The sequence below is a fragment of the Mus caroli genome, unplaced genomic scaffold (genome assembly GCF_978045245.1).
Source record: "Mus caroli unplaced genomic scaffold, Mus_caroli_1 scaffold_16, whole genome shotgun sequence".
NCBI lineage: Eukaryota > Metazoa > Chordata > Mammalia > Rodentia > Muridae > Mus > Mus caroli.
In genome coordinates, this window is record NW_028227271.1 from 2,290,746 (window position 1) to 2,360,259 (window position 69,514).

The 69,514-nt window shown below is 48.3% G+C and overlaps 4 protein-coding genes across 7 annotated transcripts in view; all 4 read left to right on the plus strand.

Moving 5' to 3' along the window:
* Positions 1-905: 905 nt before the first annotated feature.
* Positions 906-6,376, plus strand: Krt1 (keratin 1). Its single transcript, XM_085831341.1, has 9 exons — positions 906-1,520; positions 2,468-2,682; positions 3,177-3,237; positions 3,615-3,710; positions 3,884-4,048; positions 4,156-4,281; positions 4,735-4,955; positions 5,375-5,409; positions 5,548-6,376. The coding sequence occupies exons 1-9, from the start codon at positions 906-908 to the stop codon at positions 5,955-5,957; spliced, it is 1,944 nt and encodes a 647-aa protein (XP_085687467.1). The 3' UTR covers positions 5,958-6,376.
* Positions 6,377-34,217: 27,841 nt separating this feature from the next.
* Positions 34,218-41,003, plus strand: Krt2 (keratin 2). 3 transcript variants are annotated; one of them, XM_021184273.1, is made up of 11 exons: positions 34,218-34,476; positions 34,564-34,865; positions 35,795-36,009; positions 36,287-36,347; positions 37,125-37,220; positions 37,631-37,795; positions 38,098-38,223; positions 38,831-39,051; positions 40,304-40,338; positions 40,426-40,737; positions 40,843-41,003. In XM_021184273.1, the coding sequence occupies exons 1-11, from the start codon at positions 34,218-34,220 to the stop codon at positions 41,001-41,003; spliced, it is 1,953 nt and encodes a 650-aa protein (XP_021039932.1). The 3 variants fall into 3 exon arrangements, with proteins under 3 accessions (XP_021039932.1, XP_021039931.1, XP_085688058.1); XM_021184272.2 differs by having other exon boundaries at positions 34,218-34,865; positions 40,426-40,659; positions 40,699-41,003; XM_085831932.1 differs by having other exon boundaries at positions 34,218-34,865; positions 40,426-41,003.
* Positions 41,004-48,255: 7,252 nt separating this feature from the next.
* Positions 48,256-56,816, plus strand: LOC110311043 (keratin, type II cytoskeletal 73). The gene is made up of 9 exons (XM_021184277.2): positions 48,256-48,699; positions 49,625-49,839; positions 50,690-50,750; positions 51,235-51,330; positions 51,713-51,877; positions 54,156-54,281; positions 54,626-54,846; positions 55,780-55,814; positions 56,560-56,816. The coding sequence occupies exons 1-9, from the start codon at positions 48,256-48,258 to the stop codon at positions 56,814-56,816; spliced, it is 1,620 nt and encodes a 539-aa protein (XP_021039936.1).
* A 7,200-nt stretch (positions 56,817-64,016) lies between these two features.
* The window catches only part of LOC110311080 (keratin, type II cytoskeletal 72), a 9,400-nt gene continuing 3,902 nt past the window's right edge, over positions 64,017-69,514 (plus strand). For both annotated transcript variants that reach the window (XM_021184319.3, XM_021184320.1), the window contains exons 1-5: positions 64,017-64,469; positions 65,451-65,665; positions 68,305-68,365; positions 68,740-68,835; positions 69,338-69,502. In XM_021184319.3, the coding sequence (XP_021039978.1) occupies positions 64,017-64,469; positions 65,451-65,665; positions 68,305-68,365; positions 68,740-68,835; positions 69,338-69,502 (990 nt within the window). The remainder of the gene's footprint in view (positions 64,470-65,450; positions 65,666-68,304; positions 68,366-68,739; positions 68,836-69,337; positions 69,503-69,514) is intronic.

A 69,514-nucleotide genomic window follows, 5' to 3' on the forward strand; every position in this document is an offset into this window, starting at 1 on the left:
TCTCTTCTATGGTCCAGTGTGAGGTGAGGTTTGAACCTGTCATGCCTCAACTACCCCACTCCGCTTTGCCACAGGTGCCAGTGCCAACGTACCCCACCAGTCCATGTACTTTTTATAATGGCATTTGCAAGCTACCTATTTTCAAAGGCTAGCCTCTTATGCCTGCTGTTCCTCATTTGAAGAGGAACAAGCAGGAAGCCCAGGAAAGCACACACCATTCCCTTGGTCCTTCTAGCTCACCCACCCCTTCATCCTGCTTAGTGACAGCTGCCCCTTCTTTAATCGATCAGCGAGGTGCATTTGAAAACTTATTCTAGAAAACATTGGATTTTTTCCTTTGCTCTGTGTCAGGAGATGTGATTTGGTGAGCCCTGGGGTTTGAAGGGACAAGTCTCAGAAATTGATGAGAGCTCCTTTAGGGATTCAAGCTCGACCGAGCACACCTGTTACTCAAGGAGCCGACAATGACCTAGTGAGTGTGTGGGCATGTGAGCCCATGAGCTGGGGATTACAGCTCGACAGTGCTGGGGGTTACGAAATCCTATCAAGAGTCACCAAGAAGCCAATGTGGGGGTCCTACTTTCTCAAAGTCACAGACACTCTGAAGAGAGATCCTGTCTGATAGAGAAAGTGATTACCACACGAGCCATTCTTGTCTGCACAGCAATTCTGAGAGCCCATCCTGGGAGCTAGGTGTGTAGTGTTTATCGTATTGTTGAGGCTCGTAAAAATCTTGTATGGCTGCAGGCGAGCCAAACCCTTTGCAGGCTTTGCATCTCCGGCTGACTCTGGGGACCAAGCCCAATTTCTTCTCAGTATATAAGGGCATGGCACTGGGCTCAAGGCAGAGGAGTTCTCAGCTCCTTCCATCTCTTGTCTTTGCTCTCACCTCTCTCTAAGCCATCATGAGTCTACAGTGTAGCTCCAGGTCCCTGTGCCGCAGTGGCGGTGGCGGCAGGAACTTCAGCTCAGGCTCTGCCGGCCTAGTCAGCTTCCAGCGCAGATCCACCAGCAGCTCTATGCGCCGCAGCGGTGGAGGTGGTGGTGGGAGATTTTCAGGAGGAGGCTTCTGTGGGAGTTCTGGTAGTGGCTTTGGAAGTAAGAGTCTTATGAATCTTGGAGGTGGTAGGAGCATCTCCAAGAGTGTGGCTGGAGGTGGTGGCAGCTTCTGTGGTGGCTTTGGGGGTGGCAGCTATGGCGGTGGTGGCTTTGGGGGTGGCAGCTTCGGCGGTGGTGGCCTTGGGGGTGGCAGCTTCGGCGGTGGTGGCTTTGGAGGGAGTGGTTTTGGCGGAGGTCTTGGTGGTGGTGGTGGCTTTGGTAGTGGAGGTGGTTTTGGTGGTGGTAGATTTGGTAGTATGGGGCCTGTCTGTCCCCCTGGTGGCATCCAGGAAGTGACCATCAACCAGAGCCTTCTGCAACCCCTCAATGTCGAGGTCGACCCTCAGATTCAAAAAGTGAAGTCTCAGGAGAGAGAGCAGATCAAGACACTCAATAACAAATTTGCCTCCTTCATCGACAAGGTGAGTTCACCTGCTCAGAGTGAAGAGGGTTATCTGCTCCTAGGCTGTGAGAATGAGCAGAGGAAGGGGCGGGGCTTAGCCTTATGTGTCTGCATTTGATGACTAAAGGACATGTTGTGGAATGGGACATATGCTAAAAGTCTTCTCAGGAGTGATACTGATGAGTGTGCTCTTTTCTGGACAAAGGGAGCCTGATGATGAGTGTGGCTGACATCCCACTGCATTATCGCTGAGCTCTTGAACTGAATCGGGCTCACATCTGTTGAATGAAGATTATAGAAATGGGGCTACTGGAATTTTCTAGGGTGCAAAATAAGAAACTCACAAGGGTTTCAATGGTCACAAAGAGGTGTAACTCAGGATGTCCTGTGAGGGAGCAGGAAGCAGGGGAGTAGGTCAGCACCAAGCATCCTCTGCTCTCAGAGAGATGGCTGTCCTCTGGTAATTTCCCACAAGTATTGGATCAGAAGGAGATTTTTAAAAATACGCACATTCCATGGTTCAGTTCCAGAAAACCATGAGCGACTTTTGGCTTTTCTGTTAATTTAAAAATAATGTCAATATAAAATTAGCCACATTAAATTCCAAACCCAATTTGGTATTTTCCCGACAATGAACTGCATATCTATCCCTGTGATGTAAATGTCTATCTACCTAAGAACAATTGGAAGGCAAACTTGTGCAGCATCGCGAATCTACTTCAAAGCATCATGTCAATACTTGTATGTGTCTGGTGCTACTGGTGTTAGAGAGTTACTTCGTTCCAGGGCTTTTCTTTATTAAGCATGTTGGATTGATACGGATTCCACCTTGATCAGCTTCTCCCTACATCTCTTGCTGTCAAATGGGAATTGAAGTTCTTTTTATTATAAAGTACTGTACTAGTCTCGCTCAGCGGCCTTTAGACCCCATTCCTGCACTTGAGGTAACAGGTCTTCTGTTCCTAGGTGCGCTTCCTAGAGCAACAGAACCAGGTGCTACAAACCAAATGGGAGCTGCTGCAGCAGGTAGACACCACAACCCGGACCCAAAACTTAGATCCTTTTTTTGAGAACTATATCAGCATCCTCAGAAGGAAGGTGGACTCGCTGAAGAGTGACCAGTCACGGATGGATTCTGAGCTGAAGAACATGCAAGACCTGGTGGAAGAGTACAGGACCAAGTAAGAAAGCCTAGTCCAGCATGTTTATTGAACTAAATGGTTTCTGGAAACTAATATGCTAAGGATATGACTTATCATGTAGCAATGGCTTTCCCTCAGTGAGGGGCAAATCAATTGGGCATTAAAAAATAACCAAACAAGCCGGGCGTGGTGGCGCACGCCTTTAATCCCAGCACTCGGGAGGCAGAGGCAGGCGGATTTCTGAGTTCGAGGCCAGCCTGGTCTCCAGAGTGAGTTCCAGGACAGCTAGAGCTACACAGAGAAACCCAGTCTCGAACCCCCCCAAAAAAACCCAAAAAAACCCCAAAAAACCAAACAAACCTTCTTCATCTCCTCAGAACATAGTCGTAGTTGAATGGTTTTAGTGAGCAGAAGTAAGGGGTGTCCACGATGATCCTGCTTGTAGAGGGAGGCAGGGGGATCCTTTACTCCAGAATGCTGAGTTTCGGGCCTCAGTCTGCTTTAATCGCCCAATCACCTACACTTCCCTGCAGGTACGAGGATGAAATCAACAAGAGGACCAACGCAGAGAATGAGTTCGTGACCATCAAGAAGGTGAGCAAGCCCTGTGGGGTGGAGTTCATCTATGAAATAATAAATAAAGGTCATAGCAGAAGGAAGCCATGTTGTGGAGAACCAGGTAGCAAGCCTGCTGGGCATCTGGGGTAGGTTGTTTTCTTTTATTTCCGTGGACCTATGCTCGTCCCAGTACTTGGCTGCTCCACGCATCCTAAAGCAAGAAGGGAGGCAAGTTCTCAGCAAGTCAGGCTAGCTCTTCGGGGTATATGAAGAGGGAACAAGAACTGTGGTGTAACTGGGCAGAAGAGGAGTAGGTCCCCAACTCCATTTCCACTTGGAAAAACCCTTCATAGCTAGAGAGAGGAGGCCCGTCCTCAAAAAACCACGTCTTTATGATGCCTTTGTTCCTCAAGGATGTGGATTCAGCTTACATGAACAAAGTTGAGCTTCAGGCCAAGGCGGATGCCCTCCAGCAAGACATTGACTTCTTCTCCGCACTCTACCAAATGGTAAACTCTTGAATTTCAAGCAAGGCTACCTACCTCGAGTCCTGACCCCACTGCTTTGCAGAGTGGAAACCTTCCTTCCAACCTCCAGCCCCCAGCCCCCCATTCCCCCAAGCGCCCAAAGTTGTTGTTGTTTTAACTCTGTAAGAGTTACTGAACTATCTCGCATCCTGCAGGAAATGTCTCAGATGCAAACTCAAATCAGCGAAACCAATGTTGTCCTGTCCATGGACAACAACCGCAATTTGGATCTGGATGACATCATCTCAGAAGTCAAGGCCCAGTATGATAGCATTTGCCAGAGGAGCAAGGCTGAAGCCGAGACCTTTTACCAGAGCAAGGTAGAACACCTGCACGCTTAGCTGTTTCCTGTGCTTGCTGGTGTGTTTGTGTGCTAGAGCACCCTGGTTTCTATCCACGTCTAACCGAAACAACATGTCACCTTTAGTACGAAGAGCTGCAGGTCACTGCTGGCAAACATGGAGACACTGTGAGAAATACCAAGATGGAGATTTCTGAGCTGAATCGAATGATCCAGAGACTTCGATCTGAAATTGATGGTTGCAAGAAACAGGTACCCTCAGATACAAAGTATGGGGTGACCCTGGGGCCTTAGGGGGGACGTAATCCTTACCAAGGCTGAACTACCTTCTCCATTCCCTTTGGGGACTATGGCAGCTTCCAGAATTCAGCTCTCATGAGAGATACTTGTAAGGGAAATTTGAGAAGATGACATAGTAAAGATGGAGGTCATAGTGAACTCCTAGCCCATTACCTTAGGAGCTGAGGGATGAGGAGAGGTAGTCAGAAATTTTGAAGTTGAACTTCAGGTTAGGCCCAGGAGAAGGAACTAAAACCTTTCAAGTCCTTTAAGGAAGTCATGATGGTAGCTAAGGTGACTGGAGGCCCAGGGATTCTGTGCTTTAGTGTACTGGTCCACTGAGGTAGCAAGGCTAACAGAATGGAAAGATCGGGTGGCTTGAGGGTCTGTGTGCCCTTGTAATGCGCTGTATTCTTTGTCTCTCAGATCTCCCAAATACAGCAGAACATCAATGATGCTGAGCAGCGTGGTGAGAAAGCACTCAAAGATGCCCAGAACAAGCTGAATGAGATAGAGGATGCCATGTCGCAATGCAAGGAGGATCTTGCCAGATTGCTGCGTGACTTCCAGGAGCTGATGAACACCAAGCTGGCCCTGGACATGGAGATTGCCACATACAAGAAACTTCTGGAAGGAGAGGAGATCAGGTGAGGAAGGTGTCCTGGCAGCCTGGTCACTTCTTAGGGATTCCTTGCTGACTGTCATTTGTCTTGCTTTGGGAAGATCACCACAACATGGGGTGGAAGTGAGGCTTCAAGTTCACAAGTCCTAATTTCTTCCCTTTTCTTTCATCTTCTCCTGTTATTTTTTCTGTTCTGTCCTCCCCATTGCTCTTCATATGAAACGGAGCAATTTATTGAGGGTGGCCTGGATCTCTTGACAGAACCTAATAGCTGAGCCACATAGCTCTAAGAGCCTTGTCTAATTTAGGGAGATCTCTCCCTGCTTGGACTCAGGCTGGAGAAAACCAACTTGGGTGGGCTGGGGAGAAGTCTGGGTTATACCCCTTAAGAAGGGGGGCGCTGCGAGGGTGCAGGTACTGAGGGGTTTGTTTCCCCCCACCCAGGATGTCTGGAGAGTGCACCCCCAACGTGAGCGTGTGTAAGTACAAGAGGATTTCTCAGGGTGCTTGGCTGGGTGGGGGACGAGCGAGCGCAGTGGGATGGGGTCTAATGGAGGCTGGCTGGGTTGGGGACGAGCGAGCACAGTGGGATGGAGTCTAACGGAGGCTCTCTGCAGCGGTGAGCACCAGCCACACGAGCATGAGCGGAAGCAGTAGCCGAGGAGGCGGCGGCAGCGGCGGCGGCAGATACGGAGGCGGCGGCAGCTACGGCGGCGGCTCTGGAGGCGGCAGCTACGGCGGCAGTTCTGGAGGCGGCAGCTACGGCGGCAGTTCTGGAGGCAGAGGCAGTGGTGGCAGCTACGGCGGCGGCTCAGGAGGCGGCAGCCACGGAAGTGGCTCCGGGGGCGGCAGCAGTGGAGGCCACAGAGGTGGCTCTGGAGGGGGCGGTGGCAGCTCCGGAGGCAGCTATGGTGGCTCCTCTGGCGGAGGCCGGGGAGGATCCAGCTCCGGTGGCGGTGGAGTTAAGTCCTCTGGCAGTTCTACCGTGAAGTTTGTTTCCACCAGTTACTCCCTAGGGACCAAATAAAGAGGTGGCCACCACCCCATTAGCTCTGCCTTTCCATCAAGGCCAAACATGGCTGGCAAGACCAAGATCAATCCCACCAGCCTTGTTAGAGAAAAGAGCTATGGTTAATTGCACAGATTAGGCTTATTTTCCCTGCGCTTTCTTTTCTGCTCCGCTTGCAAAGAAGTTTTCATATTAGTAGCAGTCTGAGTCCCATGGTAACAATCCCACTTTATGTTCTGCTGAACTGCCATCAGTTCATCACCAACATGACATTTCAAAGAGGACTTCAGATCTAGGGCTTCCTTGCCTGGCATGCCCAGAGCACTGGGTTGCCCCTTAGCATCCCGTATCCTGCAGCACGCTGAGCTGCTTTGGTTTTGTACATAAGGTGTTTGCGAGTTTGTCTTTTATGGAGCGCTCTGAACGACCCCAACCCCCTAAACCCTGTTTCTTTGTTTTGCTGCAATAAACTGCATTAGAAACTCTCAATCTGTTTCTGCCCGTTTGTGTACGATGGCATGGAGGGTGAGTGGGCGGCTTGTGTGACTGACAGCCTACACAAACAAAAGGCTTGTGTGTGTGGGGGTGGGGTGGGGTGGGGTGGGTGGTGGGTGGTGGTGGTGGTGGTCAGGATCCAGGATCTTGAGTGTGAAGGGGGACAGATCAGGCCACTTTAACAAGGGTGGAACCCCAGAGCACAAGCTCTCTCACAAGTGGTCCTACTGGAGGGCTCTATTTGTTAGCATTATGTCTAAGCTCCGCCCCATAGTTACCTGGCAACAGCGGAGTTTGTCTGACTCACTACAAAAGGGTCTGCTTGCCCCCTCCTCTCTTTCTTACTCTTGCTCTTGCCTTCCTACTCCTGCTCTGTGCCCTCACCCCTTCCCCCCTCTCTCCCCATCCCTTTCCTCCCTCTCTCTCCACGTACTCATGGCAGGTCTCTCTCCTTTCTCCCTCCTCCTCCTCCTCCTCCTCCTCCTCCTCCTCCCCCTCTTTTCCCTCCCCTCCCTCCCTCTCTGTCTCTCTGTCTCTCTCTCTGCCTCTACTACCCTCTTTAACTCCCCTCCCCGTGCCCTGAATAAACTCTATTCTGTACTATCCGGTTGTGTGGCTGGTTCCTCAGGGGGAAGGGATGCCTCAGCATGGGCCCGCAGAGGCACCCCCTTCCTCCACATCTCATCTCACATCCACCTTCATCACTATTTGCGTGAGAAGGCTTTCTTAGAAGGAGCATGTTGGGAAGGTATTCCGCATTGAGAAGGTAGGAAAGCAGTTCCTGGAAAAGACATTACTCACGTGGAACAACCAGCGGCGAAGGGTCGGCAGGGACAGCAGCCAAAATGCAAGCATTGGCCTGAGGAGGGGTGATAAGAGTCAGACAGGCAATGTTCTCTCTTCCCCACCCCCTCAGACCACCAGCCAAGGCTTTGCCTAATCTAAGATGTGATATTCTAGGTACACAAACCAAACTTGTGAAGTAGCCAGGGCATGACAGAGCGACTAGGAGCATGGACATCTGAACTCAGAGGTGCTCGGGCTGGAGTCTTAACTAGTTAGGGGGAAAATGCACAAGACACAGATTTCAGTTTCGGTAGCTCTGCCTTGGGGGATATGAAATTACCTCTTCCTCATGGGGATCTTCATGAGGACTGAGTAAGTGGATGAACTATAGCTCAGCTATAGCAAACACCCACTAAGTACCCTTTGATGATGATGGTGGTGGTGGTGGTGGTAGTGATGATGGTGATGATGGTCGTGGTGGTGATGTGCCAGCCATTGTTAACATTGCTTGCTGAACTTTGGGCAGCCCAGTAAATTCTTGTTTAAAAGAATCAACAAATTACCACCTTCCTGATGGTTCCAAAAACCATGAAAAAGTCAGCTCTCTAAGGACCATTTTCTTAGCTTCTAATTAGAAAGCGTCTTCCTATCTATCTCTAGGGTCAGGCGGGGCTGAGGAATAAGGAGGGCTCAGATGGGCAGGGGTAATGTGTAAACAGCACCAGGGGATATACCCTGTTTCCTGTGTAGTTGGTTCTTCTGTAGGATCAGTTCTTCCAGATTTCCTGTGTCCTATGGAGCACCTGGCACCTTGACTGCTCTGTGGCTTAGCCACCAGGCACAGGCTTGCTTTCCCTGCAGGTTTGCCCCTCGACTGTTCCCTTACACTGGTAAACCTGTCTAGATTGGCACTTGACAACCCTGAGAAGTTAATCCTTTTTGTTAAACACGTAGCAACTGGCCCCTGCCCTGAGACAAATTCCTTATGCTCTCAAACAAAACTGGCTAGCTCAACCCGCTCCTTGTTGATTTATTGGTGCGGGCCAGCCCTCATCTTGCGGTGTACCTCAGGATGTTTCAACCACCTCTTTATACATGCCTTCTTAAGAAACGCTGCAGACTGGCCACCCTGGCACAGAGTGTTCCTTTCTTTGGAATTCTGATATATTCCCCCAACTTGGCATGACTTGGACACCCCCTTTTGCAAATTTTCATGCTGTGAGTTTTGAGGTCACTCAAGCTGTGTGTTCAGCTGGAAGAAATATCTTTGTCAGATGTGTTTCTGCCTGGACTGATAATGTGAGTTTAGAAAGTGTTCTGAAGCAATGTGAAGAATAAGGACCCTATTGACATCGCCTGTGTCTAATCCACTCAGGTGAAGAAGGGTAACTCATGCTTAGGGTGTGGAGATCCGTGAATGCTTTTTGGGTATCCTGCATCTCAGTCAACTCTTAGGTAAAATGGATAAGAGAGTATTTGCTCTAGACACCAAGAGAATAAAACGTAACTGTGGCTGTTAGATAGAAATGGTTAGTGATATTAAAAGGGAACTTGGTGTCCTGTTTTATAAAAAGATAATGGAGAGAAGGAGTATGATTGATGGAGGTGCAGTCATGTGTGGGGGAAGGGGGTTCCTCTGCGGGCCCATGATGAGGCATCCCTTATCACTGAGGGACCAGTCACATGACAGTATAGTATAGAATAGAGTTTATTCAGGGCATGGGGAGGGGAGTTGAGAGGGTAGTAGGGACAGAGAAAGGAAAGAGAGAGAGGGAGAGAGAAGAAGAAGAAGAAGAAGAAGAAGAAGAAGAAGAAGAAGAAGAAGAAGAAGAAGAAGAAGAAGAAGAAGCACAAGAAGAGGAAGAGGAAGAGGAAGAGGAAAAGAAGAAGAAGAAGAAGAAGCACAAGAAGAGGAAGAGGAAGAGGAAGAGGAAAAGAAGAAGAAGAAGAAGAAGAGGAAGAGGAAGAGGAAGAAGAAGAAGAAGAAAAGAGAAGAGAGGAGAGGATAAGTATAGGGTCCAGGTCATGAGCACATGGAGGAGGTGGGGCAAAAGGACAGAGAGGAAGCAAGAAGTCAAGAGAGCAAGAGAGAGAGAGAGGAGGGGCAAACAGCCTCCTTTATAGTGAGTCAAATACACCTGGCTGCTGCCAGGTTAACTGTGGGGTGAAACCTAGACAAAAAGCTAACACTGGGCAGCTGGATTAGTAAGGAGGGCTTTCTACACACACACACACACACACACACACACACACACACACACACACACACACACACACACACAGAGTTTGGAAGACATTAATTTGGATGTCCAGCATCCACATAAAAGGCAGGGGCAGCAACAAGGCTCTGTAACACCAGCACTGGGGGTGGGGTGGGGCAGGGGTATGGAGAAAGGAGGGGACTCGCTGGCCGGTCACCTTGCCAAACCGATGAGCTCTAGATTCAGTGAGAGACTCTGTTTCAAAACATAAGGTGGAATATGACTGAAGACAGCGTTGAGCTCTGGCTTCCGTAAGTACGCATACACACACGCATCTGCACACACACACACACATGCATATACACACGTACCAACACGAACTCATTCATATGCACAAGACATACAGTCTGAGCAGGGGAATGGGACAGAAGTAGAAGGCAGCAGTTTCTCGGGGCCCGGGGCAGCACTGCAGAGCGATGGATCCATTTCACCAGTGTGGACCAAGTTGAACCTGCTCCTGACAACTGATTTGTGTGATTACACATATAAGGAGTGGGTGCTGCTGGGCTTGTGTTAGCTTGTGAAGTATCCTATATTTTCACTGTCTGAACTACCAGATCAACTCTATCTTGTTATCAATACCTAAATTCGTCACGAAAGGTACCTTGGTGCTTGTGGATTTAGAATAATGGAGGTTGAGTGGCTTTGAGGGGATGGTATACTGGCTACATAAAAAGAGCTGACCTCTGTGGGATGATGGCTATAACACCACTTTTCAAGGACACCACATGTTCCTGCACTTTAGCTTGCATGCTCTAGATTCTGTTTTAGGGTTACGTTGTAGCATGGTGGTGGAGTGTGTGTGTGTGTGTGTGTTCATGTGGTATGTGTGTGTATGTGTGTGTTCATGGGTGTGTGTGTGTGTGTGTGTTCATGGGTGTGTGTGTGTATGTGTGTGTTCATGGGTGTGTGTGTGTATGTGTGTGTTCATGGGTGTGTGTGTATGTGGTGTATATGTGTGTGTATGTGGTATATATATGTGTGTGTTCATGTGATATGAATATATGTGGTGTTTATGTATGTGTTCATGTGATATGTGTGTGGTGTGTGTATGTGTGTGTTCATGTGATATGTGTGTGTGTGGTATGTTTCTGTATGTGTATGTTCATGTGGTATGTGTGTGTATGTGTGTGCATGTGTTCATGTGGGGAGATGTAGAGGCCAGAAGTGGACATTGGTGACTCCCTTGATCAATTACTCTCTACTTTAGTTTTTGAGACAGGCTTTCTTACTGAGACTGAAGCTCATTGCTTTGGCTGGACTGTCTGGCCAATGAACTCCAGGGATCTGTTTGTCTCTGTTCCCCCCAGTGCTGAGGTCACAGGCATGCACTGCTGTGCCTGGCCTTTAGGTGCATACTGGAGACCCAAAGGGAAGTCTGTATGCACCGAGATCTCATCTCCCCAGCCCCCAGGTTACATGATTTTTATCGTATTTCAGTGTGCTTTCTATTTGAAATTTGTGCCTGGATTCAAGACCGCTCAAATAAAGTTTTCCCGTACAAATAGTATAATTCAGAGGGCAAACCAAGCACTGGGGACTCTCCTGGATGAAACATGATTTTTGCTTCCAGAAATATCAGAAACGTGGTTGGTAGGGAGTATAAAAACATATCAGTACCATTCCCATGACCCAAGCAATGATGGAAACACACAGGGCACAGAAAATGGTGTAGAGATATAAGTGTGATTAAAGGCGATGTTTGGCAGGGGTTTAAGGGGCACATGTGAGTTTTTGGAAAAGAGAAGACTATTCAAAGCAGAGCTCTGGGAACAGAGAATAATCTGTGCAAAGGGAAGGAAGAATAAAATTACTTAAAGCATAAACTCAGTGTCAATTGAACTTGAAGAGATTCCTACCCAATGAAAATGGACTGTGTGGCAGCCCCAGCTCGGAGTGTAGATGTGGGCTGTGCGGGCAGCCGAATGAGCTCGTACTTTGTCTGTGTAGGCTTCCTAAGGAACTTTGACTGTCAATGTACCCAGTTCTCAGATGGAGTTTGGGGCTTATTACAGGGGATACTGGGCCAGTGGAAGAGAGGGGATTACATTGCTGCCACCAGAACAGGAAATGGAGTGGGTAACAGCCTCGTGCCTGAGTTCCCCCAAAACATGGATCTGCCTGAGGGAGGCCTGTTTGTGGATAGAATCAGTTGTCATATGTGAGGAGGAGCCATCAGAAGAATAGGAGAGTAATGTGGTCAGATCGGGGTTTTAGAAGGATCACCAAAGGCAGAATTTTTCATAGGCTGCGTCATAAGAGACATTTCTGTTTTTGTGGCATAAATGGTGTTAGTTCTGAGCACTGGGAGACACTCCCGGGAATTTAAAGATTGCTAAGCTCTGTGCAAGCCTGTCTGTCCTGCAGTTGGTTTTTGAGTACTGGTTAGGCCTGGGCACAAATACAAACAGACACTGTCCTTGGCACCCAGGGAGCTCACTCTGGTGGGCACAAGCTTCAGGTGTCACACTGTGACACTTTCTCTGGGAGGGAGAGATTGGAGCACTATACCTAAAATTCTTTGCTCACAAGGATGTTGGGAAGATGATTTCAAAGCCCACCATGTCCCGTGGTGTGTACCCTCTGTAAGCAGAGCCTCACCTGCCAGTCTCAGGAATGAGTGAGTCAGGGCAGAACATGTCTCATCCGATCTGTACTTTTGTAGCTTTACGACCTCTCACTTGTGAAGCTGCAACACAAGATAGGCTTTTCCTATATTCCCTATTTCATGGAAAACTCAAAGAAGACCTTAAAACCCGTGTTAGCCACATGGGTCTGTTTACTTTGTGAAAACTCACCAAGCACACTGGAATTTCACGATTTGTATGTTTTGAGTAAGAGAAGATTACTGAAGTTTATTTTAAATTGACAATTAAAGGAGAGGAACCAAATGGCACAAGAATCATTGACTTGCATCTGAATTTAATTCGAGCATCAAGAGAGGTGTGCAGTAGGACTGTCTAGTGGCCTGTGGACCACCCATTTCCTCTTAAAAAAAAAAAGAAAATGATCACTTAGGGAGGACTGGACAGGCCCTTCCTGGAGAGAGAGAATTGCAAGAACAGAGACAGAAAGTTCATAGGGAAGACAGTAAGTTCAAGTCCTTAAAGATGACAAAGCCACCCAAAACGAGGCTATACATTTCATAGACAATAAGCCATCAGATCTTAGGAGGTGGGTAGAAGCCCAGATGTAGGCAGGGCAGGGTGAGAGGGTGAGACCCAGAGAGCTGAGGAAGCTGGCTTCTGTGTACACGACCTGGGTCACACCAGCCGGTACAGGCAGAAGCTGGGGAGGTGAGGTAAGAGACAGGTTGGTCAGCAGCTACTTCTGCTCTGGCTCTCTTCCTACCAGGGTTATGGATGTAAACTTGAGTCACCCATGTTGGGAAGACAGAGTGAATTCTCAGATGACTTAGAGCGAAGGGGTAATTTGGGGGGAGGGGGCACAGAGAACTTCCAAAGGAGACACTTGTTTGAGCAGGTTCCTTCGAGAATGTTAGAGTAAGGATTCTTGAAGGGCTATCCAGTAAAAATCTGGAGGTCTCCAGCGAGACTCCAACATGTCATCTCCTGGTGGCCTGATGCAGATGTAATACTTTCTGTTTATCTAAGTAGTCACAGCTAGAAGGAGGGGACTCTGTGAATACAGTCCTGTGGTATTCTCCTTCTCCCTGTCCCTGGCAGCCACTGTCCTGAGTGTCTTCAATATCCTTCCAAATGTATTTCTGTACATCGATAGAGAGGGCATGCAGCCGGTGGCTCTCCTTTCTCAGGCTTTCTACAGCTCTGGACATCTCTCTCAAGCCTACTTGATTGTCTCCATCTCACTGGGATTTGAGGGCTTGCCACACAGCTAATAAGTGTTTTGGAACCTGGCTGTGGCTTTTGCCCATAGGCAATAAAAGCACAGAGTGGTTTTGCATTTTGTGTGAACTTTCACTGTATCTGTAGACATCTCCTTCCTCAGCCTAGACCCAAGTGTCTCCCACAGCATCATGTTTCTGGAAAGACAGAATCCCTTCCTTAGTCTGTTGACTGAAGAAGCCACAGGGATATCTCTGGGCCATTCTTTATCCCTTGAAGGGTCACTCTGTTCTAGCTCTTGACCAGTTCCTCTGTCTGGAGTCTTCCCACCCTATAGTGATATGGCTTTTATACAGACATCTTCTCTAGCTCCAGAGACAAATGGGTTTCTCGCTCCCCCATTCCCTCCGATACCAGTTGCCCTCCCTCCCACTACTCAGCCAACCCAAGACAACCTGGAGTCCCTGGGAAACTCAGCAGTTCTGACAGCTCTTCCCATACCTGTCACCTCTCACATCCTAACATGGCTGAGCTCACTCCACCACCCAACTCCCTCCTGTGGGCGTTCACTGACCCAGGGCTGTTTGCTAGCACTTAGGGAGGAAGAAAGCCAAAAGATGATCTGGAATTGGAGACTGTGATACTCTTGGAGTCCTAGGAACTAAAATCCTCCAGAAGATTCCATTAGGATAAAGATGGCGAGGTCCCATACATATACCCACATAAACCTGTCTGTCTATGTATGTACATACGTACATATGTACGTATGTACGTATCTATCTATCTATCTATCTATCTATCTATCTATCTATCTATCTATCTATCTATCTACTATCTATCTATCACCATGAGGGTTGGGAACACATATCTCAGTAGTAGAGTTTTGTTTAACATGCATCCCAGCCCTGGGAATGTTTCAATTCCCAGCCCTGTGAAGAAACATTAAAAAAACAACAATAACAAGAAAACAAAAACCCCAATCAACCAACTGCAACCACCACCACCAACAACAAAAAGGTATAAATCATAGCTTTATGGATATTGACAAAAGTTTCTTTGGAAAAATAACATTAGTATTGTCATTATTGTTACTTGAGACAGGGTTTAGCCTAGGCTAGCTTGGAACTTGCTATATAGTCCAGGCTTGCCTTGGACTGGTGGCAATCCTCCTACTTCAGGTTCCCAAGCACGGACATTACAGACAAAAGCCACCAAGTCTGAGTAAGTTATTTCCTTGCGTCAGGATTCTGAAAATATCAGTCTCATTGCTTCCTGCCTTAGAATGAAAGTGAGACCCTGCACTGTGGGGAGGAGATAAGCACAGATGTATCATGGTTACACCATGTAACCATAACCCTAACTCTAACCATAACCACAGCTGTAGTTACAGATGTGTAAAAGGAGACACAGAAGGGAAGGTTGGTCATATGATCACACTTATATTTTAAACATAATGTTTTTTATTATTTCACTGACAGTTTTATACATTTCATACAATTTAAACATATTCACCTCTCATACAGATCCAGCCCTACTCCTACCCCTCCCAGCTATGCCATGGGGGTCACCCTCTAAGGGGGGATGGCTGACCGCACAGGGCCACCCCTTGGAAGAAAACAGATTCTTCCCCATCAGCTATCAACTGTGAATGTCTTCTAGCTAGCGGTGGGGGCTTGTGAGTCCTTTCAGACTCTGTATATTTTGTTACGTAGACTCTTAGGCAAAGTTGCTCTGGAATGCAGAATTAAGCAGTGTTGTGCTCAAATGTGGAATCACTATTTGGTTAGCAGCAAATGTGGGCTGTCTGTTGGAAATATTGACATTCTGAATAGTTTCATCACTGATGATACACGTTTACCAAGAAGTAAAAGACAAAACCAAAACATAAACCAAAACCAAAACAACCCCCCCTAAACCTCCAGTAAGTCCCCTGATGAAAAGAAAATGAGTTCTTCTTTTTAGGCAGCAGCTATCTTCTGCAACAACATAGTATACTGGAAAGGGCCAAAAGTACTTTTTATTTGTGTATGACACGAATTCTGGAAGTCCCAGTTCACTAGATACCAGCAACACTGTCATGTCAGTGTCAAGAGAAAACCATACCCAGAGGTTTCTGAAACATTCCTAGGACAGCAATCATCCTGAGTGTGTGTGTGTGTGTGTGTGTGTGTGTGTGTGTGTGTGTGTGTGAGAGAGAGAGAGAGAGAGAGAGAGAGAGAGAGAGAGAGAGAGAGAGCAGGGACATCAGTAGAGCATTCTGGGGTTAACTTAAAGTACACACTTTCAACTATATGACCTCTTTCCCCATCTCAGCTGTAGAAAAGCTGTAGCCCCACCTGAAGAATATTAGATGTATTCCCAAGTGTGTAACTCTCTTTGTTACTTTGTTTTATTCTCCACTTATTTTCTTAAAAGAAAGTGAATGATTAAAAACAGAACTCAAGGAGCACTCTGCGTACAGATTAAGATAAGAAACCGAACCAAACCAAACCAAACCTAGTCAAACATGTGAAGAGAGCTGTCACTACAGAAGGGAAGTCAGAGGCTATGCTGTCATGGAAACCAATAGGTGAGCACTTTGGAAGAAGCAGCCTGGAAGAGAAGCCAGTGGGGATAAGGACTCAGGGTGAGAAGAGCCAGAGCAGGGTCCCAGCAGATGGGAGTTGATCACAGGCTTCTTCCCCCAAGAAGAAGATGCTGCCTATGGGCAGCTTCAGTGGGAAGCCGAAAGCTGCAATGGTCTGTAAGATGGCTCCTTAAAGGAAAAGTTGGCTGGATCTCAGTGCCAGATAGAAAGGAGAGGAAAGATGCCCACAAGACATTTGGGTGGTGCCGGGAATTTTTAGTTCTTTGTTGAAAGGATGGGTACCCATGATGCCTTGCGCCACTCTGTGTCACTGTTCTCACTCCTCCCACTTCTGCTGGAGGACACCTGACACTCCCTGCCAATCCATAGTCAGAAAAAAAAATGGCGCCTGATGTCTTAGTCAACTTGTGACCTTCTTCACAGGTTCAGGTGAAGGGTGTTCCCACCCTTCCCACAGGCCCACACCCAGTTTCCAATCTGTCAATATAGGCCCTGCTCGCTCTGTCTAGGCAGTGTGGAGTGTCCTCTGCTGGTACAGAGGTGTCTTTACACATAGACACTGCTGCCTGGACTAAGCTGCACAAGGCAGAGGCTTCTGGGACAAGGAGGGAAGATGCTGTAGTTGTAACAGTTCAGGAAGATTCTTGGCAGTGATTGTGAGATGCTGTAGCCGAGCTCATTCCTTACTCTCTTCCCACATCCTTCAGATTCCCTCTCTTGTTCCTGTTCCAAATAGTCTCAGGTTCCTAGACTGAACTTATAGAATGTTTTGACCAGTTATTTTAAAAATGCGAAGGCCATGGTTTTGGCTTGGGCTATCTCATAGGCTACCTAGAAAACATTTTTTCGCGTGTTCAGTTAAAAAAAAATTAGGGTCTGTAGAGACTGCTCAGAGGTTAAAAGCACTGGTGGCTCTTGCAGAGGACCTGAGTTCAGTTCCCAGAATTCCTGTGGAAGCTCGCAACCATCTGTAACTATAGTTCCAGGGGATCCAGTGTCCTCTTCTGACCCCCATGGACACCAGAGGTGAGTGTGGTACGCATACATATGTACAAGCAAATTGCTTATGCACATTAAGATGAAAATATGGAACTCCTTTAAGAAGGAGTTCAGTCTTTGGTATGGGTTGCTTGGTTAATGCTATGTACCCAGAGTGGCTTAAAAGCTTGCAGACGGAGACTGTAAAGAAGCCGACAGCTGGGGGCTGTGCCTGCTGCTGGTTCCTCCACTGTCACACTCTTCTGTTGCTGTAGAAATGCTCTTGCCATCTTAGCAGGACATTTACAGGACAGGGATGGAGATGATCCATCTGAGGTTGTTAGGGCCTATTGTCTACCCCCAATCTAAAAACTTCACAAACAACGTAATGATAGCACCATGAAGGAAGACAGAAGGGAAGGAAAAGCCGCCTCTAAAAACAGTAATTGTTTCTAGTTTGTTCTTGATAGCTGTGGCTGTAACTGCAGACTATGTACAACTATTAGGAGGTTTAAAATAGGTATTTTCAGCCAGGTCAATGCCAGCCGCTCTAGAGACAGAGGCAGGAGAATCGCAGTTCCGAGCTAGCCCAGGGAACTTAGAGAAACGGTAAGTGGAAAGCTGGGCTTGGTGAAGCTTTTGCTGGATGTGTGAAGTTCTATTCTATTCCTAGTACCTTAAAAAAATAACATTTTGGGGACTATAGAGATAACTCAATGGTTAAGATCACTGGTTGCTCTCATAGAGGATTCAGGTTCTGTTCCCCAGCACCCACATGGTGACTTCCAGTCATTTGTATCTCCGGCTGTAGGGGACCCAGTGCCCTCTTCTGGGCCTTGTAGACACCAGTGATGTAAGTGATATGGTGTGTAACACATAGGCAAAACACTCATAAACATAAAGTAAAATAAAATAGGTGTGAAGAATTTAAAAATGACCTTTTATTCAAGGCCCAGACAAATGCCATGACTCCTGTGAGGCCCTGAGATAAGAGAGTGTTCCTTCCTGTCTCACTTTAACCTGCCCACATCTCAGTGTTTGAGATGTCACCTGAGTGATTTAGGAGGCCCTAGGTGGGTGGCAGGGTCATGCCTTATTTATTTCTGATTCTTTTAAAATGGGTTTAAAATCACTAAAAAAGCAGCACACGGTGTCTTTACTTTTCAAACCGTATCCGGGACAGAGTTGTGTCCTAATGAAATATACTCGTAGTCAGAAACAAGGCCACTGCTTTACTGCTATGCAGCTCCTGCCAGGACAGCGCTTCCTGTGCGGGGCTGGGCTTGGGGTGTGTCGGGGAAGGGAGGGCCTGGCCGGAGAAGCAATGATGTCTGCCTTTCATGGGGTTGGAGAGGTCCCTAGGGTCATTCCTGGAGACCCAGCGAGAAGAGGAGACTAGCTATCTCTTTAGAAAGACCCGAGTGAGCTAATATTTCCTGAAATTGGGGGTCAGCACAGGGGTTTGGGAGTGTGTAGTGAGCTATGCAATCATTCACTAGTGGGGGATTTGTTGTGGACAAAGTGAGTGCTTCGCTGTGGCAAAGGGAAAGGTGTTTGTGTTAGTGTTGTGTGACAGACTTTGAAGAGATGCTACACACACACATACGCACGCACACACACTTACACTCACACATACATACACTCACACACACACATTCTCATGCACACTCACATGCAATCACATTCTCTTCACAGACACTGACACACACACTCATACACACTGACACACACACAGTCACATACATAAACTCTCACACTTGCACACATATTCAAATATACACTCATAATACACTCTCATACTTACTCATACATACACACTCAAACACACACACACTCAAACACATACAGTCAAGTACACATTCATACACATACAGTCACAAAATCACAAACTCTTACATATGCTCGAGCGCGCGTGCGCGCGCACACACACACACACACACACACACACACACACACTGAGCCCTGGAGCTCTTTGGGAGTTAGTAACAAGAATATAAATGAACAATTACTCACATGGAGCCAGAACGGATAATTAAACAGCAGAATGGCCACTCAAACACAGCTCATCACCCCTGAGACCTGCAACCCTGAGCTCTCCACAAGCCACTCCACATCCTAAACATCTTTCAGCTTGGCTGACTGAGTCTCTCCCCCTTCTTGTTCACTCTGTTTTATTCAGTTGGTAGAGGCCCTCAAGAATTCCAGACTCCAGTGACCCGGAATACCTGACTGACTTACCTCCTGTTTACCACACGAGACTTTAGAGACTCCCCTCTTCACTGGGGCCAGTGCTTCAGTTCAGAAGGAGTGTTGCCATTCTGAGGAACATGCCAGGTAACAGTTAGGTCAGGATGGCCTAGCCTCTGGCCATTTTCAGGGTGGCGTGAGGCCTTTCACCTTGACTTTTACTAGAAAGGTGAGCAAAAGGCCACTGTGGTTTGGCCTCAGTCATGGGTAGGTGCTTTCAGCTTTGCCTCTGGAATGAGTCTTTGGGGATGGTAATCTAGGAGTCACTGTTGCCCTTTTTCTGTGTGTGTGTGTGTGTGTGTGTGTGTGTGTGCACTAGAAGCCAACCTGGAATTGTTTCTCAAACACTGTCTGTCTTGTGCACTTGAGATAGGGTCTCTCTCTGGAGCCGTTGGCTCCCTGTGTAGGACAGGCTGGCCATTAAAGCCCACAGCACTACTCTTGGCTTTCTACCCGGGTGCTGGGCATTGGATTCAGGTCTTCACAGCGACACAACAGATACTTCACCAACTGAGCTGCCTCCCTGTCCTCGCCAGTCCTTTTAAAAGAGAGTTCCATCAAGTTCACCCAATACAGGAGATGAGCATTAGCCACACAGAACATCTAACTTTAGTTCAAGACACTCTGCCTCAGATGCTACCATCATGACAAATGCCCCTGCAGGTACACCAATCAGGTTCTCCTGAGACTCTCTGCCTCAGATACTCCTGTCATGACAGATGCCCCTGCAGGTACACCAATCAGGTTCTCCTGAGACTCTCTGTCTCAGATACTCCTGTCATGACAGATGCCCCTGCAAGTACACCAATCAGGTTCTCCTGAGACTCTCTGTCTCAGATACTCCTGTCATGACAGATGCCCCTGCAAGTACACCAATCAGGTTCTCCTGAGACTCTCTGTCTCAGATACTCCTGTCATGACAGATGCCCCTGCAAGTACACCAATCAGGTTCTCCTGAGACTCTCTGCCTCAGATACTCCTGTCATGACAGATGCCCCTGCAAGTACACCAATCAGGTTCTCCTGAGACTCTCTGTCTCAGATACTCCTGTCATGACAGATGCCCCTGCAAGTACACCAATCAGGTTCTCCTGAGACTCTCTGCCTCAGATACTCCTGTCATGACAGATGCCCCTGCAAGTACACCAATCAGGTTCTCCTGAGACTCTCTGCCTCAGATACTCCTGTCATGACAGATGCCCCTGCAGGTACACCAAGAAGGTTCTCCTGAGACACTCTGCCTCAGATACTCCTGTCATGACAGATGCCCCTGCAGGTACACCAAGAAGGTTCTCCTGAGACTCTCTGCCTCAGATACTCCTGTCATGACAGATGCCCCTGCAGGTACACCAATCAGGTTCTCCTGAGACTCTCTGCCTCAGATACTCCTGTCATGACAGATGCCCCTGCAAGTACACCAATCAGGTTCTCCTGAGACTCTCTGCCTCAGATACTCCTGTCATGACAGATGCCCCTGCAGGTACACCAAGAAGGTTCTCCTGAGATCCCACAGGGGCCCTGCTGGAGTTGATAAAGGTAGGCAAGGTTATGGGGTCCTGGCTGAGAATCTACATGGGACCTTTTCACATCTGCCTATTGGGAATGTTACTACCAACTTAGTTCTTGCCCAGGCCTGGCCTGGGCAGAGGTGTGGTACTCTTACCTACTAAACAAACCAAACCTATGCAGCTTTATTCAAGTGTTTCTTCATCTTAGAGTTCTCTCCCTTTTCAGTGCATGATACTTATCCATCCTTTGAAAACAAGCTCACGGATGTACCTCCTTTTCCGACTCCTGTATCACCTTACTACCTCCATTTTCTTGCTCCTGATAGGTATATCTGGTGATGTGTCAGCTCATGAAGTCCAGCCGAGGGCCTCTGCTTTTAGCTATATTCCACCACATCATGTGATAGATCAAAGTCAGCTTTGGGGCCTGTTTTTATATCACCGCACAGATTAGAAAATACTCCAAATCAGGGCTTTCTTCCACCAGAGAGCAGCTGTTAAAACCCGGCCAGCACACCATCTCCACACTATGCATCTGTGTGGTGTTCTTGCTCACGAGTCTTTCACCCATGGGCTAATGAATCTCTTGTGGGAGGGAACCGTGTCTTCATCTTTTCATCCCAAGAGTACGACAGAGTGTGTATCTTCCTACAGGGGAGCAGAGAGGGCTTGTGGTTCAGTGACTGGAACAGACATGAACTAGAGGGAAGGACCCCATTGGCACAGGTCAGGGTCCACCAGTCCAGAAGAGATCCTGTCTGGCTTGGGTCTTGGAGGGTGGGTCATGGTCTTGGGTGGAGGCGGGATGGGTGAGTGGGGTCCCAGGCATTTCTCACCCCCAAAGAAGAGCCTGTCAGGCAATCTCTAGTCTGGATGGTTGTCACCTATCTGTCCCAGAATGGTAGAAGAGGCATGGGAGGTGAGGCCTAGGTTAGCTTGGTTTCCAAATCCCACACAATCAGTTTTATATTCTCTCTTCTACTCTTTACACAACATGGCCACTAGCTGGTCCTTTCACTATCAAGCGTAAGTTTCTTCTGATGTCAGCAGAGTTGATTTCCTCTTGTCCCATACTTGCTGATGCTGAAAGAACATTCCAGGCAAGAGAAGAGAGTGATGTCTATCTCTGTGTCCCCAGAAGAAAGAACGAATGCTAATGAAGTCACATACGAAACAGTTGGGTGTCTTCATCCCCACTGGGCTAAATGCTAAGGCGTGCTTGCATTAGGGAGAGCCCTCTGAGTCCCTAGAGGAGTGCTCTGGTTTGCTGGCTGCATCCCCTCACCCATCCTCTCTTGATAGTGGATAAAAAGGATTTCTGGGGTAAAGACATCAGGCGTGGAGGCAAGGGGCGTGCTGACACAAGGCTACCTCACTGGTACTTGTGGCCTGCCACGTGCCACCACAGACAGGTGCATGTTTAGCAGGAGTAGGGGACAATGCAGTTTTTTCACAGTAAAGCTGTCGCCAGCCTGTGATGGCTCAGGTAGGGTGGGGCTCCTGAACGCAATTCATCGTCAGCCCACCCATTGACAGGCAAGGTGCAAGGTGCGGCTGGTCGGGTTTGCTGACAGCCCCAAGGGAAGGAAGCAATGCAATGAAAGATTTAGACAGTTGTGAAGAACTCAACTGCATGCTCCCTCTTTTCCATCATTACGTGTAATTGAGTGTTGACTGCAGTGTTTATTAGGCCCCTGCCTTTGGACTCCCTAGCCTTTGTTCTGGCTGTGAAATTAGTGCTCCTGAGCTGGTGCAGCCTGGTGAGGGAGCAGCTGGGCTGGGGCATCAGACTCTCTCTCTCTCTCTCTCTCTCTCTCTCTCTCTCTCTCTCTCTCTCTCTCTCTCTCTCAATTTAATTTTCATTGAAGACAAAGTTTTCTTAGAATTAAAATCCTTTTTATACCTTTCTTGTTGAGCAGTTCAACTCCATAGCACCAGTTGACTTGGTATTTACTAAGACCTGGGACTCAGAGATTGGTTGATGGGGATTAAAACCATGCCAACCACATGATTAAAGTAGGCCCAGGCATTGATGAAGATGAGGTCACTGTGGAAGAGCCCAGTGCTGCTGTTTCTGATGAGAGCCCCCACCCACTTGAGGGCAGTAAGGATGCTTCTCACACGGAAGATGTGGATTAAAGGCTCCTGGGAAGCCCATGCCCTCTGTATAGTATCCCTGTGGCTCCCCCAGCAGTCTTGACTGGCCCCGACCCGCCTGGCTCATGACTACAAGAATCTCTTCTATTCTGTTCTTGTGCCTTAAGGCAGGAAGATCCCCTCCCACAGAATAGCAGGGTTGGGTGTTGTGTATTGTGTGTTTTTTTAATTGTTTTGTTTTGAAATTAAAATTAAAAGTATGCAAAGTAAAGAAGTTGAAGTTTTTTTTTTTTTTTAGACATACCTGGTTTTCATTTTGTTTTGCTTTTCTCTCTTTATAATACAATTTCTTCTCTTACATACTACATCATCTCACATCTTGACCACAGTTTCTCCTCCTTCCCTTTCCAAGTCTCTCCTCCTCACCTCTCCTCTCGCCCAGACCCACCCCACCTCTGCTTCCTCTCAGAAAATAGCGAGCCTTCCAGGGACATCAACCAAATCCAGCATAACAAGCTATGGTCAGGGACACCAGGAGAACACAGCTCTTGGGATAACTGACTGGGACTCACGGGGGCTGGCAGAGACCAGGGTCTAGTAAGGGGTCTGACTGAGGTCCTCTGCATATAAGTTATGGCTAAGTAGCTTGATGTTCCTGAAGAAACCCTAATAGTGGGAGAAGGGTTTGCCTCTGACTCTTCTGCCTGTTTATGGATGCTTTCCCCCCTACTGGATTGCCTCATCCAGTCTTGATGGGATCACATGTGCTTGGTCTTATTGAAGCAGTATCTTCCTCTTAACCATGAAAACAGCAAGCAGCTAAGATGATCAGTCTCTGCCGGCTTTCTGAGCTGTTGAGCAGAGGCCAGAAGGGAGAGAGCCCAGCAAGGGGCAGAACACTTTGGCTCTGGGTTTTTTTTTTTTTTTTTTTTTTTTGTTGTTCTTGTTGTTGTTTTGATTTTTTGCCTCTCAGCAGGGAGAATTGGGCCCAGAGAGGGTGGAGCTGACAGAAGTCGGGCTCCCAGACAGATGTGGGCTGTGTGGTTGTCAGCAGCTCCTGCTCTGGGAGATGCCCTACTGGTGTGTGAAGATTTAGTATTGACTGTCATCATTTCAGAAGGAGGTTGTCAAAGCAAATAACACGCAGGGTGACCTGCAGTTATCACGAAGGGGACCTTGTCCCTGCTCCTCCTTGACAAGGTACTGAGTGTGGGATCAGCTGCATCTGGGGTTTCTGGGAAGGGCCACTTCCTCGGTGGCCAAGAGGTGTGTCCTGCCCATCCTTTGGAATGTCTCAAGTACCCTCCTTTGTGCAGAAATGCTAACGCCTCTGCTTGATCAGTACACATGGTCACCTGTAGTGAGTCATATTGCACCGTGCTTCATAATATGTGCAGCTAAAATCAGAATAAAAAGCTCTTTTAGAAGCAAAAGCTCGGCTGGAGAGGTGGCTCCTCACTTAAGAGTGCTTGGTGCTCTTCCAGAGAACCAGAGTTCAGGCCTCAACACCTGAGGGTTGAGGCCTGAACCCTCAGGCCTCATGTGGGTTAGCTCACAGCTGCCTGTAACCCCAGCTTCAGGAGAAGCTGGCCTCTTCTGGCCTCTATAGGCACCTCCCCAGCATTCTGTGAGAGTGTACACACACACACACACGCACACGCACACGCACACGCACACACACACACACACAGAGAGAGAGAGAGAGAGAGAGAGAGAGAGAGCTGCTATATAATGACACCCTCAGGGAGGAGCTCAGAGCTAACTGGGATTGGCAAGAAGGGAAGAATGCAAGGATGGTGAGGGTCTGGGAGATGGGCTTATATACCATGGGTGAGGGGTGTCCCACCAGGCAGCAAGATGAAGCTCTGAGATGTGGGTGTTTCCAGCTTGTTATCACACTTAGAACGTCTCTAACTTGGGCAAACCAAGGGGACGGTGCTTGTTTTGCACTGGGAGCTGTGCTGAGTGCTGTGGGCACTATGGTCCCTTAGCTAATCCTGGCATTGTTATCTCCTCTTTACAGGCCAGGTGACAATGAGCCTTTGTGAGGAGGTCGAGAGGCTTACAACCGATGAAGTCATGCCTCAGTCCAGCTGTGCAGGGTAGGTACATGCCCTTTATTTAGTAGAACTGGAGGAGAACTCGGGGGGAGTGTCTACACCTCCTGTTTACTCTCCTTCAGATAGTCTGGCCTCGGGACGGCACCTCTGCTATGTTCATTAAAGGGACTCATGACAGGATTAGAATCATAGCTTTAGTTCCTAAATCAGTAATCCCTCAAAATAATTACTCTGGGGATATTGCAGGCATTGAAAAGAAATATTGGGACTAGGGGGAAAAAAGCCCCAAATGACAGAGAGCAGCCCTTCTCACTGCTGGGCAACACTACTTCCCCATGCCATAGGGGAAGTGGGGAACATGACTGCCCACCCTTAGGTGGAAGACGGGTGCCCACATTTGGGACAAAGTTGAAATCTACTTTTCAAGGTAAAGTGAGTCACTGCCAGATCTAGTGTGATGTTTTGTGATGAGGGCCATGGGGCCAGGCAATAGTACTGTGGGGCCAGGCAGCAGGGCTGTGGGGCCAGGCAGCAGGGCTGTGGGGTCAGGCAGCAGGGCTGTGGGGTCAGGCAGCAGGGCTGTGGGGCCAGGCAGCAGAGCTGTGGGGCCAGGCAGCAGGGCTGTGGGGTCAGGCCAGACCAAGGGGCTGGGGCAGGTATTTCTTGTAGGAGGAGCATGCTCAGGTGGGAGCTAGATTCAGTGTCTCAGAGCTCATCTAGGGAGGAAGGAACTGAAGGAAGAACCCAGGAGGCTGTACAGTGAGTAAGAGATCAGATTTGAGGGAGGAGCTGGGCAAATGTGCTCATCTCTCAGCACTAGCAGTTGGCAGTAGGCAGTGGCTGGCTCCCTGCTTACCAGGTGCTCCCGTCCTTTCCTCCCTCCCCCATTCATTCATTCATTTATTCATGCATCCATCCAGTGGACCCATCCGAACTCTAGCATGCGGGACTTTGAGCTCTGTCTTCCAGTCTTCCCTCAGCTGTCACGACCTCCTCCAAGGATTTTGGGAACTCCCTATGATGTGGTGGTAGCCCAGCTTTATGCCAGACTCCCAAAGCAAGGCTTAGGGGTAATTCAGGCCATTATCTCTTCTGTGAACCCTTTGTCTTCAGACTGTCACTGGGCTCAGGCCAACGTTGTTTTTATGTTTCCAAACTCAATAGGACAAGGGCCTCTGAAACATGTCCTTAAAAAACCCCATGGGAGTTTCCTGCTGATGCCACACACCCAACATGAGGTAAGCTATGCCCTTTCTTCACAGAGAGAAAGGATGACAAGACTCCCAGTCTCTTCCATTGTGTGGCATATGCCAAGGAACAGGGGTCCACTCTTTCTCCTCACTTTCAACCTGACAATTTGCAATTCTCTCGCCTAGTCCTGTGGCCCTAACACTCCCTGCAGCCCCTCCCACCCTGTGCTGGCCCACCCTCCGTCTCCACCCTCCAGGGTGTGAGCAGAAACCAAGAGTTCAGACACAGCAAAGTTCTTTCCACACGTGTCTTGGTATGTGCTTGGAGAGCAGTGGCCTAGGAGAAGACAGCCAATCAAGATACTGCTTAGGCTCTGTCATGTGCTGAAGTTGGTTCTGGGAGCCACAGCCTGGAGCAGTTGGTGAGAAACGCAGGGAAGTGAGGACAGCTCAGGACACAGGCTATGCATGTAGGTCATGAAGCCCGTGAACATGTGAGATTCCTCCTCCAGGAAGAAAATGCTCCTGGGTCAGCATCCAGCTTTGCACAGATTGCCCTGAGACTCCTGCGTTAGAACCATGCTGAGAAGTCTGTGATCTGAGAACACCATGTGCTCATTGGCACTTAGGATCTGGTGTAAGAGAATAAGGGGAAATGAAGGGAAGGGGTGATAGAACGAAACAGGGGGCATTAGGGCATTAGTATAAAGGAATAAAGGCAACAGTCAGGGTTAGCAGCTCCAGGGCTGTGAGTGGAGCGGGCTTAGGCAGAGGAAGGGCAGGTTGTAGAGGAAGTCGGGAGGGCGAACACACAGTGCCACCAACCATCTGGAGTTCACTAAGGTGTTGAGAATTCTGTGATGAACACCACAAGCAGATGTCCTGGGCACAGACCTCACATGCCTGGAGAGACTCTCCTGTCACTATTTAACATTCTCTCATGATTCTCCTCTCATGAGGGTGTTAGCAGACTAAGGATGAGAGTAGGAAAGAACACACACACTCATGAACACACATTCATACACACATATATACGCACATGTACACTCATGAACACACACTCATGTGCACACACACACTCACAAACACACATACTTATGCAAACACATATCCATACACACATTCATGCACACACATACTCATGCACATACACTCACACACACATACACTTGCACACACACACTCATGAACACACACTCATGTGCACACACACTTGTGCACATACACTTTCATGCACAGACATACACATATGTGTACACGCAAGCACACCACACACTCACACATGCACACACATGCACACAACACACACACACACACACACACACACACACACACACACACACACAGAGGCCCCACCAAGGATGCTGAAGTAAAATGGAGAAACTGCTTCAGCCAGCTGCTTCTGTTTCTGGGAGAGACAGTATCTCAAGATGCTGTCTCCTCTGTGAGGTGGGAGGAGCCTGGGGAAAGGGTGAAACTGGGCCCTGCTGCTTTCCAGCATCAGCACTGAGCAGGGCAATGTATGTTGGCAATGAAATGGCTTCGTGGATTTGCCTGAACAAGCCTGCTATAACATCTTCATCGTAAAATTCTGACATTGTAAGTTTTCTTACCAGAGAGGCATTATTTCTGCTTGACAGTGAATGGCTGGTATGGAGATAAACCTTCTGCTGTGAGGATGCTGTCTGGACACTTGATGACATCTGCATCTTTGGATCTTGCTTGGTGTGGGAGACACAGCACAGACGCGTGCAGACCCAAATAAGGCAGGTGTGGAGGTGAGCTTCGGACACAAGTGTCCAAGGGAGAAGAAGACTTGAGGCTGATTATATATGTTGAGAGACTCTGATCCTTTTGAGATTTCTTTAATGTATTCCTGCATGATGAGTGTGGTAGGTATCCCAGAGGGGAGGTGAAATTGCCAGTCTGCCCTGGTGCCCTGGAGAAGGAGGATCCTGAGAAAAGAGACTGGAAGAGTGGAGCTAGGTCAGAGGGACCCAAAGGAGTTTCCAGGAGACATCATTGAGTGGATCTGCTTTAGACATCTGTGAACAAACAGGGATGACCATCCCCTAGGAGCCCACCCACAGTTGGGGTATCAAATACTAGGAGGCTGTCCTTTCGGATCCTAACTGTCTACCCCACAGAGAAACCCCATCACCAGCTGGTGGCACCTGGTAGCTGTCCCTTCCTCTCCCCTCTGCATGTCTCCTGAGGTCTCTGGGTCCTTTGTCATTGGCTGGGACTGGGTGGACGCAGGGCTGGCTCTGCATATCATTCCCAGGCTGCCCTGGAGTTGCCTCAGCTCTGAAAGTGCTTGAAGCACTGTTGGCATCTGAGCCTGTTGGATCGGTAGGTACAGCAGCCATGTTTCACAGAGGAACCCAAAGCCCAGAATAGTTAGGTGCTAGCCCAGAGTGGTCACGAGTCAGGAGAGCCCAGGACGGCAAGTAGAATGCAGGTCCCCTGACACCTTCTCCAAGGCTCTCCCTGATGGCCACCAAGCCCTTCAGTCCTTACAAGGACTTGACCTGTGCTCCTAAACACATGCTTCCTGGGTCATCATCCAGCTTCCCTTGTAAAAGTCTGCTAGTCAGAGGTGAGCACACTTTTTGAATACTCAATGGGCTGTAAAGTGTGCCGAAAGCTCATAAAAATATAACTCAGGTCATAAATTTAATACATCCTGGAAGAATGACTGTACTAGGTCTATTTTTAATCGCTTAACGGGCAATGGTTTTGTTCACATCCTTTGTTTCATTTTGTATTTAAAAGGTTTTTAAAGAAAAATTTGCAAGGTCTGCTGTTTTGGATGTCAAGAAACAAAAAGCTGTGCAAAGAATTCTGACTGGTGGTGTGTCTTTTCCAGAAATCCTTACAGCAAACGACTTGCCCAGGAAGAAGCTGGTGGCTGTCTTTAAATTTTTTTTTTTTAAAGTTTATTGCTAGGCTGAGCAACAGAAACCACTTGAGTTTTGGCTTCTAAAATAAAAGTTGTTTTAATGCATATTTTGACTCATTTTACTGAGAGGGTGCAACGTTGCTCCACCAGCTTCTGCCTACAAAGATCCACATGGGGGCAAGACAGGGTTCTGACAAGACGACTTCTTCCCACTGGTGCTGGAGGGGAAGGGAGGTTGGATGTGAATTCTGACCACCAGGGGAGTCAGTACAGTATGGGATTGGAGGGCTCCCCACCTCTGAGGAGCTGGGTGAGAAAGGGGGCAACACTGAACCTGGAGACACCTGGGAGGTCTATGAAGCGTGAGGAGGGCATGGGCACATGGCTGTGGTGATGCTTCTGTTCTGATCCTGACCAGGGTGGCATGGGATATCTGGTTCTTCCAGGTTTGAGTGGCTCCGCAGGAAATGGATAATAGTAAGTGCCCAGATCTGGCAGCAGAGTCCATAGTCCAGGGAAACCCTGTGGCTGGAGGGAGGATTGGGGCTGGAACAGCAGGGCTGTCCAGGAAGACCCTTTGTAGCTCCCTGTGTGAACAAAGGTCCCGGGCCACAGATATACTCATGTTGTCGCACCTTAGCCAGTTATTTACAGAAGAAGCTGAGTTGATGGAGCTATAGATCCATCATGTAGAGAACAAATTCACAATACAGTACTTGCAGTTTTCTAGGCCAGAAAGAAGCTGGGCATGATAGTATATGCCTATAATCCTCACACTTGAGAGTCTAGAGCAGGAAGATATCTGAGTCCAGTGGTAGCTTGGGTTATGGGACCGCATTTCCACACACACACACACACACACACACACGTGTACACACATACACACATGCACGCACACATAAAGACACATACACACATACACACATGCACGCACACATACAGACACATACATACATACACACATACACACATATACACACATACACACGCACACACATGCACACATATATATATATACACACACATACACACATACACATATACGCACACACATGCACACACGCACACACATGCACACATATACACACATACACACATATATACACACATAGCACACACACACACATTAATTAAAATTGTTACATATGTTGTGTATGTCGATAGCAAGGAGAAATGAAATGATGCCATTCATTGCCTAGCATAAGCCACGTTTTGTGCTGGTGCCTTTCTTCACTGACTAATTGGTTTGTTTTCCACTAATTGTTGCAATATTGCATATTTCACAAATGTGTGTCAAATGCCTGCTTGTCAAATGCCACTGGGCCTGTCCCTGTCGTCATTGTCCCCCTGCTTCTGAAGCTCGCACACCCTGCTTTCTCCAGAGGTCTGGCATGTGTGTCCTGGAATGTCCTCATTCCGGGACTGTCTCACAGAGTGAGGCTTGTGGGAACTGCCAGCTAACCTTTTCAGTAACAGCTGGTTTGGCCAGGATCCTTTAAAATCATCAGCCACATATTTTTAAAAGGGGGCAAACAGAAATCAAACAAAAGCCCAAAACCACTGAAAAAGAACAGGTTAGGTAAGACAGGAAGGGGAGGCTGGAGTTGGGATGGGGAACTGGGTCAGGGGCTGGACTTGGACTGAGTAAGCAGCTTTAGAATAATCGTTTACAAAGAAAGGCCCTGCAGGGAGACGTTGAGCAAGTGGCTCCTGCTGGGAGTCTGCCAGGCTCTGTCCCACCTTTCCTTGGAGCCACTGGCTCTGCCATGGTGCTCTTTGGAGCAGCATGTTGGTGCTCTGATTGAAGCAGAAGTAAGCTGCAGGCAACCCGGGTATGCTGACCACCTTGGGACACAACTGGCATCACTCTTGCCTTTTGTCAATTTCAGCACACAGGGGAAGGAGGAGGAGGAGGAGGAGGAGGAAGGAGGAGCTGTGGTGTTGTTTTATATTTACTTTAAAACCCCAAACACTTCTCTCTATCTTGAGAGTTCGGGTACTCTGTTCAGCTAATGCACAGACCTCAGGAAAGGGACATGAGCTTGCTCAAAGGTATGAAGAGGGGATTGTGCTAGAGTGACATAGAAACCTGTGACCATGCCCACAGTGGGAACATCAGGGACTCCCACGGTGGGATGGCCAGGGACTCCATGAGAGGCTTTGAAGGCTCAGGCTCAGGCAGGGTGACCACTGTAGTCCTGCACCAGGGTCACCCTGCTGTCCCAAACCAAACTCTAGGGACGAGTTTTGGTTACAGGCTTATTTCGGGGGTTATGGAGGTTTCTGGTAAAGGTGAGTATGATCTTGGTTCTCTTGTGCTTAAGTCTAGGGGCAAGTTCATTATAACATAAGGAAGGTTGGCCCCGGGGAGGCTATAAGGGACAGGGACTTGCTGCTAAGGGGATGTGGAGTATGAGACTTCTCTCTGCTGTCACACCTGGCTTAGATTGTTTTCTGTAGGCTAAAGAACCGACTTCCCCTCCACTTATCCCTGAGGGGTTAGTGTTGCTCCACTGGCCTACAGACAGCCTTCTGCAAACCCATGAGAAACATCAGAAACTTGGGCTTGCTGGCAGCTTATTGAAAAAAGGAACCCAGTGGAAGGGGTTTGTTCCACAGGGTTCCTGTTCTGTTCCGAGGGACAAGAGCTGTCATTTCCACCAGTAGGTTAATGTCCTCATGGCACAGTGACTATCTGGGACAATGGTTCCCATGGGCATAAACATCAAAACCATAGCCAGACCAAGATCCATCCCTTCGAAGAATGCAAAACATGATATTTTAAAAAGAGCATTAAAGTTCTTGTTTTTTTTTTAAATGTGAAATTAAAAAACCTACATAGAAATAAAATCTTAGGCAATATCCAAGTTCCAATGGTTCTAACTACCACACTTCAGTAGAGGAGAAGGAGTGTCCTTCCAGTAGGTTTTCACACACCAGAGACTCAGGTGCTTGGCCGAGAGAGCTGCAAGATTGGTGAGGACAAAATTAAAATGTTCATGTCAACCACAAAACCAGGACGCAGAAACACTCACTAAATGGTCTCTCCCTTTCTTCACTTCGGACCCCTCTGAAGCTGGCACGGCCCAGGCAGAGTCAGAGTGGAGTAATGGACAATTAGGGCGTTGCTTAGATATCCATAGATAATGACACATTTGGCTTTGGATTGAGACTCCAGAGCTTTTAGGTTTATAGTATATTTGCATGATTGTAATTATATAACCTGGTTTGGAAAAAAATCGAGGAGACTCTTGGACTGCTTTGTTCAGCATTCCTCTACAGCAAATGAAATAGCTCCAGGAGTTCCCCACTTCTTATCTCTGTTCCCACCCCTGCTGTATAGTTACCACACAGGGCTGAGAAGGGGGAAAACCGGGAGGTGAATAAAATCCATTGGGTTTCAATATGAACTAGAAACCATGTCTTGTACTCTGGTACATGCACATTTTCTTCTTCTCCTTCTCCTTCTCCTTCTCCTTCTCCTTCTCCTTCTCCTTCTCCTTCTCCTTCTCCTTCTCCTTCTCCTTCTCCTTCTCCTTCTCCTTCTCCTTCTCCTTCTCCTTCTCCTTCTCCTTCTCCTTCTTCTTCTCCTTCTCTTTCTCCTCCTCCTCCTCCTTTCTCCTCCTCCTCTACCTCCCCCATCTTCTTCCTCTTTCCCTTCCCCTCCTTCTTCCCCTTCTTCCTCAATTGCTCTTCCTTCTCCTTCCATTCCTCTTCCTCCTCCTCCTCCTCTTCTTTTCTTTGTCCTCCCCTTACTTTTTGATAGTTGAGGAAACTGAGCAACTGAGGCTCACAGAACAACATGAGTTTCCAGCACCATTTCTCTCCGTCATGACGAAAGTGTGAGCTAGGCCATTAGAAGAGAGACTAGCTCACCAAGGTTGAAAGGAAAGGAAAATATCTTTGTCTCACTCAAAATAACATCATTTAATATTTACAACAGCATGGTTATCAAGACATTACATGCTGGGCAATGGTGGTGCATGCCTTTAATCCCAGCACTTGGGAGGCAGAGGCAGGAGGATTTCTGAGTTTGAGGCCAGCCTGGTCTACAGAGTGAGTTCCAGGACAGCCAGGGCTATACAGAGAAACCCTGTTTCAAAAAACAAAAACAAAAAAAAAACCCGAACCAAAACAAAAGACATTACATACCAGTTTCCTACCCCATAGCTAAGGCAAACAAAGACTCAAAGTTCCATCCAAGGTCATACAGACAGAACGATGGCAAAGGTCATTCAGCCAGAACGATGGCAAAGGTCATACAGCCAGAACGATGGCAAAATTAAGATTTAAGTCCAGAGTCTCTGACTTTGAGTTGCTTCTATTTCTCCACAGCGTCTGTCTTATATGCATAGCTGTCTTGACAGGAGAAACTGTGTCTGAATTGGGTGTTAATGAGTGTTCTGTGTGGCTGGCAACATTTGGATAGACTGTCTGGGGTTTCCCAAGCTCACCGATCTTTGAAAGTCAGTGAAGAGCCTGCCTTCTTAATGCCTTCAGAATCACAAGGTTTCTGAGCAACAGTCCATCCACACTTGGTTCTCCAAGCAACATGTTCACATGTACCCTGAGTCATACAGACTTCGGGACAGAACTCTTCCCTTTGTTCTTTGAACCCCCAATGGAATTGATGGTGATAAAAAGTTCCTGGTGACAGGACCCAATATGATCCCCTCCCCAGTGGTTGGCTATGTGTATGTTTGATGTGGCCTGGGAAGAAAGGGGCTGAGATAGTTTGATAAATGGCTGCAACATTGCAGTGTCGGAGGCCAGCTTCTCTCTGTAAGCACAGGCTGGTCCCTCCACCATAGTCATGGTATATAGTGCCCCCCGCCCCCCTTCCTGGGCCACATGGAGGCAAGAGAGCTGGAAGTTTGGAGTGAATGCTCTCAGAGTATCAAGCCAGACCTCCGTTCCCTGGCAAGCTAGATGGGAAGCCCACACAGGACTGGGTGGTGTCCAGCTTCCCATGGGTCGGTCCATAACAGGGAGCAGCGTACTCTTCAGGACATTTTTTTTCCCCAAGTTGGGAAACCCAAATACTAATCTCCTCTTCTGATGATTTTACAAAAATCAAATTGCATGACAGATGCACAGATAAACAGGAGCCGTTCGCAAATCAAAGCAGGTTCTGGATTGGAGCTGATTAGTAGATGTTTTAATGGCCATTAGGTTGATAATCACTCACCAAGAATAGCTTCCAGGCAGACCAAACCCATGCGTAAGTGGGCCCACACCCAAGCTCACCAACACCTAGTTGGCAGGTATATAAGGGACCCTGTGAGTCTCCCGACAGCACACTTTGGTCTCCAGCCTCGGATCTGCTCAGGAATATTCACTCGTCTTGCCGAGCAAAAACATCATGAGTTGCCAGATCTCCTGCAGGTCCCGAAGAGGAGGAGGCGGCGGAGGAGGCGGCGGATTCAGGGGCTTCAGTAGTGGTTCAGCTGTGGTCTCTGGAGGGAGCCGGAGATCAAATACCAGCTTCTCCTGCATAAGCCGCCATGGTGGTGGCAGAGGAGGCTCTGGTGGAGGTGGCTTTGGCAGTCAGAGTCTTGTTGGCCTCGGCGGGTACAAGAGCATCTCTAGTAGCGTGGCTGGCAACAGTGGTGGCTACGGTGGCAGCAGCTTTGGAGGCAGCAGTGGCTTCGGAGGAGGCCGAGGATTTGGAGGTGGCAGCAGTTTTGGAGGCAGCATTGGCTTCGGAGGTGGCTCTGGCTTTGGAGGAGGCCAAGGATTTGGAGGTGGTAGCCGCTTCGGAGGTGGCAGTGGCTTCGGAGGTGGTGGATTTGGCGGAGGAGGCTTTGGCGGAGGCCGATTTGGAGGTGGCCCTGGAGGTTTTGGGGGCCCTGGAGGATTCCCTGGTGGAGGTATCCATGAAGTGTCTGTCAATCAGAGCCTCTTGCAGCCTCTTGATGTTAAAGTAGACCCAGAGATTCAGAACCTGAAGTCTCAGGAGCGGGAGCAGATCAAAACCCTCAACAACAAATTTGCCTCTTTCATTGACAAGGTGAGTGGGAGAGGCCGCACCTTCTGTCATGAGACCCTGGGATCCTGCACTTGCTGTGCTGGCTGAAAAGGAAAGGACAGACTCTCCCTCAAGAGTCATTGATGAGGCCACTGTAGCCAGGGGACTTTGCAAGTTCCAAAATAGGAGAGATGCTGGTCTTGTGGACTACAGTTTCTTCAACAGTTTCTTTGTATTTTATTTTTCAGCCCAAATAAATGCTATTTATAGAAAATTCTCATCTCATAGAAAAGTTGAAATAGACAAGTAAAAACAGAACAGGTTGGGTCAGGTGACAGCAGGATTGGAAAGCGACAGCGAGAAAGGATAGAGTTTGTTTCTCCTGTTATTAGTCCAATAAATCCCAGCAATCTATACTTGAAATAACTATGGGGTTGAATAAAATTCTAGCCTTCCAGAGAACCAGCTCATTTTGGTGACCCATAAACTTTTTATTGGTGTCACTTTGGGGTGTTGCTGTCTTGGTTCCTCTGCCTTGGATTAGACAGGATTTACAAGGTTCTTAAAACTGAGGGAGGAGCCCTGCCTGTCCTCAGGACTCTCTTATTTGATGCAATCTGCTGCTGGGACAGCAGGTGCCTGCTTTTTTTCTTGGTCCAGAATTTATAGGGTTTTGGAAGAATGTTAGCATGGAGGAGGGGAATGCCTCAAGTCTGGGGAGGAGCCTGAAGTAGGAGAGTGCAGAGTGGAGAGGAGCAGAGGCAGTGTCAGAAGTCTATAGAACTTCCATGTGTGGTGTCGTGGAGCTCAGAAGCTCTGCCTGGTGCCTCCCAGCCTGCCTTGGGTGGTGAGGGTGAAGACTTGTGACTTGTATGTCTCCCGGAGCAGCACTACAGGTTCTCTGGGTGAGAGTGGCTCCCTGGTGTGAAAGGTGACCCCCACCTTCTGTATTCTTCCTCTGGCCACTGTAGGTGCGATTCCTGGAGCAGCAGAACCAGGTGTTGCGGACCAAATGGGAACTCCTGCAGCAGTTGGATGTAGGCAGCCGCACCACAAACCTGGACCCCATCTTCCAGGCCTACATAGGCATACTCAAGAAGCAAATGGACAGGCTTACTGCAGAAAGGACCTCACAGGAGTCAGAGCTGAACAACATGCAGGATCTTGTGGAAGACTTTAAGAAGAAGTAGGTGACGGAGGAGACCTACTTGCTCAGTGTGCTTGGGCTGGGACACCAGGGTGGTATGGAGGGGCCTCCTTTATGAGTGCACAAAAGGCAGGGTTTTGGAGCTCAAACATGCTTGAGTTAATGAATATAAAGGTACCTTCATTTTGGATTTTTATGTTTTCAATCTGGGCATTTAAAGAGAGTTTAATTTTCCAGTAGAGAAAGGGAAAGGAAAAAAAAAAACCTGGCCAACGGGATCTGATCTAACTGCAGTTGTCTTCTGGGGGCTCAACAGGTATGAGGAAGAGATCAACAAGCGCACTTCTGCAGAGAATGATTTTGTGACCATTAAAAAGGTGAGTGAGCGACTACCCTGGGCTTAGGGAGGATAGGACTGTACCACATCTTACAGTGTCTAGAGAGGTGGCTAAGACATCACTGTGAGGGCACACAGCCAGAGATAGGTTAGGGGCACACCAGGAGCTGGTTCTTCTGAGAAGAACAGGGCCTCTGTGTTTTAACTTCCATAGGTGATGTTCCAATTTGCTTACTGTGTCTGAGAGAGCATCTCTCATCAATAATCTACTTAAAGACTGTCATGAAAAAAATGCCAAAGGGAAAAAAAAACAAGGCACTTTATTCTTAAAAGCACAGGAGGAAGAGGGCTCTTAAGAATGCCTGCTTATGAATGAGTTATGCTCATCAGAGACTGAGCTAGAAGACTGTAAAGTGTTAGCCTAGGTCCTGTAAGGGTTTTAGAGATCAATTCATGTAAGTTCGGGAGAGTCTGGATGGGCAGAAAGGATGGGAGGCATGAATATGGTGGGAGGCCACAGAAACCATCTCACCCCTGAAGGGAACTCACCACGTCTTAAGCAGGAGGGAGACTTGTTGGCAATGTTCCATCCATCGTAAGCTCTCACGAGGGTGGAGTGTGTGAACGATAGATCTGAACATGGATCCTTCCACAGAGGCGCGCCTATGCTAAATGAGACTCTGTGGAGATACAGCTCCTCTGGAAGTGCTGGGATATGAGAGAGTAGTTAACCAGCAGGCACTGGGTGGAGGCATCAGAGAGAAGCTGGGACTCACTCGGGTGGCCATTCATGGTGGGTCGGTATCCTTCTTTGTAGGATGTGGACAGTTGCTACATGGACAAGACAGAGCTGCAAGCCAGGCTGGACATACTAGCACAGGAAGTCAACTTCCTGAGAACACTCTACGATGCGGTAAAGGATGCTATCCCCAACAAACCCTTACTTCCTATTAAAGAAAAGTCCTTCCCAGTGTTGAAAAGTGTGCTGTATCAGGGTTTGTTGACTCGCTGGTTTCAATTCAGCACAGCCACTGCAGACCTCCAAGGTGCTTCCCTAGTGCAGGGTTGGGGGGAGAGAAATTTTTTCTGAAGTTGCATGAGCTTTGGAAATACCAGGTCAATGTCTCTTTCCTCCATCCCCTGAACGCCCAGATCCATTTGGAAAGAGACTTTCCCTGTGTTCATTACATTCCAGAGGCCACGGACCAGTTTCTTTCTAAAATCTTTCTAAAATTGGCACGGTGGCAAAGATGTTTTATTGGAATGCTCATAAACACCTTTCTGTCACCATTGCCATCCTGACAATAGCCCTGTGAATTGTAGGAACTGTCCCAGCTACAGCAGGATGTCACCGACACCAACGTCATCCTGTCCATGGACAACAACCGGAACCTTGACCTGGACAGCATCATTGCTGAGGTTCAGAGTCAATACGAGATGATCGCCCATAAGAGCAAGGCTGAGTCAGAGGAGCTGTACCACAGCAAGGCAAGTCCTGGGGACACAGGGAGCCACAGCTGAGCTGACCCCACACCACTAATGGGGTCACATCCAGGAAGGGCACTGGAGTGTCTGCCTAATGGAAGTTGAGCATCATTGTTAAAGCTGTGCAGACGGTAGCAACTAAATCCTCTGGGCCATGTGAGATGGTTTCTCATCTGCCATGAGTAGTACAGATGTCACTGTCAGGGTGGTTGACCAATTCTTGCCTGTCACCAGCCTTCTTTAGCTCAGGCTAAGCCTTCCTCAGATGGACTTCCTGGTAAACAGTCCCCCTTTTTCCTCATCAGTATGAAGAACTCCAGGTCACTGCTGTGAAACACGGGGACAGCTTGAAAGAGATCAAGATGGAAATCAGCGAGTTGAACCGCACAATCCAGAGGCTGCAAGGGGAGATATCACATGTGAAGAAGCAGGTGGGGCTCTGTCTCTGTCTCTGTCTCTCTCTCTGCACAGGGGAAAGCAAGAGGGACAGAATCTTCTACTTTTAGACTTTTAGAGGAGTTCAGGAAATGTTCTGAAGTGAATACCAGTGAAGGGAAAGAATCCTTTGAGCAACCGCAAATAAAGCAAAATCTGGCTTGGTTCGGCTTACAGTGGTTGGAGACACAGCTTCCTGCTCCTGCATGGTGCATCTCCTAGACACTAGCTGTGACGACTGTGTTCACAGAAGGGCGGTGAATGGGCTGGTGCAAACTGAATCTTGTCCATACAGCTGTTTGCTAGGGACATAGCCTGCTGAATAGGTAGCAGAGCTACCTGTGTTGGGAGGGTCAAGGGCATTGCAGGGAAAAGCTGTGGGTCCAGGCAAGGGCATGCCGGAGGAAGATACCTGAGGGATGGCAGCTGCAAGTCAGGGCACAGTTGCCTGCAACATCTATTAGCTCCAGAGGGGGGAAGGGAGTGTCTGAGAGTTCCTGGGCCAGCGATTCTGGTTTCCTGTGCTGAGTGTCCTGTCTCTCATGCTCTCCAGCAGCCTGACCCCACTCTGTACAAACGGAGCCTTCTCTTCTTTCCTCACAGTGTAAGGGTGTCCAAGACTCCATTGCAGATGCAGAGCAGCGTGGAGAGCATGCCATCAAAGATGCCAGGGGCAAGCTCACTGACTTGGAGGAGGCCCTACAGCAGTGCCGAGAGGAACTGACCCGGCTACTGAGGGACTACCAGGAGCTCATGAACACTAAGCTGGCCCTGGATGTGGAGATTGCCACCTACAGGAAGCTGCTGGAGGGAGAAGAGTGCAGGTGAGGGCCACTGCTGGGGAGGGTATCAGGGTCTGCGCTCTCTAGGCAGGGCCTCGGACTAGTGAGGTGGGCATCAATTGGCTTCTCCAAGCAGACTTTCGGGATGAGAGCAGTAGCCTTGTTCTCTAAGCTGTACAGAATGATGGGTAGGGCCTGTTACCAGACACTTAAGCATCCTGGTCTTTAAAAGAGACACAAAATGACATGAACATGGGTAGACAGGCTGAAGGGTTTGTCTCTAAGTCTGTAGGGTGACTAGCTCCCCTCCCCATCACCATAGGATCCAGAATGGGGACGTGGTTTCAAATGTGTCAGAGGAACAAGCTTTGTCCTTTTAAAGCTTCTAGAATGACAAAAGAATCATTTGACTACTTTTAGGAGAGTCCTTTGCTTGCTTTGTCACCAGCATCCTTAGGGACTTAAGGTGGCTGAAGCCATTAAAAGGGGAAACACCCTGGGTATCAGCAACCCTGGGTATCAACATCCCTGGGTATCAACATCCCTGGGTATTAGCATCTCCGGGGCATCAACATCCCTGGGCATCAACATCCCAGGGTATCAGCATCCTTGGGCATCAGCATCCCTGGGCATTAGCATCCCTGGGCATCAGCATCCCTGGGCACCAGCATCCCTGGGCATTAGTATCCCTGGGCATCAGCATCCCTGGGTATCAGCATCTCTGGGCATCAGAAACCAGCATGATGAAGGATCTGTCTTTTCCAAGTGACTGCTACACGCTTCTCTGAGAGGCAATGTCTCCTGTGAGCATGAGGAGTTGGCAGGCATTGTAATCTGGGTTGGAACAGCCAAGGCTTCAGTAGAAACAGGAGGCAGGGAGCCCAGGAAAGGTAGGCAGCTTGACAGCAGTTCTTTCTGCTGAATGTTTATGGTGTGACCTTGTTTTGAAATGTTGGGTGTGGCACGGACTCTGCATCGTAGATTCCCTGAGCTGTAAATACAAACTGGGGTAGACAGTGGGAAGTGACTTGGCTTTTCAGCCACTCTGGATCTACAGTGCAAGGGTTTGTTTTGATTGGAGCAAGACCTCAGGATGGACTGAGATTCAGGTTGTAGACAAGTGTGGGGTCTGTCACCATCTCTGTCATCATCTGTCATCTGTCAGCATAGAAGGTGTGGCTGACCGAAGTAGCTAAACTGAATGTTGGTAGGTAGAAGTTGTAAAACAACTTTGTGGATCCAGGCAGAATCCAGATGCCTGCTCACAAGTCCTTTTCTTTCTTTCCCTGACCAGGATGTCTGGAGACTTCAGCGACAACGTGTCTGTGTGTACGTAGAGGGGCATTCACCTTTCTTATGGGGCAGTGGAGGGTGAGGGTGGTCAGAACTCCTGGGTTAATACCATCTCTCCTACAGCCATCACAAGCAGCACCATCTCCTCATCTGTGGCATCTAAGGCTGGCTTCGGCTCTGGGGGTCAAAGTTCTGGAGGAAGAGGGTCTTATGGAGGACGAGGAGGAGGAGGAGGAGGAGGAAGCACCTATGGCTCTGGAGGCAGAAGCTCTGGCTCCAGAGGATCTGGAGGAGGAGGATACAGCTCTGGAGGAGGCTCCAGGGGAGGATCTGGAGGAGGATACGGCTCTGGAGGAGGCTCCAGCTCTGGAGGAGGAGGATACGGCTCTGGAGGAGGCTCCAGGGGGGGATCTGGAGGAGGATACGGCTCTGGAGGTGGCTCCAGCTCTGGAGGAGGAGGATATGGCTCTGGAGGAGGCTCCAGGGGAGGATCTGGAGGAGGATACGGCTCTGGAGGAGGCTCCAGGGGGGGATCTGGAGGAGGAGGAGTCAGCTCTGGAGGAGGCTCTAGAGGTGGCTCCAGCTCAGGAGGAGGCTCTAGAGGTGGCTCCAGCTCAGGAGGAGCAGGGTCTGGCTCTGAAAAGGGAGGTTCTGGGTCAGGGGAAGGTTGTGGCTCAGGTGTGACCTTCTCCTTTAGATAGAGATGGGTCTTTTCTCTCTACTCTTGGATTCCAGAATGTCAGCTGTTATCTCTGTATCTCTAACTCTGATTAACCCCAGTATTTGTAATCCACCTGATGTGATTTTTTTTGTTTTTGTTTTTGAGAGGGGGGTGATAAAAGATGTCTCTTAGCAATTAGAGCCAGAGATACTCACTGTGTTCTGGGAAAGAATCTGCATTGTCCAAGTGTGTCTTCAAGCCGTTGTCCCACTCCCGCCTCTCGCATTGTCTACCTGGCATCCTTCCCAGATGGTGATGTGCTGAGGACCCCAGGGTAGCCTCCCTATTCTACCCCCAACAGTGGTCTAAGGAACTATGCTTTTTTTTTGTACATAGCCTCTTGAATGGACTCTGCTTTCTGAGTGTTGGGGTCTGGGTCTCTGCATAATAAACTTCATTTGCAATTGATATTGTGTTATGTCTACTGAATGTCAAGCTTTTGTAGAAGTGGGGCCCACAAAGAAAGGGCATTTTGGAATGATAAAAGTGGGGTTCCTGGAGGAGGGATGAGCCTTGGAGGAAGGGGTTTCTGAGGACAGGGGATGGTCCTGGAGTCAGGGTTGGTGCAACATTCTCAGAAAGGATTTTCTTGCTGGGTGGCAAGCTGGGAAATGTATAGAAAAATTCTTTCTAGGCATAAGTGTTCTTCCTGGGAAGCATTTTCCACAGAGTGCCCTTCCCGGCTTTGCTCAGGGCAAACTGGCTGAGCCCTGGATAGCCTCCAAACGTGTTGCAGCTGAGTTCTCAGGGCAGGACACACTCAGCCCAGCACAGGACAGATTTATGTCCTTATGAGTGTTCTCTCCCTGGCCAGGCTGAAACAGAACAGCTGAATGGGATCTTCAGAAAAATCTGCTCCTGTTTGCACAGGCTAGCAGCCCTGTGTCAGCACACCAGACGCCTCACTTTCCTTTTCATTCACAAACGCTCCTTCCCGCCAGATCCCTCCAGGAGGCCCACTGAGGTTGAACACTCAGCTGTGACATGGGGAGAGCCTCATACTGGGAATAAGGTACACTGTGTGACATCAGGAGAATTGCTTTTCCTCCCAAACTGTATTTCTGTATCATTTCAGGGGGTCAGACTGGGAGCTCTGAATGCAAGAACATAGTGTATGTGTCCTCCATTTCCCCAGAGATCATGGTTTAGAACCCACAGTCGGTGAGGAGGCTGAAGAGCTGAGTATGAGTGTGAGCATGGGTGTGAGCATGGGTGTGAGTATGGGCATGAACACAGGTATGAACATGAGTGTGAGCATGAGTGTGAGTGTGGGTGTGAACATGAGTCTGAGTATGGGTGTGAGCATGAGTGTGAGCATGGTGTGTGTGTGTGGGTATGATCATGGGTATGAGTACAGGCATGAACATAGGCATGAGCATGAGTATGAGCAAGGGTGTGAACATGGGTGTGAACATGAGTGTGAGCATGAATATGAGCATGGGTGTGAACATGGGACCCTCCAAGTTCTTCTCATTCTACTTAGCTAAATGTCTCTTATACCATGATGGAGGCGAGGGGCTGTGTTTGCCTGCTCAGAGATGAAGGCTGAGCTCTGGCAGGAAGTTCACCACATAGGTAGGAATGGATGCATTTATTCAAAGTGGGATGCAGTTAGCAAAGTGGCTACATTGGGACCTGCTGTGTATATTAAAGTAATCTGGAAGCTTATTTAAAACACACACTCTTACTTGCAGCTCCCAGAGGAGTTGGGAGGATCCTGGAAATGCACAGGATTAGCAAACTCTAGGTGCGCCCGAGGCTGTGGCATGAGAACTGTGTTCCGTGGGCTCTGTGGTGGGCTCATTTTCTGGCTCGTTGAAATTCAGTAGGCACTTAGTAAAATTAGTCAGGATTGGATGAAGGAATGTAAGACCTCTGGCACATTTTAACAATTTAGCAATCCAGAGCCTGGGTTTACACATTTATAAAACAATACAGGGCTGTTAGAAAGATAAACACAGTGACAGTGAGAACTATCTGCTCACTGCTTAGGGCCTGTGTCTTAGCCCATGCAGCAGGTGTGCTCCTCACTGTTCTTGTCAGACAGTATTGTGGGGACTGGGGAGGCTTCACAGCCGAGCTGGTTTTGCACACAGGCACATGTAGGATTAAGACAAAATGACACTAATTCCACACAAACTCTTCCAGAAGACAGAAAAATCCGTACTTTCCAACTTGTTTGAAGGAACCACACCAAGACATTGTAAAAACAAACAACCAAAAACAAACAAACAAACAAAACAACAACAAAAAACAAAACAAAAACCCCCTCAAAACCTAAACCTAAACATGCTCACATCCCTCAAAACCATAGACTCCAAAGTTCTCAAGAAGATATGAGCAAATTCGACTCAGGGATTTGTAAAAAGGGTATGACATCATGCTGTGTGAAGGGGAGGGGGAGGGGGAGGGAGGAGAGGGAGGGAGAGAGAGGGAGAGGGAAGTAGGGAGGGAGAGACAGAGAGAGGGAAGGAGGGAGGGAGAGAGAGGGAGGGAGAGTGAGGGAGATTGAGATTGATTGGTTTTCCTTAGAGTGAACATTAATGTTGAAAACTGCAATGCTTTCCCCATAAGATTGGGAACAGGCACTAACCTTATTTAGTATTTTATTGGGGTTCCTAATCCAAGAAGTATAAAGCATACAGGTTGGGGGGAGGAACCGAGACTGGTCTTACTTATACATTGATTGTGCATGTACAAAGTCCTGAAGAACCTGCCTAGTATTGACTAGCATGTCTGTGTCATGTTGCCTCACGCAAACACTGGTGATATTTGTAGCTTGGTGCTTTCCAAATACTTGACTACTTTCCGTTGAGCTAAATAGCAGGAGGTGCTGCCCGAGAGACTAACAGCTCACCAACTCAACACGGGAAACTCCAAGTATGTTCCCTCGGGCACTTATGGATCTAGTATCTGATTCAAGTCTATACGTGTGTTTTGAGCAAGGAACCAGTTGGCCATGGTTCAAATCCTGCTTTTACCAGTTAGCTTAGCCGAATCATTTTGGAAAAGCACTTAATCGTTTGAACCTTAGTTTCTAGTTCTGACAAACAAAGATGTTAGTAGTAACTGTCTCCTAGTGCTGTTCTCAGTATTTACTTATTTTACTCTATGTGGACGAGTGTTTTGCCTGTGTGTGTATATGTGCATCATGTGCATGCCTGGTGCCTGTGACGTGCACAAGAGGCTAGATCCTTGGGGGCTGGAGTTACAGATGATTGTGAGCTGGGATTGACTTGGGTCCTTGGCAAGAGCAAAGTCCTCTTAACCTTCCCAACCAGGGCTTGGGCCTTTCTTATCCTCCAGCTGTTACAAAGGTCAGGAAAGTACAGGCTATCCCACCAACCAACAGAGATAACCTCTGAGTTATCTCTTCAACCCCCACATTTAGTGTATGTGTGTGTGTGTGTGTGTGTGTGTGTGTGTGTGTGTATGTGTGTGTGTGTATGGATCAGAGGGACAATTTTTGAAGTCAGCTCTCTCAAACCATGTGGGCCCTGGGGATTGAACTTGAGTCTTCAGGCTTGGAACGAAGTGCCTTAACTCACAGAGCCTCTTATCTTACTTTAAAATACTTTTTTAATCTATTGTTTGACAATTTCATATATATATATGCATAACACATTTAATCAGATTCACCTCCTGTTTTCTTTTATCCCATTCTCTCTGGAATCCATCTTTCAAATACATCTGTCATGTATGTATGTAGTCAGCCCACTGAATTTAATTAGGTTTTCTTGCATGTACTTGGATGTGGAGTTATTTACTGGATCACACCCAGCCTATCAGTGGCTACATCCCTAAAGTAAAAGACTTCCCTCCCCCTAGCAGTCAAATAGCTAATACTTAGCCTGGAGGAATCCAGACCTTTACTTCTAGTCTTAGCACCAATGATGATGACTGCTTCTGCTTCTTCCTCCTTCCTCCTTCTTCCTTCTTCCTCCTTCTTCCTTCTTCCTCCTTCTTCCTTCTTTTTCCTTCTTCCTTTTTTCTTCCTTCTTCCTCCTTTCCCCTTCTTCCTTCTCCCTTCTTCCTTCTTTTTCCTTCTTCCTCCTTCTTCCTTCTTCTTCCTTTTTTCTTCTTCCTTCTTCCTCCTTCTCCCTTCTTCCTTCTTCTTCCCTTTTCCTTCTTCCTTCTTCCTCCTTCCTTCTTCCTCCTTCTCCTTCTCCTCCTCCTTCTCCTTCACTCTCCTTCTCTCCTCCTCCTTTCCCCCTTCTCTTCTTCCTCCTCTTTCTCCTCCTCCTCATCTTCTTTTTCTTCTTCTGCTTCCTCCTTTTCTCTTCTCCTCCTCCTCTCATACATTACATCCTGACCACAATTTCCCCTCCTTTCACTCTTACTAGGCCCCTTCCACTTCCTCTCTTCAACAGATCCACTTCTCCTTTGTTTCCCTTCAGAAAAAAAAAACCCTGCCTTCCCAGGGATAGTAACCCATACTGTGGCATAACAAATTACAATAAGACTAGGCACAAACGCTTACATCAAGGTTGGGCAAGGCAGCCCAGTGGGAGGAAAAGTGCTCCTAGAGCAGTAAGAGAGTCAGAGATGGCCCCTGCCGCCACTACTGGGAGTCCCACAAGAACCCCAAACCACACACAACTATAAGGAATATGGTAGAGGACCCAGCTCAGACCAATGCAGGCTCCTTGATCATCGTCTCAGTCTCTGCGAGACCCTATGAGTCCTTCTTAGTTGATTCTGTAGGCTGTGTTATAGTGTTCTTTAGACCTCTGGCTTTTACAATTCTTCCTCCCCTCTTCTGATGGATTTACTGGAGCTCTGTATAATGCTTAGCAATGGGTCTCTGCATCTGTTTCCACAAGTTGCTGGAGGGAGCCTCTGATGACAGCTTGGCTAGACACTAATCTCTGAGAATAGACTTTCTTCATTGACTTTTTTTTTTTTTTTGCCAGTCCTATTTGGTTCTGTCCAAGGTCTCTGGAATATACAACCTCTGGTTCCTGGACATCCAGGCAGTGTCAGGCATGGGCTCCCACTCCTAGTGTGGGCCTCAAGTTGGACTAGTCAGTGGTTGGCCACTCCCTCGAGTTCTGTACCACCATTGCCCCAGCACATCTTGCAGGCAGGGCAGGATGTAGGTTGAAGGATTTGTGACTGGGTTGGTGTCCCAGTCCCACCACTGGAAGCCTTGCCTGGTTATAGAAGGTGGATGATTCAGGCTCTATATCTCCCATTACTAGGAGTCCTTACTAGGGTCACCCTCATAGGTTCCAGGGAGTTTCCTCTGCATTAGATTCTCATATTGCTCCCCCAATGCTCCTCAACTCTAGTCATCTCTCCCAGAATTCTTTCTTTCCCTCCCTCCTTCCCTCTGTCTCTCCCCTCCCTCCCCATGAAACCTTTCTATTCCCATCCTCCTTGCCCACAGCTTACCCACAAAATCTATTTGATTTCCTCTTTCCGCAGAGATCCATGTGTTCTCCCTTGAGCCCTCCTTGTTACCTAACCTCTATGGATCTGTGGATGATAGCATGATTATCCTTTATTGAACAGCCAATATCCACTTATCAGTGAATACATACCATGCTTGTATTTCTGGGTGTTCGGTACCTCTCTCTTAGGATGATTTATTTCTCTAGTTCCATCCATTTACCTGCAAATTTCATGATGTCATTTTTTAAAAAACGGCTGAATAACAAATACTCCAATGTGTAAATGTACCAGTGACTTCTTACACTTCTCCTTCCCAGTGATATTCCTTTGAGCCAAACTTGCACGAGGCTCTCTATAAATAGGGTTTGGTGTAGATGAGGGTCACAAAGGCTGCATATTATGCTAGTTCCAATGGGGTGCTCTGTTTATGCCAGGCTCATCTTTATCATGCCATCTTCTCCGAGGAGGAGGAGGAGGAGGAGGAGGAGAAGAAGACACGAATTAGCATTATTAGCATGAATTAGCATGGCAGCATGGATTTGGACTGGGCACAGATGAGCAGGCAGTGAAGTAGAGTGGGTGACTATGTCTAGAACTCTAGGTTTTGCCAGTGTAGATGTACAGTAAGGAATTGCATCTTTGCCTGTCCCTGTAGGGGAGAGAAGGAGGGGAAGCAGTGTATGAGAGTGGTAGAGATGGTGATGGAGAATATTCCATGTAGGAGGAGCGAGCTTAACCATTTCTAGCGGGGAGATAGGTAAGGAGTTCCAGATAGTCACGGTCAGTTCATTCTTAAGTTATCACTGAGACAACCTTTCCCTGGCTCCTTTGCTACTGGTTGCTCGCAGCCACTGGCGAGGTCATGAAGACAGTGAGAAGGGTGATGTAAGACCACTGCTTACATCAGACGGCTGTAGCCATGACAACAGGACATTCTGTTATCAGAATGAAGGCCAAGAGAAGACTCCCAAGAGAGAATTATTTCCCAGGATCCCCGAGGAACAGCTTCTTGACATTCTATCTTCCTCAGAGATCTAGGCCAACAGTTCTGCAATTCTGCTGGGGCTCTGTGAAGGCAGAGAATATATCCCACACCCCTGCTTCCCATTGGGTTTCCCAAGTGGTATTTTATGGAGCTGGAAAGATGGACACTGGTGTCAACCACTGTAGGACTGAGGGTAGAAGTCCTTGTGTGCAGGTGAATGTAGATGGACACCTGGCTGGCACAGGGGATCCTGGGACCTATCTGAAGGCACACAGGAGGTTCACCACCAGAGGGTAGAGCCTGGATTTGGATTCCCGTCCTGTGTCCCTGGTGAATCAATCCTGAGAAATGTTTTCAGCAGCCTTGGGAAACCAGGCCTTGGGACTTCCTAACCACATGAAAGCAGTTTAGCCAGGGTCTGTGAGGCAGATGATCTGATGCTGGCACAGGTGGGAGATTTCTCAGAGATGGCACTATCAATTAGAAGTCTCCTTTAGAACTCCTACAATCCCAGCCCTCTGGAGAAGGACAGCTGGGACCATGACAAGCTTCCTAGCCAAGATCATTCTGGGGGATAATATGGCCTAGCTAATTACCCCATGCTAATAAGATAAGACTCAATTACATGCAGAGGACTTGCAAGCCCAGCACTTTGGGGGTTTTCATGTTGCCCTATGCCTATGATTTCGATAGAAGAAAATGATTTCTTCCTTCCAGGCAAATTAAACCCAACAATTAGAGCAATTGTTCTCTTGAGCTCTATAAAGGGGAAGACCAAGATCACAAGCAGGGAACAGTCAGTCTCTTGGCGAAGGCTTGTGTCTTGTCTCATTCTGTCTGTGGCTTCTTCAGGATGAATCGCCAATTCACCTGCAAACCTGGAGCTGCCAACAGGGGCTTCAGCGGCTGCTCAGCTGTGCTATCCGGAGGCAGCTCATCCTCTTACCGGGCAGCGGGCAAAGGGCTCAGTGGAGGCTTCAGCAGTCGGAGCCTCTACAGCCTGAGGAGTCCCAGGAGCATCTCCTTCAATGTGGCTAGCAGCAGCGGGCGCACAGGGGGATATGGGTTTGGCCGGAATCGGGCCAGTGGCTTTGCTGGCAGCATGTTTGGCAGTGGGGCTCTGGGGCCTTCAAATCCATCCCTGTGCCTGCCTGGAGGCATCCACCAGGTAACAGTCAATAAAAGCCTCCTGGCTCCTCTCAACGTAGAGCTGGACCCAGAGATCCAGAAGGTGCGCGCCCAGGAGCGGGAGCAGATCAAGGCTCTGAACAACAAATTCGCCTCCTTCATCGACAAGGTGGGACAGCTGATAGCTAAATATCTCCTTTCTTTCTCTACCTCCACTGCCCTCAGGGACCCCTGTCTGGAGATAGGATGATGCTACCCCTTTCCAGGACACAGACACATCACAGAGCAGGGCAGAGAGGTAGCAGACAATCCCGGGACACCAGAACTGAGAGGCAGATCTAAAGGCATGTAAAGAGCTTAAAAGAGCTCTTTACATTTGGAAGATGTCTAGGAGGCAGAGCACTGGCCTCTTGGTGGAGAAGTGAGGCAGAACCAGAGAAGGCAGAGGAGTCCAGCAGTAGCCTTTGGAGGTGCAAAATGCCAGGGCCCTGTGCAGTCTGTATTTCCACGAGCCCTCTAGGAATAGTGATGATGTATACTGGAGTCTGAGCACCTAAGAGTCAGTGGTAGGTGAGCACTGAGCAATGGAAACTCCTGTCATGAAAACCACAGACAGCTTAAGTTCCCAGTACAGTTGAGTACAGGGCTTCCAGGCAGGCTGAGAGGCCATGGATGCGGAGGGAGGGAGAAGGTCAAATACAGATTAGACCACCAGATCCCTAGGAGTGGGAAGCCGGCAGGCTAATTTACATCCAAGAACTTGCTACAGAGTAGCTTTCTACAGTGGGTTAAACCCAGCAGTTTTTGGGCCAGGAGACAAACAGCCAACATTGTAACAGGTTGGTGAGAAACTCACATTCTCACCTTGGGCCCCTCCTGACCTCCAGGGCTGCCTTCTGGTTACCAGACTAAGGACTCCCCGAGGTGTGGGTTTTTTTGGGGGGTGGTGGTGGCATTTTTTCCTTCTTAGAGTTCACCTATGAAGCTCACAGGGCAGATCAAAACCCACCCTTTTTCTCTGGAAAGAAAGTGTCCCATCCCCTGACCCCGTTGGTTGTGTAGTGGTTCCAGGTGGCTATGGGTTTGGGTTCCAGGTGCGCTTCTTGGAGCAGCAGAACCAGGTGCTGCAGACCAAGTGGGAGCTGCTGCAGCAGCTGGACCTGAGCAACTGCAGGAGGAACCTGGAGCCTGTTTATGAGGCCCACATCAGCAGCCTGCAAAAGCAGCTGGATTCACTATCTGGGGACAGGGTGAGGCTGGACTCGGAGCTGAGGGGCATGCGGGATGCAGTGGAGGACTGCAAAAAGAGGTGAGTCGGACACTGTGGGCTACCTGATTCCTGGGGTGAGGCTTCCTTAAATAGGTCCTGGGACTTTTGCCTGTGGTCTCAGGAGGATGGAACCTGAGTAAAATAAACCACTTGAGCTTACCTGGCAAGAGGAGAGCCTTCATGGGCATAACCAAGCAGGCTGAATTTGGATACTGAGCCTTAAATAGGTCCTGGGACTTTTGCCTGTGGTCTCAGGAGGATGGAACTTGAGTAAAATAAACCACTTGAGCTTACCTGGCAAGAGGAGAGCATTCATGGGCATAACCAAGCAGGCTGAATTTGGTAGTTTTTTTTTTTCCTTCATGTGTTGCTTCCTAAGCCCTCCTAGAGAGCCTCTGTGTGTGTTCAACACATAACTCCAGCTCCTTTGCTCATCCAGGGTGCCCTAAGTTCCAAGGAAACCCCACAGAGCAGGAGATGGGCTTCCCATTGGGGCGCTCTCAATTTCACTGAGTCCCACACACCTCAGCCACATTCTTTTCTGACATGGGTAGGGGTAGTTGTAGCTTCCTGGACCTCCTTCCCAGGTTGGAACAGCATTGTTGGTGCTAGGTGTCTGCTGGCAGAGTCCTGCTCTTGTGATTTGGATTCTGAGGAGGAGAAAAACCGGACTCACTTTCCTTGCATCAGAAGAATCCTAGACCCAAACCCTCCAGCCACCAGGCCCAGGTCCCCACCGATGGCTCAGCCAAACAGCGCTACTGAGTTGGGGCAGCCAAAAACACCTGCTTAAGGACCCACAATTCAGACATCTTGTATTTCTCAGTGAGAACACACAGATACAGACACTGGCACCCCAAGCCCCTATTCACTGATGCTTTCCCTGCAGGTATGAAGAAGAAATAAACAAGCGTACAACTGCTGAGAATGAATTTGTAGTGCTTAAGAAGGTAAGCAGGGTATCTGGCTTTGGTCTCCCACGGTGGGTAAGAGCAGAGGAAGGAAGGAGGCCTGCATTCCCCAGAGAGGGCCTGAGGCCCATAGACAGAAGCTGACCATGTCCATAGTGGACACTGGTGATTGTCAGGCACAGATCACATAGCCAGCTTTTTAACAGTTGTGTAAATGGACAAGGGTCCAGCTGTGGATATTCAGTCCCAGCTTATGCCAGCAACACACAGGACTCTGGGAAGGGCCAAGCCCTGCTTCTAACTCTTCTCAACTCTGAAAAACTATTATGGCTGCCTCAGTGACTGTGGGGAGGAACAGACTCTGTGCCCTGCTTTGGAGAAAGGGGATGAAATTCTCACAGCAAGTCTGGGCCGAAGTCAGGTTCCCACCTCTCAGGCATTGAGTCTATTCCTGGGACAGTTAGCCACAGGGTGGGGTTCATAAGAGAGGCTGGCCATCAGGAGGTGTCTGGATTCCCCTTAGGATGTGGATGCCGCATACATGAGCAAGGTGGAGCTTCAGGCCAAGGTGGATGCCCTGGATGGAGAGATCAAATTCCTCAAGTGTCTGTATGAGGGGGTAAGGCTTGCCCTCATCTCAAGCTTTGTATTCAGGAAGGATGTGTGATGATAAACTTCCTATTTATTAGTTTAGGAGCCCAGGAGCCCTTCACACGTATGTGCTGAGGGCTTTGTCATTCAAAGGTTGTATGAAAGCTAGGTATTTTCCTTCACTTCTTCACTCTTGGGACAGACATGGATTCTCTTCTCAGTTTGCTTTCCTTCTTCTGGGCAGTTTTCAGCATGGTGTTGGAACCTTGTGCTCTGTCCTTACCTAGCTTTAGAGAATGCTGTTTGTGCCTGTTTGGGGTGGTCTGGGGTTATCCCACTGGAAAAGGCCCATCATTTTGTCCCCTTCCCCTGGTTGCAGTAGGCATTCCACACCTTCTTGTCCCCTGCAGGAGATTACTCAGATGCAGTCCCACATAAGTGACACCTCTGTGGTCCTGTCCATGGACAACAACCGCAATCTGGACCTGGACAGCATCATCGCTGAGGTCCGAGCTCAGTACGAGGACATCGCCCTGAAGAGCAAGGCAGAGGCTGAGATGGTGTACCAGACCAAGGTGGGGTTGGCGGTGCACCTCTCCAGAGGGGAGGGGAATCTGGGTTGGTCTCCTTTTCTCTGTTCTATGACTCATGTCAGCCTCCATCTTGCTGGGAGCATGGCACTGACCTCGGCATTGTGGGAACAAAAAGGGGGGGGGGGACACAACTCTGTCCTTGGATTCCCCTTAGACCTCCTAGGGATTCACCTTGCAAACTACAAGATGCAAATCAAGCATCGTAACACAGGACTAGGAGGGATTGAGCAGGATGCCCTTTCTGGAGACAGAGTGCTTTTCAGCACGTGTGGGGGAGGGTTGGCATGAGCAACCAGGGGTTTAGCTCTGTCATCACGGTAAATCACGGGTCTCCTTAGTGTGATCTGGGAGCAGCCGACTCCCACCTTTCCTTTTAAGTCCATCTCCCAGGATGACGAGGGCGTTGCTATCCTTCACATCTCAGCTCCCCAGATGGGTGTGGGTGGGAGGTGACTCTTAGATAATCTGGCTTCTCTGATCGTGATGGTAACTGTCTAATTGTCCCCTGCTGTTCACTGGGCTTTTTCTCTGGGGAAATCACCCCTTGGAGACCTTATCTCTGCTTCCCATCTCCTTCCCAGTCTAGGATGGAGAGGTTTAGCCTGTTGGGGAAGGGTTAGTAGCCTTCAGGGCCTAAGGGGCAACACAGGCCTGGGTTTTTGATAACAGCTTAGTCTATGACCTGGTCCTATTTCCTTCTCCATTTATCTTCATAATCCAGGGTTAAAAATGGCCAGGTGACTTAACCCCTGTGGGTTGTCAGAATCCAGCACTTGAACCCAGGCTTTTACCTGCATAGACCCTTCTAGAAGAATCAGACAAGTCTCACAGATGCGATTATGGACCATTTGCTGCATAGTTATTGGCACCTCCACTTCACCATGGGCTTAGGGGGAGGGATGCAATGGCTGGGTGCTGGTCCCAGTGTCTGGGTATTGGCCACAGTGATTGGGTGCTGACACCAGTATCTGGGTGCTGGCCACAGTGTCTAAGTGTTGTCCACAGTGTCTGGGTACTGGACACAGTGTCTGGGTTCTGGCCACAGTTATTAGGTGCTGGCCACAGTGGTTGGGTGCTGGTCCCAGTGTCTGAGTGCTAGCCACAGTGTCTGGGTGCTGGCCACAGTGTGTGAGGCTAGTTTTCATTATCACAGTTTAAAGATGAATAAGTGAGCCCTCCAGGAGCAGGAAACTCACCAAGAGAATTGGTACATAAGGGATAATGGTGCTGCCCAAGTCTGGGGCACTGACTAGCGTGCTGAAGCAGATCAGGGCTTAGCATCCAGGGACACGGGTAAGGCAATAATACATCACCCTGAGGCACCAAAGACCACACCTCTTCTGCTTTCCCTTTAAGTCAAATTCTGAAGTGGAGCTGGAGTATGCTCTGTTCAAATGGGCAAGACAAACAGCAGGAGGTATCTGAGATTCATGGCTGAAATCTAGTGCTAAGCCCACCTTCCTTGCCAAGTCCAACGAGACAACACCAATAGCCTGTGCTCAGCCCAGCTAGCTAGGAAAAGGGAAACGGAGAAAAACACAGCTGGTGGTTCCTCATGCAGTCAGTCACTGGATTTTTTCTCTTGAGCACAGCAAGGCACTATGCTACATACTGACACTTCAGAAATAAAAGAAAACATCCATCCACTGAAGATGTCATTGAGGGCTATAGTATGTCTGACTTCTGGAGCGCATGGTCACAAGAACAGAATTGTACCTAATCAGAGGGTTAGGGAGGGCCTCTCTTTCCTGACCCGGCTGAGCTGCAGCTACTTCAGGATGAGAGAGGGTGTGAGGGAAGAGTTCTGGGGGAGAGATAAGTTCATACTCCCTTGGAGACATGGGGCCATGCGAGAATCATTTGGGGTGGTATATGAAAGGAGTATATGTCAAGGCTTGGAACCAGATGAATGAGAGACAATGAGTAACCTGTGCCATGCTAGGAGTTTGAATTTCATCTTGACCTCAAAGAGCTACAGGAAGAGAGGTTCATAGTTGGGGATTCATCTTCTAAAGATGCAGTGTGGAGAGGTGGGACTTCCAAAGAGTTCAATGGCCAACTCCAGCCTTCAGAAAGATCAGCCAGGCTTAAGGCACAAAAAAAAAAAAAAAAAAAATCAGGGACCAATGGTTAGAGAGGAAGAGGCTATAGCCCTTCCTTCCTCTGCTGCATGGCACCAGGAAAAGGCACCATTTTTGTGCTAGATTACGCTGACACAACCCTTGAGTCATATATGTGCTTGTTACTTACCATCTGCCAGTTCCAAGAGCTGCAGCTGGCAGCTGGCCGGCACGGAGATGACCTCAAGCACACCAGGAACGAGATCTCTGAGTTGACCCGGCTCATCCAGAGACTGCGATCAGAAATCGAGAGTGTGAAGAAGCAAGTGAGTGACTGGGGTTCTTTCACTCCCCCCAAGGAAGGCTGGGGGGCTTAGAGCCTTCATGCCCTGTTTCCTCTTCATCCTCTGTTCTGGAAACCCCTTCCTCAGAGAACCCTCATCTTTTCCCCTACTTTGTTCCCCATCTGAAGTCTAGAACCTTGTAGAGTTCCCCACAAGTTCTAAGACTGAGAATAACAAGATTCTCTGGGGCCAAGTAAAAGTCCCCATTGCCCGATACATTCCAGGAAGGATAGCAGTCTAGTAAAGCCCATCTGAGATTAGTACATGGGAATAAAGTGGGACCTGGGTACCTCCGAACTCAGGGGGTTGCTACCCCTTGTCCCCAGTGTTCCAATCTAGAGACAGCCATTGCTGATGCTGAGCAGCGAGGTGACTGTGCCCTCAAGGATGCCCGGGCAAAGCTGGATGAGCTGGAGAGAGCCCTGCACCAGGCTAAGGAGGAGCTGGCCCGGATGCTGCGTGAGCACCAGGAGCTGATGAGTATGAAGCTGGCCCTGGACATTGAGATCGCCACCTACCGCAAGCTGCTGGAGGGGGAGGAGTGCAGGTAACTTCAGGGGTGCTCAGACACAGTCTTCCCCATTCAGGTCCCTGAGATGAGGGTGCAGACACTGGAAGAGCTATAGATGCACTCCAGTTGAACCACAAACAGATTCCAGAGCGATTTCCAGCCACGCAGTATGGCAGCAATGCTCTTTAAAGTCTCCTTCAGCTTTTCAGAGTCTCGGCTCAGTATTGCCAGCTTCAGAAACTCGATGGCCCATACAAATAACTCATGTTCATACAGAGGCAGAGGATCCTAAGTTCAGCCTCTCAGTAACACCTAGCTCTCTCTCCCTTTGGCTAACTTGCTTTGTTTTCACTGCATTTATTTTTAGCGTCACTTCTTTTCTTATTTGGTTGTGGAATTCTGGTTTTGTTCATGGTGACATATAACCTTCTTTTAAGAGAAATGCGTTTTTTTTTCCCTATAGAAAGCAGTCAGTTTAAAATACTCAATTGTTAATAATGTAGTCTGCACAAAATCCAGTGTAGTTGGAGGGACAGGACATAGATCATTGGCATTTGGAAATCCTGGGGCTGGCTTAAAGTCACACAGATGCTTCGTCCATGGGCACTTTAGTTGTCTGTATCCCCACACCTCCACTTGCTCAGGCCTCAGCTACTCTGCAGTCAAGCAATGGGTTCAAGAGAAACTCCAAAGGCAGAGAGGGGCCCTGGAAGTAGTGTTAGTGTGAGAACCCAAGTGTACAGCCCTCACCTCTCTGTGGTAGGGAAGGCAGACTGGGGAGGGCAAGAGGGTCTTGGAGGCTCAAGCCATGAGACAGAGGTTGTTAACTCTGACTGTTGGTGGCTCGTGGGCTTGGCGGAGGTGGAACTGGACTGGCTGGTGATTCTGGCTACTGTATGGTGAATAATGGAAAGGATTGCTCAGGATCTTAAGTGTGATGGGGGAATCCTTGTGTTTTTTTCTGTGCAGGATGTCTGGAGAACACACCAGTGCTGTGAGCATTTGTGAGTATTTCATGTCTGAGGGAATCCTTCCAAGCAGTCAACAAGTACTAAGTGAATGAATGAGTGGGTGTCTGCTGTCAGGGTCCTGAGGAGCAGCTTGTGCTCTGCCTTCTGCTGCCTCACCTATTCAGCTACTTCTTCACCAGTGGAGTTAGTTTCCCTCAACTCTGACTTCACACGCTCATCATTTCCCCCATGCTGGAATGAAACACTTGGTAGCTACATGCCCTCTCCTGCTGCCCACACTGCCCTGCAGGATGGGAAACAGAGTCACCCATCCCCCCTGCCAGGAGAGACTTATGCAGCTTTGTGGCACCAATCAGTGTTAACGCTGGCCCTACAAGGTTCAGCCACTCTTTTCCTAAGATGGGGGCCCAGCACAAGCATCCTAAATCAAGCCACAGGAAACACAATAGAAACAATGTAAGGTTGCTTTCTCCGGCCAAATGCAAGAATGTAGCTTAGGCTTGGACGTTACTTGTCCTTTGGGGAAAAAACCTTGCTTTTGTTGTTCATCCAAGAAAGAGCAGATGCCGACTGGGGAGTCTGTGACATCTGGGCTCTTTTTCCTCAAAGCTTGATCTGCTTGGGATTGAGTACATGTCAATAAACTTAAATTTGGTGTCCGCATAAGGAGTTTAGTTAGCAGGGATATGTTTGAGTCATTGGATGCTGGAAGGGACTTGGGGCCACGTCTACCTTGAAGCACTCACTGATGCCCAGTCTCTTATTCTTCCTTCCACAGCTGTCATCAGCAGTTCCGCACCTGGAACAGTCGGTGCGGGGACCAGTTTCGGATTCAGTAGCACTGGCACCTATGGCTACCGGCAGAGCTCTGTCGCTGGGGGCTATGGCATACTGTCAGGGGGCTGTGTCACTGGTAGTGGGAACTGCAGCCCCCGTGGAGATACCAAGAGCAGACTGGGTAGTGCAAGTGAATTTAAGGAGGTTTCAGGAAAGACCTTGGCTTTGGGCTCACCCTCAAAGAAAACCATGAGATAAATTGACAGCCAATCCCCCATTTCTGCCGAGCTTTGGTTTTCTCTGGACTCTCTTCCAGGAAATCCTCCTGTTTTATTTACCATTGCTCACATTTTACCTTCCTTTGTTGTCAATGTGGCCTTCTCACCAACCCCTCTGCCTTTATTAACCACACCAGGATTCTAGGGTTGACATTATCTCATGCATCTTTCTGCCCCCCTGTGAAGGGACTACTTCTCAGCCTTCCACACATTCATGAGGACTTGCCTGCCTGCCCCCTTGCAGCCTCTAGGCTGTCCTCCTGCTGCTCATGATAGTCTGGGTGCAAGAGACTTGAAGTGTGTTGATGGACATTCCTGCAAGAACCAACCCAGCATGGATCAAGTACCTGGCACCATTGTATCTGGCATAAATCTTTTGTTATAGGACTGGGGGTCCCCATCCAGTCTGGACCTTGCTTAGGTCCCAGCTCTCTGCTCCTGTACCCCACTAATAAAATAAATAAATAAATATGTATAAAATAAGGTCAGATTGCCTCTTTCCTGATGAAATCTTCATTTCAGACAATGCCCCTTCTGTAGGTAGAGTGGTCGCTGAAAGGGAACCTCTGGCATCTGAGGTTCCCCCGTTCCACAGAATCCTAAGAATTGTTAGATCTGCATGAATGAGACCCTGTACAGGATCCCTACCAACCTGCATGGACCCCAGCACCACCTGTCCCGATACCCAGCATTCACTTGTCCATACCTGACAGGTGTGCCGTCTGAGTCAGACTTTCCTCAGGCAACAGTTAGGATATGAACAATGTTTAAGAGCATGCAGGATACCAGGAGAAGTGGTTAAGTGTCTGGCAGCAAAATTTAAAGCCGTCAAGAAGTAGAAGAAAGACAGTTCCTAAAAACTTAGGACTTGATATGTTTTCTGTTTAAAAATGCCAAAGGTAGATTCCTCTTTAAAGACCGAAGTTCTTGTGATCCTTAATAAAGTTTGTATGGTGTCAAACACTGGCATACATGCATGCATGCAAGAACTTATGTGTGTAAACGCATATGGATATATATGTGTGTGTGCACTTAAGTGAATGGCTAGCTCCAATTATACACATCACTTTTCTTTTTTACAGAACACTGTGCTCAGTGACGTTTCCTATGTCCCTGGGCTACAGGGATATTGTCAGATACAACAGATTCAAATGCATGTAAGAGACTGGTGCACAGTCAGCTGGGGACTTGTGTGTGGTACCTGAACAGGGTCCCTGCAAGTCCAGGGAGAAAACAGGCTTCAAGAACAGAGCTAGGACTTTTGAACTCTTGATTCTGCAACTTACTCGTGGTCCTGAGCAAAATTCCCAGCCGCTGTGAGCTTCATGTCTTTATCTATAAACTAGGCAGAACAGCACTTCCAGTGTGAGCTGTGGTGAGGCAGGAAGAGCGGATCCACACTATGGCACTTCCGGTGTTAGCTGGAGTGAGATAGGAAGAGGAGATCATGAGCAAACCCTAGCACTGTGAGCTGAGGCATTTTAACTTGACACAGTGGAAACAGAAGCTTCCCGTCTCTTTGATTCAAAAGCTCGACTTAATTTGCTTACTGAGAGGTGCATAGGAACTAGGAAAGCAATTCACAAAATGTGCATGTGGGAGAGACCATCTCATGAGGGATTGTACTGGATACTTTTCTGATTGCTGTGTCAGTATTCCTGACAAGAAGCAACTGAAAGGAAGAAGGGACACAGTTCGCTGTGGCAGGGGAGGTGTGGCAGCACAAGGTGGGTGGTCACATTGCATTTATAGTCAGGAGGCAGATGGAAGCAAGAAAGGGCGAAAGCTCTCTGGCTCCCTTTTGTACAGTCCGGAACCCAAGCCAACAGGATGACACCGCCCACAGTCAGTGTTCTCTTCTCTCTTCAAACCTGTCTGGAAACATTCTCAAAGACACAACAGTGATAGGTTTCCATGGTGATTCTAAATCTTGTTAGAGTGACCATGAAGATTAAACATCACCAGGGTAATTAGTTTTCCAATAGCTGTCTTGAACCAGCAAAGAAGGGCAGTTCAATGATTTAGAGCCCATTGTTGACATTGTGGTTCATTCCTCATTGTAGACAGTGTATGGATTTGAGCAAACATGTAATGGCATGTGTCTGCTATCATAGCAAAATAGAGAGTTATTCCACTGCTCTATAGCTATTTCTAGCACTGAGCAAGCGAACGGACTAGGAAGTCCTGTGATCAGACATCTGCTTATTCCACATGTTAACACATGGAATAAAGGTATGAAGAAACCCAGTATATGTTCTACATAGAGATGTGAGTGCAAGAAAAGCTAATTGCACCCTGGTGAAGCAACAACCACCAAAGAATATCCAGAGGCAACCCTGGCAGTGAGGGGCCACAGTAAGGAAGAGAGGGAGGGTGGGGCAGGGAGTGGGGGGGAGGGAGGTTAGGCTCTCATAGGAGGCAGTGTGTCTGGAGGCTTCAGAAGCCCAAAGCTTACTTGGTGAACAACAGGAAGAAGGAAAGAGTAGATCAGAGGCACTTGAGTGGGCAAACTTGTTTCTTGTTGCTGGAGTGTGGCTGGTGAGACATGAGGGGCTCAAATGAGAGGCATGGCCACCCCTGGAGGTCCTTTCTCTTCTGCTGAGAGCCAGGATTCTCTGCTGCAGAGCATGAGAGGGAAATGACACCTCAGCTGCCAAGTGAACTGAATCAAGAGGACTTGGACCTGGCGGTGACAGGATATTTTGCTCCGTGGGTCAGAGATTCCTCATCTGTTAAGTGGTTAATAACAGTAGCTACCACATGAAGTTGCCATGACAACTAAATTTAATGGGGGTAGTATTTGAGAGTCATTTACCTCACTGCCTGGTGCCCAGAAAAGCTTCATAAATGGCTGCTCTTGGTATTATGAGGCGCAGAATGTTATTCCAAGGAGCTCCTGTGAAGAGAGAAGCAAAGAAGATCTGTCAGAATCAGATTATCTGATGGGCATGAACTTGGGATAAATAACATTAAATGGTATTTCTACCATCTAATTTCTATGCTTAGGTCCAGAGAATCGATGCCAGCTGCCTCAGGGAACAAACCCTGAAATCTGAATGACTTAACATAAAGGGTCTAATTTCTCACCCACTGTCTGGAGCAGGCTTCAGCACCTATCTCCTAGGGCTGTTCCAGTGGGTGACTAGTGATCTTAGGCTTTTCTTAGCTAGAGTGCATGAGATCCATGGCTTCCAAGATCACTGAGAAAGAAGAAAGGACATCCAGGCCCCTAACTGCTTTATCACCCCCAGATGTGGCTCTTTTCAATGTCGGTGACTTCTCTATGGCCAACACTTGTCCATGTTTCCAAACACCAGAAGAACCTGGAAGGAGACTGGGAGATAAAGAGGAGACTCTGGCTCTCTGTCATCATCTGATAGTCTCTGGAACAAGCTGCATCTGTCTGAGAGTTCCTTTACCTTTGGCCAGAGCTGAGAGACACTGGGCACATTCTCCAGATTGCATGAAAGCACCCTTCCCTTTTGGTTTTGACAATAACCCGGAGCACATTACTGTAAGCTACACGAGGCTGCAGGTTTTCTTTAAGTCTATTCCCCACCCCCCACCCCCAATAACTCTTAAGAGGTGTTTTCTACAGCTTGGAGAATTATCTATACTGTTGTCACGTTTCTCATTTGAATGTGTAAATTCATTGAGTATATCAAGCAAAAGAATAATCAGCTGATAGAGAGATACAGCAGGTACGTAGCAATCATTGTTAAATCAGGCACTGGCAGCATACAGCAGAGTTGATGGGCTAGCCCAACCTTGAGAGAACAAAAGTACAACTTCATTAAACCAGGCAGTCAACCAGGAAAGCCCCGCTGAGACCACCAGCTGGGGTTCCCTGTGGAGAGTTCCAGGGAGAAGAGAGATCTGGTGAGGATTTTAAGAATACTTAAGTGCAAAGGTGCAGATGTGGAGTTGGGCACGCTTACAATCATCCAGCAGAAATGACTGGGGAAGTTGAGGCGGTCAGCAGGAGTTTCTGATAAAACGATTTCATCACGCATGAGCACTGCATGGCTGAACTCCTGGCTTCCATTCTTTCTCCAGAGATTTTTTTTTTTATATATATCACGGGACAAACAATAGTAATCTCTGTTGGAAAGGGCTGACCTTCTAGCTCTTCCCAAGGATACAGTGACTTTATTCAGGCTGTTTAGCTCATCCGTTCTCTGCCTGTCACACAGTGAAGGAGGCCAGCTCATCTCTGGACAAGGTGGAGGACAGTTTGAAACAAACGTGCTTGGGTCTGAAGTGAGGAGGAAGATGAGGAGGAGGAGGAGGACTCTTTACAGACCCAGCCTCCAGTGAGCGCAAATAGCAAGTGATAATTTAGCAATATAATATACTTTACAAGAAGGTGATTCCAAGCTTTCTGGGTTTGGAAAATTTAAGTCTATTAAATGATAAAGTGGAGATGCCTTTCATAGTATCTCCCAAAGGCTATGGAAACCCTGGTTTCCATAAGATAGGTAGCCAAAGTAAGCACTTTGGTTAAAAAGGCTCTGGACACCCCAAATCTTTCTTTTGTGAATAAGAGGAGTATTTTATGTCGGAGATATAGATCAGCTTTCTCTCCTTTCATTCTCTGGTTTTATTGAAAAGTACATCGTTTATAAAAAAGATTTTCTGCTCATATTTGAAATGCCAGAAATAGCAAAATGTTGAAAATGTCAGCCATCCTTAACCTTACCTTGGCCAGAGGAGAGAAAATACTTATATGGCTGTTAACATTGTTGATTCCACCCATTCATTTATTTACATATTTTAGGTTTAATATTTTTGAAACAGAGTCTCTCTATGTAACCCTCTCTATGTAGCCCTGGCTATCCTGGAACTCACTCTGTAGACAGGCTGGCCTGAACTCACAGAGATCCATCTGCCTGTGCCTCCCAAGTGCTGGGATTAAAGGTGTGTGCTGTCATTCTCAGCCTGGGTTTGATTTTTTTAAAGGAAAACTTTAAGGTTCGCAGAGTGGTAGGTACAGTGCTTCCTCACATGTCCTCTGCCTCACAGAGACATGGCCTCCCCCACCATCAACATCTTCCCCTCCCCAAGTGGTGCGCTCAGTATGGCTGATGAACTTACAGCAACTACAAACAGCAACTGGAGCCCATGGCTCGATAACAGTGCCGGGCAGTCATTTGATGCATTTGATGTTTGTTTTTACAAATATGTGGAGTCCCACATTGATGTCGATGTTTTTCTTGATCTCCCTCTACTGTATATACAGATGAAGGGTCTCTTTGATTACTCCAGAACCCGCTGATTAGGCTAGTCTAACTAGCAGCTTGCTCTAGGAATCCCCTATCTCTGCCTACCATACATTTCGATTGTAAGTGGTACACCACATCTATCTGGCATTTGTGTGGTTGCTGGAGATCTAAACTCCTGCCTTCTTTATGCATAGCACACACTATATCCACTGAGCATTCCCCCTGGCTCTGATGTAGGACATCTTATGGGCTTGGATAACTATATAGCAACATCATACTGTCTTGAAAACACTCCATCACTAAGTGTGTAAATAGACTAACAAATCTCACACAAGAAATCTGCCTTTTCCTTAAAACAAACAAACAAACAAACAAACAAACAAAAACCCCACAAAAAACCAAACAAAAGAAAACAACAACAACAACCTATCACCTTTTCACATGATACCTTATTAATTCCTCAAGAATGGGTGTTGCAGAGCGAAAGAGCTCCACTTTAACCCAGAGTGGTCTCATCTGTCTTTTGTTGTAGGGCTCTGGTTTTGAAGGGAGACATTCCTGTCTTGGTCTACCCCACCTCTAGGGGCAATTCAATCCAACCCAAAAATGAATGGTACAGAAGTCACCTCCAGACCCTGAGGTGACACAGCAACCTGCTATCAGAAGCAAGTGCCAGGTAAACCCCTCACCTGGGCCTCAGCTGCCTTTGATCTGCCCACATCCCCACACATCAGATGTCTCTCAGAAACCACATGTGTCTCTCCACCATCTGTAATGAAGGCAGTGCAGGCATGAGGAATTCCTGATTCATCCAGCAATGGAGCCCTCAGGGGGCGATAAGAAAAGATCATTGTTACCTGTTCTCTACCTGGGGACGAGGAGACCTGGCCCAAGAGAACAGAGATGTCTCTGTGCCTTGGTTTTCAGGAAAAGGTGACTGCAGAGGTTACTTTTGTAAGCCAACATTCCATAAGGATTATCCGCTATTAACAGCTTTCTTAATTTTCCTGTTCTTAATGGCTAGCATCAATAAACTCTTGTTCTTGGTGTGAGGAAAACACGGGTTAAAAATTGAGTGGATGGGACTGAAATAATATATTGCTAAAAGCACAGCCTGGAGTTTCTTAAGGGCCTGTTGACCCCACCCCTAACCCCGGCAGCACAGAGAGCCCACTTCTTCCCCATGGGGACACCTCAGGTTCCTCTATCTGTTCATCTCTTCCTGGCGCCGCCATCTTCGCCACTCCCAATACCCACATCACACTGTTCAATGTGGGCAAACGGCTTAGCTGTTATTATGCCCTCTGACGGGCTCACTGGAAGCCATGTCAGTGGCCCCCAGGGACTGCCCCAAGGGGAAACTAAGCTCCAATGTAAGGAAGAGCCCTGTCTGAGGCACTTGTGTCTTTCAAAGTCATCCCCAATATATATATACCAAGGCTTGCTCTGGATGCGGGGGGTTCGGGAGAGAAGAGTTAATCTGCCCTAGGCTGTCAATCATATGGGAAATTTCTGGAGCAGAGCCAACCTAGACGTCTCCCCTAGGCCCCTACAAGCCAGACCCACTGGAATTTTCTACTGAAGATCTTGGTAGTGATGACCTACATAATTGGAGGGAAGCCTATGGAGATAAGGTTGTGAAATTATTATAATGCAGGAGATGAGCACAGGAAATTTGGGGTTCTGGGCCATTTTATAGAAGGTTCGTGGACAGGTGAAGTGGAAGAGACAGAAATCTTTGCAAGTGAACGGTAATTTCCTAAATGAAGGACCCAAGAGATCGTCCCCCCACTCCACCCCAATGACCCAAAAGGGGTTTCCAACATACAAATTAGCTGACTCCATCCTACCAGCCCAAGCAGGACTATTTAAGGGGCGAGCTGCGCCAGGAGTGCAGCTGTATCCGTGCCCCAGGCCTGCCTGCTGCCCGTCCTGCCAGTCCTTGCCCTCTGCCAGCCATGAGCCGCCAGTTGACCCTCTATCCCGGAGCTGAGCGCCTGGGCTTCAGTGGCTGCTCTGCGGTCATCTCAGGCCGGCTCAGTGGCAGTCACGCCTCGGTCCGAGCTGGAGTCAAGGGAGCAGCATTCGGCAGCAGAAGCCTGTTCTGTGTTGGGGGAGGCCGGCGGCTGGCGTTGAGCTCTGCAGGGCGAAGCGGCGGCTTCACGCTGGGCCACGGAGGGGCGAGCGGTGGGCGGCCTGGGGGCTTCGTGGGCACCGTCTTCGGCAGCGCCGGACTAGGGCCCACATGCCCATCAGTGTGCCCTCCCGGCGGCATCCCCCAGGTCGTCGTCAACAAGAGCCTTCTGGCCCCACTCAATGTGGAGCTGGACCCGGAGATCCAGAAGGTGCGGGCACAAGAGCGGGAGCAGATCAAGGCTCTGAACAACAAGTTTGCCTCCTTCATCGACAAGGTGGGTCCCTCTGCATCTGTTAGTCCTGTGTTGGTTGTGCCACATGGTACAGAGTTCCTGCTTGGTACATTCACCCAGTGAAGGGGAACCCTATCCTTCCTTCCATGTGGGACAAGACTTCAGAAAGAATGGGAGGCATGTAGCATGAGTCCTAAGAGGATGTCCAGTGTTAGACAAGAAGATAAAGACCCATATCCAGAACAGGTGCACTAGAGGGATAACAGCCAGGGGATGTCAAAGCAAAAGGAGGGGAGGCAGATTTTCAGAAGAGGGGAGAGAAAAGAGCCAGAAATTTCAAGTCAGCATTTGCAGGGGAAGGCATACCAAGGTGTTCAGCATGGATGGGGTTGCTGGAAAGGTGTCTTTGGAGGCTCAGTGGCAGGGACCCCAGTGATGGGAAAGAGACTAGAAATGGTTTTCTCTCGCCCAGACACTCACAGCATAAGAGATCTTGACCGTGAGGGTGCTAGGGACATAATAGCAATGGCCAGCATCGATGAAGACATTACTGCATTTCTGCGATGCCTGGAAACTCTTATCAACTCAAGACTTCCAATTCTGTTTTCCTGGCATTTATGCAAAGGAATTAGGCCTGGAATGATGAAGCACAAGTCCACGTTGATAGAGGAATTGATGTAGTTTCTCCACCTAACTCTCCTCTACTTGAGTATGTTTCCTTCTATCTCCATGCTCAGAGACGGGTAGGACAGGGAGGCTGGTGAGCAGAGAGGACCAGACATGGGAGGAACCCTGAAGTATGTGAGATCTGACTTGGAACAAACCAAGACATCTAAGCATCTAAGCTCTGAGAGAAAGGGACCATTGTCCTGCCAGAGGGCCCAGTTTTTCTCCTCTACTCCCCAATTCCCAGCATCTTTAGCAAGAGAAACTGACCTAGTTGTGTGGCAAGTCACCAGGCAGGTGACACCGTTAGTTAAACTTCATGGGATATGGTGGGCCATGGCCACCTTTGGGTTCTAGGTCCGCTTCTTGGAGCAACAGAACCAGGTACTGGAGACCAAGTGGGAGCTGCTGCAGCAGCTGGACCTGAACAACTCCAAGAGGAGCCTGGAGCCCGTGCATGAGAGTTACATCAGCAACCTGCAGAAGCAGCTGGAGATCCTGTCTGGGGATAGGGTGAGGCTGGACTCAGAGCTGAGGAACATGAGGGAAGTGGTGGAGGACTGCAAGAAGAGGTAAGTGGGAGGCAGAGACTGTGTCGCTGGACAGTGACCCCAGAGGGTTCCCCATGGACAGGCTGCCTTAGTTCCTTTGTCGAGACCATTGGTATTTCTTTTATGTCTCACAGAAGAGACGCCTAGATAGAAAGATGGTAGATCTACCCAGAATGCTCCTCCTAATGTCTAGGGAATCCGTTCAATGTCTAGCCCTGGAGACAGGAGACTGGGGCACAGAGCATTGACTGAAACTCGTCTGTGTAGTCCAAATGGCTTTGTGGTTCCCCTAAGTAAGGTTTCTATGGCAGTTCCCCCAAGGAGAGACACCCCAGCAACCCTGGTACAAAATCTAAAACTAAGCTAATTAAAATTTGGAATGTAGTTTGTCTTGAAGTGTACACACTCTGTGGAAGTATCTCCACAGAGTGCCAAGTTTATAGGGACAGGCATGCCAGCTGCCATGATTCCAAGGGGTAGAGATGGTCAGAGCTGGCATAGTTCTCTTGTTCCACGTTCAAAAGGTCAGCATCCCCTATTCAAAAGGTCTACAGCCCCCCCTCAGCCAGAAGCCTGGCCTGAGCTCTGCACAGAGACCCTAACAGAGCTGGTCATAGCCCTGACCACGGAGAGACTAGAGAAACAGGCTTTTATAAAGCACTTTCAAACAGTTGCAATGAGTGCAGGATAGCTGAGATCAATGGAGCTCACATGGGACCAGGCGAGTAGGCTCTGCCGAAGAGGGACAGAGGGTCAGGGTAGAGGCTGCGCTGTCTCTGGGCCTCCCACGGGTAAAGATCTAGAGTTCCTGAACTGCTACTTCCTGAGTGGCTTTAGGTGAGCCTCTCAGGCCTCTGGAACTGCAGCATTAGTACAGTACATGTAACATCAAACGCAGATGGCTGTCTCAACACTTGAATGAGCTTCTGAGAGGAAAATGGCAAACAGCAGTGTACTGGAAGCTCTTAAAAGCTCAAAGTTCAGCACAGGACATGTGTACCTGTCTGATGCCAAGTCCCGAATGTTAATTTCAGCTTCACCATTAGCTAGCTTTGCAACCTTGGGCAAGCACACTTCCTCCATCCCCATACAAAATCAGGATAACAGAATAAACCTTATAGAATAATATTAAAGACTTTATTGGTGGTGTTGTGGAGTTGGACATAGTGGCACACACCTTTAATCCCAGCACTGGGAAGGCAGAGGTGTGAGATTTTCTGGTTTACATAGTGAGTTCAAGGACAGCTAGGAGTGCATAGAGAGACCCTGTTTAAGAAAGAGAGAAAGAAAAGAAAAAGAAAGGAGAGATGATACAGGAAATAAACTAGATGATGAAACATTTAGCATGCTGTTTGGCAGACAGCAATGAAAAAAAAACAAATGTTACTTGGATTTATTATGACTAAAGTTACTAGCTGAAAAACCATTTGTAACTATTGCCTTTGCTCTGACAGTCTTCTTGATCAAACATTTCCTATGTGTTTTATGAATTAGATATAAAGTACTAAATCTAGAAAGCCCTAAAATCTCATCAGTCTGGGACAAGTAATGCATGCCTTAATTTTTGTCGTGAGACAGCAGCTATTACGTGTCTGCACGATGATGCAATGAGTAAGAGTAACATTTTATCATACAATGCCATCTGAAAGCTCTTAGTTACCTGCCACACTACACACAGAATGTGGCTGATAACTCACACGAAGCTGTTTGCATGCATCCAACTTCGTTAGAAAAACAGGACAACCTTAGGAAACCTCCCATGCATGTTTATTTATTGGTTTGTTTGTTTGTTTTTGTTTTTTTCGAGACAGGGTTTCTCTGTGTAGCCCTGGCTGTCCTGGTTTGTTTGTTTTACTTATAGTAGGGATCGAACCTAACGCTCCTTACATGCTAGGCAAGTGATCTACCACTGGGCTACAGCATCAGCCCCCAGTTACCTTTTGGAGAACTCCCTTTTCTAACTCACATGGATTTTGTTCGGTTCATACTTTCTGGGTGGAGGGGCTGCCAGTGATGTACTTAGCGATACTTGAGGATCTGCAAAGAGTTGTATATTTAACAGCATAGAAGGAACTATTTTCTAGCATTAGAGCCCCCTTTAGTTGCAGTAAAATACTTATAACAAAATGTTTTCATTTTGAACTCTTTAAATAAAAAAGTTAACAGTATTTTTTCCTAGTCTACAATGTATCTGATAACATGTTTCCTAATCTACAATGTATCTGATAACATGAAAAAATACCCCAGTGCCATCCAAACATGAAGACCTTGCTTCGTTTGAAATGGAAGTCTGAGACCAGCATAAATAGTTTCAGAGTTAGAGCCTCTGCTTGGTGCCTTGGGCCGCTGTCACATCAGTGGAGTTGGGGGAGGGTGGACCTTTTTGCTATGACATGGAGGAGACCGCTTGTGAAAGGGAAGAGAGGTGAATCCTGCATGTCCCCACCATGGTGATGTCTCAGGCAAATTACATCAGAGCAGACTGTGTATGGATTAAGGAGCTAGGAAAAAAATACTGCTTGAACCAGTGCTCCTCCTTGGGGAGGCCATGTGCCCCGGTGGTTAACACTCTGCAGCTGTGATGCAGAAGCAATGGTGTACACATGGTGGACCTCTGCAGGACTCAACTGGCCCAATGGCAAGGCTGCTTTCTCTCACAGGTACGAGGTGGAGATTAACAGACGCACGGCTGCCGAGAATGAGTTCGTGGTGCTGAAGAAGGTGAGGGTGGGCGCAGTTGGGGTAGGAGGAAGGTTTGAGTGTTTCTAACCACCTGTGACAGTGAGGTTCGTAGGGTAGGGACCCTCGGGCAATTCAGTTCCTTGGAATTCCAACATCTCAGCTCCTTCTGCTCAGTCGCTCCTCTGGAGTGCATGGTGGCTTTTGAACCGGCAAACTTAGCATTCAGCTTACATCCAAGGTATTTGGCTGCATTTCTGGAGTGGGCACTGAACTCGAGTTTCTGCCTAGGGACTGGGCTATTCTTGAAGCATGAAGTGAAGGGAACGAGGAGTTAAATAACCTCCACTCCGAGTGGCAAGGAGGGCAGGGTGGGCAGGTTAGGGAGGGCAGCCTGACCGTCACATGTGCCCCAGGATGTGGACGCAGCTTACATGAACAAGGTGGAGCTCCAGGCCAAGGTGGACTCCTTGACAGATGACATCAAATTCTTCAAGGTTCTCTTTGAAGGGGTAAGCTGTTTACTGACCTCTCTCAGGTCACTGCTCCTAAGGTTTGGGAGGAAAAAGCCTTTTGTTCTGGTGCAGCTAAGGTTCACTGAGGTCATACTAAGGGCTGGGCATGGAGCCAGACTTTGAAGAGACCACCATAGTGTTTGTCCTCCAGGCTTGGCATGGGAAACCCCATGGGAAGTTGCTTGGGAGGGGGCAGAGGAAGGCATGTGAACCCCACCTGGGCTTTCGGGGACTGTCTCTGACGAGAGAAGGTCGAGGAAGGGAAAGGTAGCAGGAGACTTCATTGAGGCATTTGAGTGCCACCTGGAGTCTTGACATGACTGGCATTGCTGGCTCTGGAGAGGGGTGGGAGGGACCTGAGTACAGTAGAGAGCAAACAAAGTGCCATTGCTTGGGATGAGGTCAAGGAAGCCAGCCTCACCCTCAGCTGTGGAAGGGTCAGGAGAAGTAGTGTCCTCATGGCACCCCTAACAGACTCCCCTCCCGCACTGGCCACCAGGAGATTGCTCAGATGCAGTCCCACATCAGCGACACATCCGTCATTCTGTCCATGGACAATAACCGGCAGCTGGACCTGGATAGCATCCTCGCTGAGGTTCGAGCCCAGTACGAGGAGATTGCTGTGAAGAGCAAGGCAGAGACGGAGAACATGTACCAGTGTAAGGTGAGCCTGGTG

What these genes read in the sequence shown, in the direction of transcription:
- LOC110311043 (XM_021184277.2), top strand. Translation starts at nt 48,256, where the DNA reads ATGAATCGCCAATTCACCTGCAAACCTGGAGCTGCCAACAGGGGCTTC. An exon ending in AATTTGTAGTGCTTAAGAAG is followed by an intron (nt 50,751 to 51,234) that starts GTAAGCAGGGTA and finishes GATTCCCCTTAG; the next exon opens with GATGTGGATGCCGCATACAT. An exon ending in TCAAGTGTCTGTATGAGGGG is followed by an intron (nt 51,331 to 51,712) that starts GTAAGGCTTGCC and finishes TGTCCCCTGCAG; the next exon opens with GAGATTACTCAGATGCAGTC.
- Krt2 (XM_085831932.1), top strand. Translation starts at nt 34,218, where the DNA reads ATGAGTTGCCAGATCTCCTGCAGGTCCCGAAGAGGAGGAGGCGGCGGA. An exon ending in TGAGAACACTCTACGATGCG is followed by an intron (nt 37,221 to 37,630) that starts GTAAAGGATGCT and finishes TGTGAATTGTAG; the next exon opens with GAACTGTCCCAGCTACAGCA. An exon ending in AGGAGCTGTACCACAGCAAG is followed by an intron (nt 37,796 to 38,097) that starts GCAAGTCCTGGG and finishes TTTCCTCATCAG; the next exon opens with TATGAAGAACTCCAGGTCAC.
- Krt1 (XM_085831341.1), top strand. Translation starts at nt 906, where the DNA reads ATGAGTCTACAGTGTAGCTCCAGGTCCCTGTGCCGCAGTGGCGGTGGC. An exon ending in CTGGAAGGAGAGGAGATCAG is followed by an intron (nt 4,956 to 5,374) that starts GTGAGGAAGGTG and finishes CCCCCCACCCAG; the next exon opens with GATGTCTGGAGAGTGCACCC. An exon ending in CACCCCCAACGTGAGCGTGT is followed by an intron (nt 5,410 to 5,547) that starts GTAAGTACAAGA and finishes GGCTCTCTGCAG; the next exon opens with CGGTGAGCACCAGCCACACG.